Genomic DNA, 72089 nt, shown 5'->3' with positions numbered 1-72089 from the left:
AGGGTACTGTACCGTTCGTTTGAACGACTCCGACTCATCACCACTGGTGACTGTTATTTCGGAACTGTTATTTGGAACATAGTATTTTTTCGGAACCGGAACCGTCGGAACTGTTCCGGGAAAAGAACAACTTCGCCCATCACTAATATGTCGTATAGGCTAGTTTAGAAATTATAAGCGCAACAATATTGGCTTGAAAATGTGTCCGTCGACTTTCTCACATAATGGCTCACTGCCTTTCAAAGATACCCGACTCCTAGTAATCGGTTGTGAGCGATAATTGTTCGTGTAAGTGTGACTTTCTTATTTATTACTTCTATGAATAGATGGTGATTTTAAATTTTATGTTTTATTTAACGACGTCGTACTAAACCAAACTTACAGACATATTCGCGTCGAAACGTTTTCCTTTTGTCTCCATCAATCGCATTTTTTCACGTAGGACATACCATCTCAGTTTATTTACAGTAGTTACTTGAAGTGTATCTCGTTCTCTGGATGTAATACATTAGGCCTATGCCCTTCAAATATATAATACTTAGAAGTGTTTTGTTGCTCTAAATGGAGTTTTAATACACTTCCTACACTTCTGTAGAATTATTTCAGTAAATTTGGACCTTCTTTGATTCAGACAACTTATCCTCCATTTATTCCTGATTAACAAGGTTCTACTGTACCTAGCCTATATGAATATAATACCATAATAGGAACTTGCTGATATGTATTTCATTTATGGAAGAGCAAAAGGCAATGGGAGGAGAGTTGCAAGGTTTAATCAGTCAAAATATTATTTACGACGTCAACTAGCTTATACCATGTTTATGAGAAATCACCAACGTTTGCAGTAACAGGTTATCTGCAACAAAACTTCAAAAGGATGGCCTTGAGTTCGATTCTAGCTGGTGGCACTAACATATCTAGGTTTGTAACTACCAAACGGAATGTTTCCGGACATAGGTTCCTATATGAAAGTTGTTCATAATTGTCTCCTCTATCATCCCTAAGAGTTTGTAACATAGTCACTGAATCACCCTGTATATTAAAATAAATCGTACAAATGATATCATAAAAATAAATTTAAAGATCATTTATATGTATATATATATATATATATATATATATATATATATATATGTATATATATATAAATGGGGGGCACTGACCCCCAAACTTGGCCGAACTTTTTTTTCTATTAACGTTAGATAATGTTAAATTCAAAAGATTTTTCTTGCTTTTGTTTATGGTTAAGTTTCTGTGTTTAAATTGACGAATTAATGTCTTCAGACCATGTGTCTGGACTATAATATTTATTTTAAATTTCTGAATGTATAAGAATTTCTGTACCTCATCTGAGGAATGAAAGCACTATAATGTTTTTTTTGCAACAGCCTGTACTGATGTGTTAAAAGTCTGCAGGTGTTCAGGCCGCCACTTGGAGAAATATGAATGACATACTGCACAATAATGCAGAAAAAAGAAAAGTGATCCCGGTATAATGTGTAAACTTAAAGACGAGATTAAATAAAATAATTACAATTCACATTTCATATGATATCTTGCTTTTTGAAAATAAACAGATAAAATAAATGTAAAATTGGTCCACTACTGGTTAGCATGTCTGTCCATGAAACGAGCGGGTCAAGAATAAAATCTTGGTTGAGACAAGTTACTTGATTAGGGTTTTTTCTCAACCAATTGAAGCAGAATTGCTGGGTAATTTTCGGCGTTGGACCTCGGACTCATTTCGCCTTCATTAATTCACATTTCATCATCCATACAATAGCCCGGGTTAAGTTCACGGTACGGCGTGCTGTATTTGTACAAGAGCGCGGTCGTTCGGCTACCCAATCATTCAAAGAATAAGGTGGTAAGCACAATAAGCCTCAGGCTGCAGTGGAAGCCTTTGAGTCCCTCCTCCGTACTAGCAGAAATGAAAAAGTAAAATTGTGTGTATATTTTGTTCCAATTTTACTTTATTTTATAATACATTTATTAAATGATCATATTCCGATATAATGTAACAAGGTGAAGCTATAATGGGGGGAGGAGATAAATGATGTCCCCCATAATCTCATTATATCGGGATTCTATGGTTTTCCTTTGTCCGCCCAAGGAAACGGTTTTCTCTCCGCCTATGCATACATTAATAAAACTTAATACGACTTAAAGAACTCTCAGTTTCTTTTGACACATTACGTTCCGTGTAAAGAACACATTAATATTGCAATCGACGCACACAGAAACACACAAATTACTGTAACATTGTTAGCTTGGAATCTGTAATATCTTAATAATTACTTTCAGCATGCGAACTTGGAAGAGTTCCCTCTGATAAGCGAACTAGAAGCAAAAAATATACTGCAACAACTCACACGAAATATTACTTTCTTTTTCTGTATTATCTCCACGGAGGGAATATTCTTGGACCTAAACTGAAACCTAGCTCACGCAGGGGGCTACGTTGGATGAATGGTCACAGTGATCAAAATGAGACGTGAACTGTTCTTCTTCGGTGTAGACGGTAAGACATTTCTGAGCCGATTTAGTGCATGGCTCAATGAAAACAATATTTTCTTACAAGTCTGTGTAATTTGTATATTACAAATAGGACTTTTGTCTATATATTAGGGTATTCGAAAAGTAATCGAAAAATCGAAGGAGAATTGGGAGGAAAATTTAAAAGGTACGCAAAACGCGTCATTGCAATGGGTTGGGGGCTGTACAAAACTAAATATGTGAGCTCCAAGCCTGTTGGCCACTAGTCTCACTCCGGGTTACGCTGCTCCCCTGAGGGAGCTCTAGAAAATTTTGAAGGGGAAGCCGAAATTGGACGTAACCTCTTAGGTACCACATACGCGGGGGGGGGGGGGCTGACTTTGATCAATTGATCACGGAACGGGGCGAGGAGGAGTTGGCTGGTGTTTGCCGTTAGAATAGCAAGACGCCGTCATCTGTTGTTCGATGACAAAGCACGTGAAGGCCGTCGGAAGAAGCGCCGTGAAATCTAATCTGCAATTTGAGAGTTCCCTGTCCTTTCAATTTGCGACTTATTGAGTGACCTCGTATATTTAATAGACTATTTATATTATCTGAACTAGGGCATACATCGTTTATAATAAGGGTGGAATATATATGGGGAAGGGCATATAGGTCCGTGGCCCATTTCTTATAGGGCTCATCCCGACATTTGTCTCACGCCTGAGGAAAACCACGGAATACCTTAGGCGAGATGAGTTGTCTCATGTATAAGAGACTAGCCAATTTGGCTATTATGTAGGAGGTGATTGTTGTCATGAGCCTTGTTGAATCGTCTCAATTTTGAAACAAGCCATTTGGCTATATGATGGCTCAATTACGAAGAGGGGGGAGAGATGTAATTATTTAATTAATTTAAAGTAATTAGGGAGATTAATGGGGATATGAGTGCAGGTCCGTGGCCCATTTCTTTTAGGGCTCATCCCGACATTTGTCTTAGCGCCTTAGGAAAACCACGGAAAAACCTAGGCAGGATGAGTTGTCTCAATATCAGAGACTAGCCAGTTGGCTCTTAGGTTGAATGACTCTATGAATCGATGGATATATACTAGCCAATTGGCTCTATGGTAGTTCCATCGATCGACAAAAGTAGATATTGTTAGGGAAGGATTTTGGTAACCCAGTTAAGACAAGGTCATTTTACAGCGGTTGCACTATCCAAGGAGTCTCATGGAGTTGAGTCGTGGCTACCAAAACCTGGGAGTAACGCCAGCCTCCCTGTCCTCCTGTCTCAATAGTATAGCTAATGGACCTGTCTGGTGTCTACGCCGTAACCTAGGATCATACTGGCCGAGGCCAGATATGAGCGGGTTGGGGTTAGCACGAGCTTCCGCATACAGGTTCCTAGCCAGTCGAGCAATGAACTCGTCTATGGTTGGCAACTCTAGTTCATCATGGAACTTTCTTCTCGAGGCGACTCGGGGGAGATGGGTAATGAGTCGAATCACCTGGTTTTGGACAACTTGGAGTTTACGGAGAAAAGTAATGACAACGTAGTTACTATGTATGACTTGAAGCTGCGATGCTCCTGATTGGCTGACGTGTCCACCAACCAGAATGCGCCTGGCGGTCGGGACTGGGAACTAGCTCCTGATTGGCCCGCAGCGGGAAGCCCTACTTTTGCATATATACCGGCTAGACGTGGTCCCACATTTACTCATCCTGCCTAAGGTTTTTCCGTGGTTTTCCTAAGGCGCTAAGACAAATGTCGGGATGAGCCCTAAAAGAAATGGGCCACGGACCTGCACTCATATCCCCATGAATCCCCCTAATTAACAATCACATCTCTCCCCCCTCTTCGCAATTGAGCCATCATATAGCCAAATGGCTGGTCTCGAAATTGAGACAAATTAACAAGGCTCATGACCTCCAACACAATAGCCAAATTGGCTAGTCTCTTATATGAGACAACTCATCCTGCCTAAGGTATTCCGTGGTTTTCCTCAGGCGTAAGACAAATGTCGGGATGAGCCCTATAAGAAATGGGCCACGGACCTATATGCCCTTCCCCATATATATTCCACCTTTCTTATAAATTATGTATGCCCTATTTCAGATAATATTAATAGTATATTAAACATACGAGGTCACTCAATAAGTCGCAAATTGAAAGGACAGGGACCTCTCAAATTGCAGTTTAGATTTCACGGCGCTTCTTCCGACGGCCTTCACCTGCTTTGTCATCGAACAACAGATGACGGCGTCTTGCCATCCTAACGGCACACACCAGCCAACTCCTCCTCGCCCCGTTCCGTGATCAATTGATCAGTCTCAGCCCCCCTCGCGTATGTGGTACCTAAGAGGTTACGTCCAATTTCGGCTTCCCCTTCAAAATTTTCTAGAGCTCCTTCAGGGGAGCAGCGTAACCCGGAGTGAGACTAGTGGCCAACAGGCTTGGAGCTCACATATTTAGTTTTGTACAGCCCCCAACCCCTTGCAAGGACGCGTTTTGCGTACCTTTTAAATTTTCCTCCCAATTCTCCTTCGATTTTTCGATTCGCCGTCGAGATCACTTTTTCGATTCGATTCGTCCCACATCACTTCGTCCCTGAAGAAGATGGCAGAGCTAGCCGTCGAAAGCTTGGAAGCTAATCTCCAACTCACCTGGCTGAGAACCCGAGAAGAGTTATTCTCCAACGTAGTTACTGTTTCACACTACATTTATTTAGGTTATTTTTGGCATTACAGACTTCAAATACCGTATTTGCTCGCGTAATTTGCGTACTTTTTAATTAACTTTAGCGACTGAAAAATTGGGGTGCGTAAAATATGCGGATTTTTCAAATAAGAGGTCCTGTTTTGAGTTTATCTCAATTAGTATATGTATAGGTAAGTATTTACGGTAGGGCTAATTTTCTATACCGGTAACTTGTCTCTACCAAGGACAAGCATTGTTAAAGTAGCGGGACTTTGAGGTTTCTTTCTGAAGCAGGTACTTCAGTTGCTGGTGAATGACCTACGATGGACTGTAGGGAAGGAAAATCCCTACTACACTGAAAAAAAAAATGTACGTAATCCCTACTACACTGAAAAAAATATGTACGTAAAATGTGTGCGCAAAATACACGGAGCAAAAATAAAGTTCAAATTGCGGGGGCGCAAATTACGCGAGCAAATACGGTATGTTGCCAAATCCTTCGAAGACGGCGGACTCCATCTGCAGCATCATTTCTGGATTTCTATCTCACTGATCAATCTAAAGCTCTTCGGATGTCAACTCTTGATTGAAAGCGAATGCATCGCTTCCACCCAACTTGCAATAGGACTTCTCTCCCACAAGCTTTTTGTAATATTATAAAGCTCTGTATTGCATTTTTCCTCTTGCAACTTGTATTTTTATGAAGCATCTTTATTCATACCTACTGAACATTTTTAGGGCGGTATTACTTAATAAAAATCAGAAACAGTCCCTGTATTCACAAAATATGGTTACTTAAAGACTTTTAATATTTCAAATTTATGCAACAATCACTTCCGTATTATGTACCAAAAGATTCCGATGCTTACCGCTAGGAGCGCTGATTTACAGTATAGACACCGTTACTTACTGAATGTCCTAGTACGTAAACCTATATTCCTAAATTTTTAACTGCTTTACTATAGAAAATTTGAAAGCCATATTTTATTATGGTGGGTAATGTATTCATATCTACAGATTACAAATCAATAATGTGTTAAATTGGAAAAATCATATTAAAGAAATTACCCCCAAACTAAATTCAGCATGTTTTGCTATTAGATCTATGCAAGAGATAGCAAATATCACTACCTTAAAAACTATATACTTTGCATACTTCCAATAGGTAATGAGTTCTGGAATAATATTCTGGGGAAATTCCACAGTTAGTAACAGTATATTCCTATTACAAAAAAGAGTAATTAGAATAATAATAGATGCCAAATCTAGGGAATCGTGTAGGACTATTTTCAAAAAACTACAAATAATGCCCATGGCTTGTCAGTGTATCTTTTCATTAATAATCTTCCTCGTATGTAATCGTGAAAACTTTGTAACTAATTCAACAGTTCATAGCATAAATACACGTCAAAAAATGACTTTCATACTCCATCGGCAAGTCTATCGTGCTATCAGAGAGGAGTGCGTTATATGGCAGTAAAAATGTTTAATAGCCTCTCTACCGATATAAAAAATGAAACTCAAAACATAAAATTATTTAGGACCAAATTGAAGAAGTACCTAATTTCTCACGCCTTCTATTCTGTAGGTGAATTCATGACATTCAATAACGCTTCATGAAATTGATACTAAAACTTTGTGTTGTACTAGTAGACTATATTGTAAACCTTGTCTGTATATATTTCACCTAGACTGTGACTATAAATTAAGATTTTATAATAGTTTTAAGTTTTTTGACTTGTTCCATATTCTAGCTGAGAAGCAATGTATGAATACCATGGAATGTTAATAAATACAATACAATACAACACAATACAATACAATACATTATGTCCCATGGTGATGCTTGTGTCTTTTCGGGGTAGGTTTTAGTTTACAGATGACAGATGAAACAAGGGAGGAACGGAGAGTGTTTGTGGAATAAGGAAATGAAACGGGACCAGAGCGAAAAACAAATTCCTCCACAACGTCTACTTTGCACACAATAAATTCTATCGAAACGATCAGGAATCGAACCCGGACTATACTCATAGACGAAGTTAGAACAGGAGAGAGTCTGAAGCGAGTAGTGAGGATTTCGAGGTAGGATGGCTTCATTTCTTACAAGTTCATTAAAGTTGCGGTTGATGGCAGCACTGCACGGCATGATTTAAAGAACATTGTATATCTGCCACTTCCATTGTGGATAAATCATCATCATCATCATCATCATCATCATCATCATACTCATCAAAGTCTAAACCGTTCTGTTACACAATCAGAAACTTTTGTCGATCAGTTTTCTTTTTGAATTATCCTACTTCTTTATATTCCTATTGTTTCATGTTCATACAAGTAGGCCTATGCCAGGATTTGCGTCACTGGTATCCCTTAATAAAAGTTATTTTCATTTGTCCCCTATATCTCTTTTCTTCATTTAATTAAAACTATTATGCAATATTTTAATATAGCTTTCACATGATCTATCAAGACAACCAAAGCAGAAAATTCAATTTCTGATTTCATGCTCGATTCTTGTTTCGTGGAATTATAACAAGAGTAATATTTAGACCTAAAGTTTTATGATGTTCCAAAAAAATAAATTGAGATATTCGTATTATCGGAGATTTTTAGTACTTCTGATAGGCCTACCTGCAATATGGATTTGGGCAAACTATCCGTATGTCTGTCTGTTTCTTTGTCTACAGCAATTTTTATTAAACTGTTGAACGGATTTTGTTCATATTCAGTATCTACGAGTCAATTTATCAGGGAATGATATACGTGAAAAATAATAATTTTAATACTATTATGTCTGTGCACAGCGATTTCTACTAAACTACTGGACGGATTTTGTTCATATTTAGTATCTATGGGCCATATTCATAGACATTCCTAGCGCGGGCTTCCGGTGGATGATCAGCGAACTAATGTTTTTCGTATTCATAAACTAGTGTTAACGATATTATATGATATGAATCCTGTACAAGTGACCAGTCGATAGCCGGGACTAGTTTAGCACGCTCGTAGCGCGGGCTAGCGAAATGTCTATGAATAGCATCCTATAAGTCAATTTATCAGGGAATGATGTATGAGAAATATAATAATTGTAGTCTGTCTGTGTACAGCGATTTATACTAAACTATTGGAAGGATGTTGTTCACATTCAGTACCTACGACTCAATTTATCAGGGGATGATGTACATTAAATATAATAATTCCAGCACTAGTCTGTGTACAGCGATTTCTACTAAACTATTGGACGGATTTTGCTCATCTTCAGTATCTGCGAGTCAATTTGTCAGGGAATGATGTACATGAAATGTAATAATTTTAGTACTAGTCTGTCTGTGTACAGTGATTTTTATTAACCTATTGAACGGATTTTTTTCATATTCAGTATCTACGAGTGAATTTATCAGGGAATGATGTACATGAAATATAATAATTTTAGTACCAATCTGTCTGTGTACAGTGATTTTTATTAACCTATTGAACGGATTTTTTTTCATATTTAGTATTTACTAGTCAATTTATTATGTAGTGATGTACATGAAATATAATATTTTAGACTAGTTTATCTGTGTACAGCGATTTCTACTAAACTATTCAACGGATTTTGCTCATATTCAGTATCTACGAGTCAATTTATCAGGGAACGATATACTTGAAATATAATAATTTTAGTACTAGTCTGTCTGTATACAGCGATTTCTACTAAACTATACGGCGGATTTTGTCCATATTCAAAATCTACGAGTCAGTTTATCCGGAAATGATAAATTAATTCTAATATTATTGCAATTAAGCCATATAATGCAGGAACTCTGAGTGTGAAAATGTCAGTTCTGTGACGTGTCCCTGACTACATCTTCAAAAGAATTTTTATTGTCATTTAATAATTAAAAGAATGAAACACAATATTTGAAGGATTAAATGTTAGCATACCCCTGTGAATTATTGGTTTATTACAAAATATAGTCATTCAAATGTTTCTTTGATGCTCTAAATATAATTTAAATCAGTCCCTAATAGATAATGTCAGTTTTTTTGACAGACATTACAAGCGATATAAGTATCATTTGGATTACAGCAAGAGTCCAGAACAGCTCTTCAGTTGTTTGGGATGGGCCACAGTGTAGGAGTATACAGTGAAAGGATGATTTTTAATTTTTATATAGGAGAAAGAAAAAATAGGTAACTATTTTCCTGTGAGTACCTTTATTACCAGTCAGTTCTGAGATAGATAATTTGTGTAAAATATATAAAATGTGTCATGTAGATTTATGTTGACAGATATGAAGGTGTCCATATTCAATATAATCCTAAACCCAATAATTAACATGAGATTTAAGGGCTAAAAAATTGAATTGGTTTTTGTCAGTTCTGAGACGTCACAGAACTGACATTTTTAATTACATTTAAAAGCGCAAAACGTATTTTAATTTATTTTAGAAATACAAGCTGTTTCAGAATTTTCTCAATCTATTTCCTTACACACAAAATTATTATTTGGGCATACAGCAATTTTCTAGCAATTTTCTAGCTGGTGTTAAATTTTCAGTAAATTTTACATCGGTAAATTTTTATGGGAAGAAGAAGTAATTCACAAAGGTTGCTAAATCTTAGTAAATTTTAATGTTACTTTAACCAAACTTTCACAGGTGATACATTAATTATCTATGTGTATCACAATAGCCGTATAATATGGCCAGATTTATAGCATTGTATCAGAATAGCCCTCTAGGTCTTTCAGAATAGCCCACATAGAAGGTTATTATGATACAGGGTTTTGTTTTAATTTTATCCAAAACCCAAACGGATGATATGTTCCCGTAAACAGACGGATCAAAAGAGATACAATCCTCTTCGCAGACGATCAGATTCTATTGACTACTTCAGAAGATGATTTCCAAAAGTCAGTACATTCATTAAACATAGTTGCAAAAGACTATAACATGACCATTTCTGCAGAAAAGTAAAAAGTTATGGCTTTTAAAGGTAAATATTCAATAAGAAGTAAAATCTGTATTGAAAACAGAATTATAGAACAAGTGAATACATCGAACTATTTAGGGTACAATCTTACATATGAAAAAGACAAGGATATCTATTCTAAAATAACTAATTCTGTAAAAGTTATCGGCATTATCAATTCAGTTTTCAAACCTAATTTAGTATAGAAACATATAAGATTAAAGATGTACAACATTTTAGCACGACCTACTTCAGTCTATGGATCAGAAGTCTGGACTTTGACAAAAAAAAAAAAAAAGATGGTCAACGTATAACTATCAACGAAATGAAATTCATGAGGCAAACGGCGCGATACACACTTTGGGATTGAAAACGAAATACAGAAATTTTGGAAGAATTAAACGTCCAAGCTATATTAAATTTTCTTCAAATCTATAGAGTTAATTGGAAACAGCATGTTGAGAGAATGCCAACAGAAAGATGGTCAAAGGCAGTGCTACATTACCGCCCTTCTGGATAACGAACTGTTGGAAGACCATTAAAAAGATGGCATTAAACCATTGAGACCGCATCAGACCACTAGGTCTAGTGCTTGAATTGGATGATGATGATTATCCATTATTACAAATAAAAATAAATTTAATTCCAAATCATTCATGTGTGTCTGAAGTAGCACATGAATATTTTTTTTTTTTCAAATTTGTGTATGCTTTGATATAAAAATTACAGGAAAATATTGATTTTTTCGTATCCTAATAGCCCTACTTGACAGTATGTGGATAGCGTACCGCTATGTTGTATCTAATCCTTCACTCACAGTTTCCAGAGAAAAAATTTGCTATAAAATATACGGAAATATATACCGGTACTTATTATTTATGTCGAAATTAAGAAGCCTTCTCTTTTCATAAAATTATTCACCTGATGAAACGCGTAAGAAATCGGAGATTGTGTTTGAAAGTCTGACTGAGGATAGCCTTGGCATTGCTTTTGCTAATTTCTACGACAACAAGAGCAGACAGACTTAGCTTTGCGGCATCGCAGATCGGCACGCGAAAGTGTTGACATCGGATGCAATGATCCATGAGCCCTTTCCACGGACCATCCACAGGTACGGCGCGAACCGAGGCGTATCCAACACGATCTCTCAGCGGGGCAAAAACCGGACAACACACGGGACGAACATTCACCAAACAAGAAGAAAAATGCACAAAAATACGCATAGAGTTGTTGCGGTCTGCATTGACCCCCTCTACTGACCACCAAGGCTATAAAGCAATATTACAATTCCTAAACGTCTTCATAGTTGTTTGAGAATCATACGCTTGAGGATGGGTTCTGGCTGAAAGGCAGTGTGCTTACTACGATGGCGGTATTCAGACAGGCGGTAAGCGGTAAACATTCGTATTTTTCAGCAGCTATAGTATTCTGGCAGGTTCGAGTCGTCGTCGGGTACATTTAATAATAATAATAATAATAATAATAATAATAATAATAATAATAATAATAATAATAATAATAATAATAATTTATTTTAGCTGGCTGAGTTAAGGTCGTAAGGCCTTCTCTTCCACTCAACCAGCAAAAAGTATACATACATATGTATCAACTTACAAATAATTCAACAATTTGATTTAGATAAGAGCTACATGTATACAATAATTATTTACGAATTAAACAACAAAATACTATGAACTATTAATTAAACACTGAAATGCAAACTATGTAGCAGAATTAAGCTAAAATACATAGAATGTTAATATATTTCAAATAATGTTAGATAATAGAAAGAGATTATTATGAGACAATTTTGAAAATACAGCACTATCAGGATGCATGTCTAAAGGAAGGAGTAACAATGTAAACAGTGATAGTTTAAGTCATCAGTATGATTGGAGTGAAATGCTAAGAAGGTTATCTTTTAAGCTGTTTTTAAAAGTGTTTATTGTCTTGCAGCTCCTAATACTTTGTGGCAAGGAATTCCATTGTCGCGAGGTGGATACTGTAAAAGATTATTTATAACGAGATGTTCTATGAAGAGGTATACTTAACGCGCCACAGATAAGTGATCTGGTATTTACGTCGTGATTAGAGTATAGTTAAGAGAAGCGAGACGAAAGGTAATTTGGTGTTGAGGTGTGCAGAATTCGAAAGAGCTATGACATGCAGTGTAAAGTTCTATGTTCTTTAAGTCGGAGCCACGAAAGACTTGCGAAGGACGGTGATATGTGATCATATCGTCGGATGTTGCATACGTATCTGACGCACATATTCTGAACTCGCTGTAACTTAACTGACAGTTCAGAACTTAGGTCACTTAACAAAACGTCACAATAATCGAAATGCGGCATTACTAGGGTTTGTACTAGGGTAAGTTTTAGTGCTTGGGCAAGAAGATTCGTAAGCGACTCAAACAGTGAATGGAGGAACAGATTTTTTTTATAATTTCTTTAACTTGAAAATTCCAATTTGGATTATTATCGAAAAAGAAGCCAAGATTTTTTACGACAGATGAATAAGGGATTAGCGTGTTATTAAGTGTAACAACTGAAAGATTACTGTTATTAAGAGAGTTAACTAAACTCTTATGGCCAATAATTATATCTTGAGTCTTACTTGGATTAAGTGCGAGCCCGAAATTGGCCGCCCAAGTGGAGACAGTGGCTAGATCACAATTCAAGTTGTCAATTGATTCATTGATGGTATTGGGTCTGGAACGAGTTTGTTTGTTCGCTAAATAGAAATCCTAGCAAAGTTAAAGAGAATCCGAAACATTCGCAACGATTACAGTTTCTTGGTTATTTCCAATGAAGTTAATAAGTGCTACAAGATCTTCATATGTTTGTGGGTTAGGATAAAGTATAATCGTGTATAATTAAGTAAATTAGTACGAAATAGAGTATAAAAAATGTAATGTAATAAATCAGAAAAAAACACGAAGGTACAGAACAAAGTAGAACAGTAGTGACTAATAGAGAATATAATATAATAAGAATAATAGAATAGAAAAGAGTAGAACAGAAGAAAAGGGATTGAACAAAGTAAAGTAAAATAAGAGAATATAATTGAACACACGGCATTATAACAAAACAGTAGAATAGATTAGAATATAATAGAATGGAACAGCAGAGAATATGACAGAACAAGATAATCCAGATCAAAATAGATCAGGACTAAACAGAACAGATTTGAAGATAAGAGAACAGAACTGACTAAAATAGACAAAATGAAACAGGACAAACTAGAGTGGGCTAGAACGAAAATTAAAAAGGAGGTACAAGAATAAAAAAAGAACAGGCAAGGAAAGACCAAAATAAAACAAAATAGACTAGCGTAGATAGAATAAGAAGTAAGGTGTAAGTATATTCAATTTAATTCAATTTATTTGGCCATTAGAGATACAGTTTTAGGCTTCGTTAGAATACATTGAAAAAAACATATAAATACATTTTAAAAAACACTAATAACATAAACAGTAAAATTTAAGTAATACAATGAAAACATGAAATAATTTGAAACTTTTAAATTGAATAAAACTGACTAAATTGCAATTAAACTTACTTATTAAAATACAGTTTCATACAAATTTGTGTTAAAAAACTCAACAACAGAATAAAAAGTATTATTTAATAACCAATTGTAAAATCTAGTTTTGAAACTATTGATTGGTAATTTATAATATTGACTTCGGAGCTTATTATATAATTTCATCCCCATAATTAAAAAGTTTGTGTTGCTCTTGTGTAATCTACAATATGGAATATTAATTTGCTCACTATTTCTAATTTCATGATCATGTATATTGGCCACTAATGAGTAATTGTCGATATTTTGTCGAGTGTAAAGTACTAGATCATATATATATATATATATATATATATATATATATATATATATATATATATATATATACAAATTTATGATTGTTATAATCCGTGATTGTCTGAAAAGTGGCCGACAATGTTTCAGATAGTTTGATTTACATAAAATTCTAATGGCTCTCTTTTGTAAAATCAAGACGCTTCCAATTTTGGTTCCATTTCCCCAGAAAATTAGGGCATACCGAATTATCGAACTGTAAGAAAGAAAAGTAGGCACATCTTAAATAATTTTTAGAAACGCAAGTAGTTAATTTCTTTAGCAAATATAAAACTTTTGATAGCTTTGTGCATATGTATTCGATGTGCTTATCCCATGTTAAACTGGAGTCTATAAAAAGTCCCAGAAATTTTGTGTAGTTGAGTCTGTTGTCCTTATTTATTAGATAATTTAGGCTGAAAGTTATGTTGATAGTTTTTTCTTGATTAAGCAAGAAACCATTAGATTCAAACCATAAAGCTATCTGTGATAGAGTGTCGTTATTGAGAGCATGTAATTGATTTAGAGCAGAGGAAGAACATAGGAAGAGAAGAGACCAAAATAAACCACAACAGACTAGAGTAGAACAGATTAGGAACGAAGTTAACTTACAAGAATAAAACAAACTAGAATAGATCAGAATAAAACAGAAGACTCTTCAGTAGAACAATAGAAATTAAGGTACAAGAATAGAATAGACGATAATAGATCAGAACAAAATAGGGTATAACAGAATAGAGTATGCAAGAACAGACCAGAATAAAATTGAACAGAATAGAATAGAAGGTATAGGAATAGGACAATAATAAATTAGTGTAAAACAACGTAGGCCTACTAGAGTAGAACATAAAAGAATAGAAGGTACAATAATAGTACAGAAGAAAATACGCCAGAATAAAACAGAACAGATTACTAGAGTAGAATAGAATAGCATGTGCAAGGATAAGACAGACATGAATAGATCTACAATGAAACTGAACAAACTAGAATAGAACAGAACAGCTAGGCGATATGATCACTGTACCATATTTTTTTTATAGAAAAATGTGAATAAGTGGGTATATATTTTGCGAATTATTGAACAGCATTATAATGCAGTTCACCTACATGGAGTCACAGCACATTATGCTATGACAATTTGCGAGAAATTAAGTAACATGTTCGGTGTGCATTGAATCGGACGAGGTGAACTTAAGTCATGGCCTTACGTGGTCACCAGACCTCACACGACTAGATTTTTTCAACAGGGATATGTGAAAAAGTATGTTTTTCAGACACAACCTATAGATGAATTATTGAAGCAAAGGATCACCTATGTATGCTATCCACCACGTTCCACAAACAACACTTTAAGAGTGTCAGAGGAATATCAGAATTAAGTGACATGCTGTTTTCAAGTAAATGGAACACATTTTGAACATTTTGGGTATTGCACTGTGCAGTTGCATTCAGAACAATAAACTTTACATGCAAACGTACTCATGTTTATCTGAGGGGTAATGCAATGTAATAATTAGACATCGGATTTTTAGGCACTAAAAATTGCAGTTTTAGGCGCCTAAAATAAGCTCAAAATTTGTAAAATTAGGCTCTATTTTAATGAAAATAGGCATTTTAGGCACATCAAGGTATCATACTTATTTCTTTCACTGAAATTTTTAGTTATACACTAAAATACGCACAAAAAAGTATGTTTAAACATTAAAAAAGAATACTATATTATATTTATAAACAGAGCTGCACAAATTTAATATATTGAAACTAATGAAATAATGATTATTGATATCAAGATTACTCATTTTAAGTTATTGAAATTCAGTTCCAGTTCGGAATTTAAAAGGTTAAAGTGTAGTGGTCTTAAAAAGAATTATACCTCAGGATAGCTCAGTCAATGTATAAATATTATAGGCCTACTCATTAAAATTAATAGAATTTATATATTTCAACTATTGTTACATACCTGTTTGCTACAAATCTTGCAGAATATTATTTTTCCATCATAAGTGAATTCTGAATATTCTGTTAGCCATTGCCGGATCAATGTAGATTTTGCACTTATATTTTTCGGCATTATCGCGTTAAACTTCACAGGAAAACGTCCTACCGCTCAAAACTTCTCAACACAAATAAGGTGAGGGAAAGAGCAACTGTTAACGAGCATTCAAATGAACCGTTGTTATTGAGATTCAATTGGACAAAAATACAAAGTTCCACTTATTGTTGCATTTCCTTGTAGTGTTAACACTAGGAGGGCCATTCTTTTAAATATTTTGTAACGGTTTACCCTACTAATTCGCAGTTTTACGACTTTTCATAAATATTTCAAAAACACTCTTTCTCTAAAAATTGTGATTTTTTGACTCTCTGAAGGGCAGTACAGCTAATCGGTTTCGGACCGAAAACAGTCATTTTTATAGTATAGTATATCTCTGAATCGGTAGCAGCACATGTTGTGATTGTTGGCTGCTTCAAAACTAAGGTTGGTTCTTTGTCGGCACTTATGCCTCCAAACATGTTAAATTCGGTGAAATCTATTGCGAGTGTCGTGAGATTCAAAACATTTTGTTTCCTTTATCAATGGTTTCATGGCCGGTGTGAAGCAAACTTTCCATTTTTTAAATGCCTTAAATTTCGCAGTGAATGCATGTATAAATTATAAAAAGTAAGAGTAAAATGCGAAACTTTACAGTGAGTTAGGCATTTTTAGGCGAATATTAACAAATTAGGCTCTAATAACCGTTTTAGGGCATTTTAGGGCACTATAAAACTCTTTGAATACCTTTCAATTTCCATGAAACACAAATATTAATAATTATTTTTACTTTTCTCCTAAAGAAACAAAATAGGCATTTGCCCTAGAATCCGATGTCTGGTAATAATATAAGTCTAATACATAGTCACGAAGCTTGAGTTGTGAGGGTGCTAGGAAGAATAGACTTTGCCGGTACTATTTCGTATTGTATGTAATGAGGCGATATTAGCGATCCTAGTGGTTAGCAGTGGCGTAGCGTCAATGTAAGCTAAAAAGCTTAGCTTCCCCAGTTAATAATAATTTCATAATAAACCTGCAGTTTATGGAGAAAATTATTTATTAATTTTAATAGAATTTATATTTACGCGTTAAATATTGTGATGCGGCAACTCAGGATGATTTGTGATGCAGCAGTAAACAAGAAGCCTGCACACACCAGCTTCCAAGCAGACTGGTTTCTTTCACTCATTCTTCTGTGTAACCCTCCCCGCAGATTTTCCATCCCTTTCTGACTAAACAACCCTGGTCGCAAGGCTCGCAGTAAGCTAGCTTTGACATTGAAATTAAGTAGTTTCCGAGTTATCCCTTTTCGTCAGTTGTTTTCAGTTGAAGTGTTAATGTGCACTGTGGCTGATATAATAAATAATGAGCGAAATAACAGTTCCTGACACTAATTCACTTGAATATTTTTAGGACAATTGTATTATCAAGACTGACTTACGAACAAAAGTGTGATTTAAAAAACAAATGACGACTCCCTTGCTGTCAATGAAGGACACAACCAAAAGACAGACGCATACTTACGTTAATGATAGGTACTAATATTGTGATTTCTCTAAGTATGACAGGGAGTGAGCTAATGTTATACGTATACGTGTCTATTTGTTAAGAGATATGTGTAAACTGTGAAATCATATTTTACTACGTACCATTTAAGGTCATGCCTTATTGGTGTTACTTACGATGTTCCAACCAATCTTCGACTGCTGACTTGAAATTGACTACTATTTATTTTAAGACTGTATTTTTGTAATACGTTTTCTCATATTGCATGAAAGACAACTTGAGTTAGCTTCCCCTGCTCAAAATTTCATGCTACGCCACTGAGGAACTATCTATGGATGCATATTTACCAAGTATTGAGCTTCGTGACTGTAGGCCTATGTGATAATATTATGTTGTATGGTATTTTATGGTAGAAACATTTTGTTCCAAAGGAAATAATTCGTGAAGGCTAGATTTGTAATTTCCAAATAATTATAATAATAATAATAATAATAATAATAATAATAATAATAATAATAATAATAATAATAATAATAATAATAAAAAGTGATAATAATAATAATAATAATAATAGAAATAAAAAATAATAAAAAGTGATAATAATAATAATAATAATAATAATAATAATAATAGAAATAAAAAATAATAAAAAGTGATAATAATAATAATAATAATAATAATAGAAATAAAAATAATGAAAAGTGATAATAATAATAATAATAATAATAATAATAATATAAATAAAAAATAATAAAAAGTGATGATAATAATAATAATAATAATAATAATAATAGAAATAAAAAATAATAAAAAGTGATAATAATAATAATAATAATAATAATAATAATAATAATAATATTTTCTCAATTTGGGAACTGAATTTTGTGTCTCGTGGTTATAATGTGAAAGAAATATTCTGGTTTATTTCATTGTTCCAGCTGGTGTTGGTGTTGATTATTACTCTGGTGACCATGACTCAAGCAGGTGGCAAGAAAGGAGTGAAACAGTAAGTTGTGGAATAGTTACATTACTTCTTTCTAAGTTCGGTTACATATATGAATGCATACTTAATGCATACTTTCAAATCACAATACTACACCTTCAAAATATACTGTAGACTTCCATGCTTTATGTACAGGGACATCATTTTATTTTTACTTGCATTTTTATTGTACCTGCATTTCTGAATGTACTTCACTCCAACCCCTTCACTAATGTCCTTGCTCCCGTCAGACACACAAACTTACGGCCGCTGTTGCATTCGAAGTCTTCAAGCAGTGAAGTAAACACTGCAGTGTATAGTGTGTTTCATAAATATGATTGCGTTTTCTATAGAAGAAAGAACCTATATTAATAATATCGTACTAAAAAATTATATTCAAGAAACGATAAATTCAATTTCAGAGAATATGTTTCAAAATGTTTTTAATAATATGCGTAAAGAATTTAAGCCTGCATTGTAATGAACGGCAACCATTTTCAACAACTTGTTTAAAAATTCAGATTAGCTTTTTTTGAATTGAGGTGGCTAGAAGCAAAGGAATGCTAGTGACATTTGTAATAACATGAGTTAAGTGCATCCAGTGTAAGCTAAAGTATCTAAAATGTTAGTGGCAAAGGGATATTTTAATCGCATCACACATTAAAATTTAAATAAAAATTTCACCGGTTTTACGAAAGCTTAAATATTTAAACCCCATTTTCTCAAAAGTAACTTAAGAGCACTTACAGCCCTTTACTTATGACCCCCTCAATTTAAATGCACTCTCTATATTGTATATTAACATCAATAATTAATATGCTAAATAAAGTAGGTATTACATAACGAACATAGCAGCCTGAAAAGTTGAGTTTTTAGAAAAAAATGTTACTACTCTACTGTATTTTGACAAATCCCGTAAAAGTGATGATCAAACTGAAAATCGTAATATCGTATTTCCCTACAGCATAAATGGATACACTACCTTTCTCTCCTCCTATACCTAGTAAAATGATTTGTTTACATATTGCACTAGTAACACCGAACTCCTGAATGGAAGGGGGCAACAGTGTTTCCGAGTATAGCCAGGTTGATGTTAAAAATGTTGGTAAAAATAAAGTGATGTCCCTGTATTTAGCAAAAGCACACCTCGTGTGTCGTCATTCAACGGAATCAGGTCGAAACTTCACAACGGCCGCGTGTGACTCATACATTTAACCCTAGTTTTAGGGAATTTGAGTACCATCTGGGGATATAGGGATAATTATTTATCCTTGAATTCATTGTTACTAGGGATTTTTTTTTATTTTCTCTATAAGACTAAATCTTTTCTTCAATTACATCTTCTTTTTTTTTAGTTTGTATATATATTTAAAGTCTGAGTTATTTCCTTAGAATTGTATTTCTTAAGAATGAAAATGTGGCTTTCCGTTTTTATCATATTTCTCATTGCTGTAAGAGAAGAAGAAGTGTCACCAGAGATTATGTGACGGTTCTTCTACAGTTTCTTCACTCGCAGCTTTTTCACGTAGAAAAGTGATTGGATAAGTGTATGAGTGTATTATTTTGTTAAGTCGGGAATTCTCCTTTTCTCTACTGAACTACCTTGCGGAAAAACTGTTTTTGTTGATTTATCACTACTTAGATTTTCAGGTGAAGCGGATTGAGATTATGGTGAAGTGATTTCGTGACTTGTGACTTAAGCAAAGACCGTATTTAAGATTAATTAAAAGAAAAGGGTAGATTGTGTAAATGAGTAGGTCTACTGGGAATCTGCTGGCAACCTTCCCTTTAAAATTAAGCAAATAAATCTTGATATGAAAAGTTACACGAATTATAACTGCACGCATTGTATTCTTCACCTGGCATAATTAGGAACATTAAATCCAGACGTTTGAGATGGGCAGGGCATGTAGCACGTATGGGCGAATCCAGAAATGCATATAGAGTGTTAGTTGGGAGACCGGAGGGAAAAAGACCTTTGGGGAGGCCGAGACATTGATGGGAGGATAATATAAAAATAGATTTGATGGAGGTGAGATATGATGGTAGAGACTGGATTAATCTTGCTCAGGATAGGGACCGATGGCGGGCTTATGTGAGGGCGCCAATGAACCTCCGGTTTCTTTAAAAGCCATTTGTAAGTAAGTATGAAAGTTTTCTTTGTATGAGAAAATATTAATGTTTCATCGAGAGGGATATTTGGGATACTCATAAAATAAAAACTTGGAAGTGCCCCTTGTTTGATAGACTTTACGAGAGCTAATGAGTGCAAACATATTGTATTAAATACTTATATTGGCAGTTTGTGTTCTATTTGTTATTATACTTACTTACTGGCTTTTAAGGAACCCGGAGGTTCATTGCCGCCCTCACATAAGCCCGCCATTGGTCCCTATCCTGAGCAAGATTAATCCAGTCTCTATCATCATATCCCACCTCCCTCAAATCAATTTTAATATTATTTTCCCATCTATGTCTCGGCCTACCTAAAGGTCTTTTATCCTCTGGCCTCTCAACTAATACTCTATATGCATTTCTGGATTTGTCCATACGTGCTACATGTCCTGCTCATCTCAAACGTCTGGATTTAATGTTCCTAATCATGTCAGGTGAAGAATACAATGCGTGCAGTTCTGTGTTGTGTAACTTTCTCCATTCTCCTGTAACTTCATCCCTCTTAGCCCCAAATATTTTCCTAAGCATCTTATTCTCAAACACCCTTAACCTATGTTCCTCTCTCAAAGTGTGAGTCCAAGTTTCACAACCATAAAGAACAACCGGTAATATAACTGTTTCATAAATCCTAACTTTCAGATTTTTTGACAACAGACTGGATGGTAAATGCTTCTCAACCGAATAATAACAGGCATTTCCCATTATTTATTCTGTGTTTAATTTCCTCCCGAGTATCATTTATATTTGTTACTGTTGCTTCTAGGTATTTGAATGTTTCCACCTCTTCAAAGGATAAATTTCCAATCTTTAAATTTCCATTTCGTTTTTGTTATTATAAGTTACTATTTTTATTAAATCTTAAGGTGAAATTATATTTTGAAATTAGGGACTTTTTATTGAAATCTAGGGAAAAAAATCTGAGGTATTTTAGGGACTTTTAGTCTAAAGAGGTTGGCAACACTGCTCCATATAGTACCTAACTGAATCTGAGCTTCTTTAGTTAAAATTATATCTCAACAATTCCTATGGCGACAGAAAATTTATTACGTATAGGAATAGTCGTCACCACAAGATTCGATCCCTCCTAGCATCGGCCCTACTAGGAAAAAAGTACCACGTAGAGGAGGAGGTCCATGGTTTGTCCACAAATGGATCTACAAGGCGCATTGACATCATCGCTATCCCGACAAGATCAACAAGCAGATTCATAATTGATCCAACTGTAAGGATGGAAATGTACGAAAATCAACCTGCTGAGGTACATGAGGAAAAATGCGACATATACGACCCCACTATACCATATTATAAGGAAAAATATCATCTAACGTCGATCGAAGTTATTGGATTACTGATTGGGGCTAGAGGGACCATCACAAAAAGATTCGCGCATTTTTGTAAGCAGTTTGGTCTAGGACAAACTCTTGTCACTGAAGTATCTGTGTCTGCAGTGAAGGGATCTATAAAAATCCTAAGAAACCATCTCTACAGTTATATAGATTGATCTCTTTGCTATGGCAATCTGCTCACTTAAGTTGGGTCTTGCAACTAGTGCTAAATAGACGACTGTGATCACCCAATAGCTAATAGATACTAGAAAATTTTATGTTTCTTCTGGAATTAGTGATGTTTTGTTTAATCTTTTCCAATTATTTCTAATTGTACTATTTCTTATTCCTTTTCTTCTCCATTGTTTTATTTTTTTTTTCCATTATAACAACAATTTTATGGTAAGCTTTTTCTTCTAGGCAGCCTTCACTTGGAGGAAGTTGAATAAAATTTATTCTAAATAAAATACATGTTTGTTTTGTGTTATTTTACAGCGTACATCTAAAAATTCACGTGCCGAAGTTCGTGAAACATCACCACCATACAAAAACTGTTTACGTCCACGTTGGAGGTCATGGAGGAGGGCATCATGGAGGACACGGAGGTGGACATCATGGACACGGAGTAAGTCATCACGGTCACGGACATCACGGACATGGAGGACACCACGGACATGGACATCACCACGAATATCACCACCATCATCAACACGATCATAGCCCACACGAACACGAGGTACATGAAATGCACCATGAACACCATGGACATGGTGGTCATCACCAGGTTCACAAAGTACACAAGGACCACCACATGCACCACCATCATGGGAAAATAGGAGGCGTCCATAAAGAGCATGACGTAAAAGAACACCATCACAAACACGAACACATGCACCACGAACACAAGGGCGGCAAGAAACACCAGGGACACAAGCCCCATAAAGGAGAGGGACATCACAAAAAGGTTCACTACTGGAGTTACGAGGGACATGGCCACAAGATAGAGGGAGGGAAAAAGACAGGTGGTCACAAGCATATGGGTAACGGTGGACACAAACATATGGGTAATGGTGGACACAAGCATATGGGTAATGGTGGACACAAGCATATGGACCATGGTGGACACAAGCATATGGGCTATGGTGGTCATAAGCATATGGACCATGGGGGTTATGAGCATATGGGCTATGGTGGCCACAAGCATATGGACCATGGTGGACACATGCCAAGTGAAAGTCACGGCGATCACGTATTGCATGAACACATTGTTGTAAGTGACGATAAAGATGTCCCCAACTACTTCCCAAGCAGTAGCTACGGAGATTCTCTTGAAGGTGGCCACACCCACGATCACAGTGAGGGTCATGGTGGTTATGGTGGCGTAACAGGAGGTGATCACAGCTATGCTTCCAGTGGCAGGGACAGTTATAAAGTACACGAAGACGTGGCAGAAAGCCATCCTCAGGATCTGGGATATGGAAATGTTGGTTACGAGGACTATATAGTACCAGAGGGTTACCATGGTAACTCGGCCAGTATGGAGTATGGAGGGTACAGTGGGGAGATGGTGGATAACCAAGAGACAGACGGGGGAGGGAAAGGGTATTATAAGAAGACTGGAGGGGTAGTTACTGACAGCTATGGGAATGAGATAAAAGATTTCTGGTACGGAGGCCACAGGAGTAAGGACATCGACCATGGAAGTTTTGAGCACAGCTTTGGTAACAGTCATGGATATTAATGTTACGACTTATGGACTTTATTATTTAAAGTGCAACATAAGTCTCAAGTTGCAGCTTTGCACAAATTAAGTTGTATCAAAAGTGTCAGCCATTTTTGATTGATTATTTGATTATATACTTGGTATTGGATCTGAAGCTTTTGGATCCGAACCTGCCGAGAGGGATGGATTTTTAAATAACGAGAAGAACTCTTAGCATGATTTTCTTCGGAAGGGAAGTAAATCTAGAAGTTCGGTTTTGTGGATTTACGACAAGTATAAGCAACTCTGGCATAACATTATCCGCCGGCTGTTATTCACTCCACCTGGTTCCTTGTCTTGCAAACAGATATCTCTATGCACTAATGATTCCCCATTGAGACTACGTTTCTTGGAAGCAGAAACTTATGACGAGCAATGCAAGAAATGTAACGTATTTGAAGTGTGACGCAATATAATTCCAAGTAATCATTTCGTGATTCAATAAAAAATGCAAATAGTGCATTTGTCCAGTTGTACCCAATATGGAAATCTTATATTATATCTAGATCTACAAAAATTAAAATCCTTAACAGTAATGTGAAATCAGTCTTATTACATGGTTGTGAGACATGGAAAACGAGTAAAATTATACAAAATAAACTGCAAACATTTGTTAATAGATGTTTACGAAGAATTTTAAAAATTAGATGACCAGATATAATCACAAGCTCAGAACTATGGAGGATGACAAATCAGAAAGAAATCACAACAGAAATCAAAAGACGAAAGTGGAATTGGATAGGGGATACAATCAGGAAAGAAGATGGAGCAGTAGAAAGAATGGCTTTGGATTTGAACCCCCAGAGTAGTAGAACAAGAGGAAGGCCAAAAAAAATACATAGAAGAAAACAGTTTTGGAGGAAATTGCTAGGGAGGGGAAAACATGGAGCGAAGTGAAGAAGTTGGCTACAAATAGAGTCCGATGGAGGCACTTTGTGAATGCCCTATGCTCCTCATGAGGAGATACAGGAGTTTGATTCAGTGATTGATTTCGTGATTCAAGACGGCGCCTTGTTCCGTCGGACCCCGGCCACTTAGTCACTCGTAATGAGTGCACCTCTGTACATAGTGTTAGACATTGTGCCACTGTCACATATTCTGGTACATGAGGGTAGGCCACCAAAGGGGAAGAGAAAGGTAGAATTTAAACGAGAAGGATTCAATCCGGCATCATAACTAGAATTCGGTGTGGCTTAGTGGATAAACCGTCAGCACGTACACCTGAAAACCCGGGTTCGAGTCCTGGTGCCGGAGAGAATTTTTCTCCCTTCTACCCATTCTTCACCATATGGTAATGAAGAATTTCTGCACGGAAAAAAGGGTTAAAAAATTACAACTATTGTGTTACATGTCTGATGGCTTACTTTCCTTGACTTCTTACGCACAAGCTTTTACAAGGGACGTATCGACCGTGGCTTATCAATACCGTGGCCTCCCAGGTCACCCGACTTTAATCTTCTGGATTCTTTTGTTTGGGAATATTTGAAATGTTTTGTGTATTCCAAGCCTGTTGATAAAGTTAACGAACTCCGGAAATGAATATTGTCAATGGTTGTCAACGCATTAGACACACGCCAGGGATATTCAAACGTGTAAAGGCCCGCTCCCACCTAGTGGAATCGAACCGAATCGAATCGAAACGAAAAGTCTGCTGCCACTCACATCTAGTGGAATCGAGTCGAACAGTACTTTTGTGTTTTGTCATAAAAAAAAGAGGATAATTCTACATAAGATTTATTAATTTTTCTTCGTTCATATTACATTGTGATTTTTGTATACGTACTATTTCAGCAATAGCTTTCAATAGTCAACAATTAAGCCGTCAAGAATGGTTCATTTGTTTTTTCACGAAGATTTCACGAGAACTTACGGTCATACCCGAAACAAGAAATTCTATTCCGGCAGTGGAATAAATATTCCAGCTCATGAATTCTGTTCTGTTCGATTCGCTTTGATTCGATTCGACGGGCCGCTTTCTGCTATCTTCCATTTAAATACACTGTGAAGAGAAATTCTGTTCGATTCGATTCCGCTAAGTGGGAGCGGGCCTTAAAGCCTACGATTATCGATGAGAAAACGTGCTCATGCCTGCCTTACCATGGACGGTAATACTGAACAAATATTATACCGCTCTCTTTCTCCAGTGCATATCGGCTGTTATATTAAAATAGAGCACCTATACTGTCGAGATATAGGCCTAATACAACCCCATAGCTTTCGGGAACGACTTGTTTCTAGACCTATGTTGATTAGGATATTTTGTCTTGTGTCACTGTCCTCTACTCACCCGAGCATTTTCTACCTATAATTGCGAAACACACTGTATACATTTTGTCTTACAAGGAAAGAAATCAATATTTTACTTCATGCTAACATTGCATTAACAATAACTCACTTTTTCTCCTTTGAAAATACACAAAGATGAAAAACGCTGATTGTTCCTAAACGTTAAATTTATTATTCTGTATGACGAAGTAAAATTATTCAGTAGTTTTGCACGAAGCTGACAACCGTGAAAGTTAATATCTACATGTATAAGTTCAACGAATGCTATTTATTAATCTGCTTTCGCACTGTGTCTGACTTTTACTGGGTCCCAAGAAAGCTAAGGAGCTTCATGAGGTCGTCAGGGCATTCCGCAACTGACCACAAAGTGAAACCATAGCAACATGGATAAAATCAGGTGATGCTCTGCATCTGAAGTTTAGAAAGCTCTCCTCTTTGTGGCAATAAAATTATAGAGTAATTCTGATTAAAAGAGAAATAATTTGAATTTAACTTGTCAGCTGACGTAGGCCTAGCCCTACTGTCTTTCCGCTATCATGAAGTAATTCTATGTTTCTGTAATCTGTTATTTATCGGTACTTTATTAATTATGTGGTTATGTAGCATCGTTGGGATACGTAGTAGAGAAATAGTGAGATGATTCCAAAGATTCGCCATATGATTACGTCACATTCGCCGTACAATTGGAAAAGCCTGGAATAAAGACAAACCTGGTTATAGGGCAAAGCTGGATTCGAAACCGCGCCCGAGCAACCTCTGACTTAAATTTATTTTATTACGTTATTTTACGACGCTGTATCAACATCTTTAGGTTATTTAGCGTCTGAATGAAATGAAGATGATAATGCCGGTGAAATGAGTCCGGGGTCCAGCACCGAAAGTTACCCAGCATTTGCTCGTATTGGGTTCAGGGAAAACCCCGGAAAAAACCTCAACCAGGTAACTTGCCCCGACCGGGATTCGAACCCAGGCCACCTGGTTTCGCAGCCAGACGCGCTGACCGTTACTCCACAGGTGTGGACCCCTGAGTTAAAAGTCTTCCTTTCCAAAATGAACATGAAAATTCCTAATTCGTAACAGAAAATCTTATTTAGAATACAGTTCTATTCTTTTTCAACATTTGGGGCTAAGAGGGATGAAGTTATAGGAGAATGGAGAAAGTTACACAATGCAGAACTGCACGAGTTGTATTCTTCATCTGACATAATTAGGAACATTAAATCCAGACGTTTGAGATGGGCAGGGAATATAGCACGTATGGGCGAACCCAGAAATCCATATAGAGTGTTAGTTGGGAGACCGGAGGGAAAAAGACCTGGATTAATCTTGCACAGGATAGGAACCGATGGCGGGCTTATGTGAGGGGGCAATGAACCTGTGGGTTCTTTAAAAGCCATAAGTAAGTAAGTAAGTAAGTTGTAAGTTCTATTAATTTTCATCTAAGTTACAGTCTTTCAAACATAAGGTCTATAAATAATCTCCTTAAATTTCGTACAGAAGAAAAATCAGACTACATCGTGGTCCAAGAAACATAATTCAATACGAAATGATTCAATGTTCAGAAAGGTCCAGTACCATGAAAAGTCACAGAAATAATGTTCGATTCAAAGTAGTCCAAAATAAAGTGACAGAGAACTCATCGAATCTCTATAACTGCGTGAAATCCCTTCACATTTAATATATTTATCAGCCTAATGTACTTTCAAGACAACTTTTATTAATTTCACTATGCTGCCATCTAGCGGCTGCAAAAGAAGTCAATGTTATAACCAGGAAAAGGAAGTTCATGCCCTAAAAACGTGAAGAATATGTATGCAGTTATGCCGTAAAAGTAGATAAATATGCTACAAAATATGCATTATCAGTCTGAGATTATTTTAACAGAATAATAAGGCATAGGTAACTTACGTTTAGTCTATGGATTTTGAAGTGCTTGCCTCATTGCTGAATGCTCCATTTATGCTGTTACAGTTCACAACTAAGCGGTGACGTATGTTTTCTGTTGTCATTCTTCGCCTGTTGTCTCTCAGCATAGCTTTGTATCGCGAAAAACTTCGTTCTACGTCACAAGAAGTAAGAGAGGTTTGCACAAATACTGTGAGTTGTTCTATAGAAAATTTTGTTGGTTTTTGGGGTGTTTTTCCTTCGAGAATATCTTGAATTTCTTTAAGTTGATAATAGCCGGGGTTTTTGGAAAAAAATATTTGCTGTTTTCTCGTTCACTTTATCTCCTGGAACTGACGTTAAACTGGATATTGTTCTATCGAAATCTGCTAATGACTGCAGTAAAGGAATACCAATTGCTAACTTGAGAGCCTTCCTATGAGGGCGTCATCGTTACTTTCAAAATTCATAAAAATAGCTAAATTAGTCGTATTGACGAGGTTACACACTTAAAAAAAGAGAGAAAGACAAATAAACATACATAATATGCAGTTTCCCTGCAAAAATGTTAAAATATGATGTTTTTATAAATAAAGGCAAAATATGCACTTTTATGCACAATAAAAGTAATATCATTGTATTCAGAAATTTGTGATTCATGTAGATAATCTTTCAGCATATTCACACAACGATAGAGAACAAATACGCAAATGCATGAACTTCCTTTCCCTAGTTATAACTCTGATGCAATTACATAGAGTAATAGCAAATACCTTACTATAATAATACCGTACAGCTAGCAGTTCTACGTGCGAACGACGCTGGTGCTGCTACCTACCTGCCGGTGTGGAGATACTCGCGAAACAAGCTGTAATCAACTGCAATGTATATTGTTGCTGGGCTAGTTAATAGTTCTATGTTAAAATGTCAGGGTGTATGTGTGCTGTTTATAATTGTGACAATTGCAGCATTACAAATTGCTCCAAATCGTACTTTCGATTTCCGACAGTTCATAAAACATAAGTCAACAACATTCTTTAGTAGGCCTAATTCCTTCGTCTTTGTGTTGATAGAAAAATACAAATTAGCTTTTTTATTTAGACCTAATAAATGAATAGAAGTTAAAATGTATTGGATTTTAAGGTTTTATCAAATTAAGTTTTATTGTTGTCTACATTACAAGCATCAGATTACTATAAATTTTATCTTTGCTGTTGTAGCAATGCGTATATAAAACACTACTGTAAATTCATTCCTAATATCAGATTGATTTTGTCTCGGTAAACCAAAGAAAAAATATGTAAAAATTAATTACGGAAAGTAATATGAAGTATGCAATATTTCTCATAATATGCAGCTTTGATATAAGATAATAATTTTAGATTAAATATTATTCAACATTTAAGTGTTTAATATATAATTCCACATTAGTAACTCACGTTTCAAACAATAGTCCGAATCTCGCTATGTTAATATTTGTATATGTGGACGTAATTCCATCCCTTTCCGCTAGATGTCAGGTCCGCGACATTTCGCACTCACGCCAATGCTGCTAGCACAGTCTACTATATACAGTTACGAAGCTTGAGTTTTGAGGGTGCTAGAAACAATAGACTGTGACGGTACTATTTTGCATTGCCTGTAATGAGGCGATATTAGCGACCCTTGTGGTGAGCAACTATCTAATGTTTGCATATTTACTACATATTGAGCTTCGCGACTGTATATACTAGACTGTGCTGCTAGTATACAGCTATCCGGTATTATTATAGCAAGGTATTTGGTAATAGCTTACAGAATTACTTCCATCTTTCGGTCGCTACTAGAAAATTAATTTTCGACAGTGGAGATCCTAGTGGTTGTTTTCTTTTACATGTTGTCATTTCATAACATGGGAATTGCCAGTCTGATGTACAGGATGAGAGGGGTATATGTGCAAATATTTTGATATTTGTTTAAGAAAACTGCAAATGAAATAACACCCTATTTACTTTCTCCCATAGTTTTTGCACAAATGTGTCACATATTTTACGGTATGATGTTTTATGAGTGTGTATTTATGAGTGAATGTGCCATTTTACAGGGATGGTGAGGAACAGGGAGAGAGCCCCACAGCTGAGCGAATTCCGTCTTGCTTCTGAAGCGCGGCCAATTAACCCAGTTCTCGCGTTTGACCACCTTCATCTCAACATAATTATGATTTGTTTACTTAAATTCACAACTGATTGACAATAATTAATAATGTGGTATGAACGCGATTCGACCTTCTTTTGTTAAATTCTTCTGCAGATGCCATAGTTACCTTCTTGTTATTGAATAAAGATTTACCAATGTTAATGTAGTGACGTTTTAATTGGAGAGATAAATAATTCAAAAGATTTAATAGATATTATCTCAATATTTGAATAAAAGACTGAAACAAATATCCATATCTTATATAGATTTCTTCAATTCAACAAAAATCATTTTCAGAACTATAGAAAAATTATGGCTACGGGTGTTTTCTATTTCTCTAATATTTTTTCAGTACAGGAATGAGGTATTATTGTCAGTTCTTCTTCATAACTTCCACAAAATTTGGTCTGGATCCAACATTGGACCATGAAATTGTTTTCATTTTAATTTAATAAATTTTGTAATTACGAAATTATTGCATTGTGTATACCTCTCTGCACAAATAAATAGACTAAAAAATACGAAAAAATTATCAAGTGAACAAAATTACAAATGTTTACTTTCATTCACTCTGAAACTCAATTAGTATCGATAGTCAAAGAATGATTGAGCAAATTCTTAAGGCCTGATATACAGGGTGTTAAATGATATGTGGGGAAATTTTTGGGATTTGATAGAGGACATTAATACAAGCAATAAGTTCATGTAAATCAATAATAAATTTCACTTTGTGTTTTAATAAGCGGTAGGCTACTTTTTTAGTATGTAATTACAGCTTTATTTTTACATCTTTGTTTACAAAATCCATGGGTAATTCAACAGATAATGCTAAAAATGACCACCATTAATCTTTATAAGGAATTTTAAGCACATCATTATGGACTATCTTAAGGTGGTTCCAAAATAAACCGGGAACGAGAACGGGAAGTGTAGAACTTGAACGTAAAGATCTTTTATTCACAATAAACCGAGAACGGAAATGACTATGCATATCGATATGTATATCAATAACAATATGTAAAGTCGATATTACGCATTCTGATGTTATTTGTGTTTAATTGACCAATGGTGTTCTTTTATGAGTACAATCCAGCCAACATAAACACAGGTTAGCCAACTTCAAAATTCATGACACAGAATATTTAAAAATTCAAATCACATTGTAGTCTGGTCACATATACACACACGTAGAATATATTGAAAGTGATTCTGCTAAAATTCTGAGTTAGAAACGATGGGTGAAAAAGAAATTGCCACGGCCTTCTTGCTACAAAATATACGACGGCCAAATAGCTTCATGATTGTCTTCAATAACAACTCAGTTAGAACCAGATTAAGAGAAAGACCGAGAACAAGATGGTGGAATTGTGTACGAGTGGATGTGAATAGATTTGGAATAAGGAATTGGATGGAGTTGGCGATGGATAGAGAAGGATGGAAGAGAGCCATGGAGGAGGTTAAGGCCCACTTGGGCTGTAATACCCAATAAGAAGAAGAAATAGCTTCATGGTGTTAACAGAATGAATCCAGTAGGCTGTGATCGGAAACGAGAATGGGAAAGTTAAAACTTAGTCGACTTTCACGTTCCCGTTCCCGTTTCCGGGCTCCGGCAAGCTTCTAGTTAATTGTAATCGCTCATATCTAAATATATATTTATTTTAACAATTTTTTCGTTTCGTTCTCATTGTCGTTTCCGTTCACGGTTGAGTGTAGACCAGGCCTCTCTCTGGTATTTGTTGTATCTGCTGACATGCTTCAACACGCTGGCGAAGAATTTCAATGTTCTCATTGTGTTTGAATACACAGAACCCAATATATCGAAGTTACGGATATGAGCAGATTAAGGTGTTGATTCCACACGACCCATCCACTTATCAGGGAGGAGCTGAGTTAGAATCATTCTAGCAACAAGATAATAATGAACAACATATATTTCGAAGCTTACACTATTCCTTGTTTTCAGTTTCCAGAATTTTACACGGAAGGATCTGCTTTGTTAGAGGCTGAGTATTAATTACCCAGGTAATTTACTCATATTTGTTAGTGTTGTCTTAGATATATATATATATATATATATATATATATATATATACTTTTCGAACTTACCCGACATCAGTTTGGACCAAACATGATGTTTAGCTTGAATCGAAAATTCCTCCCATCTCAAAAGAAATAGCGGGGATTAGATAAAAAAAATATCCGCTATTGGTGCCAAATGAATCCGCGACGGAAAACCACAAGGCAATACAAATATTCAATTGTGGATGAAAAGTGTTCTAACATAATGAAACTAAGAGCGATATCTTTATTTATTCTTTACGATGTGTTCCCGATTTAAAAAAAAAAACATAATTGTCTTGCATTCCGTTACCAAATTTTTAACTTTCGTGTCCTATTTTTCTTTGAGACTGTAATACAGCTGCATCAACTGGGACTCTCTCTCTCTCTCCGTCCATTGATTGAGGAGTTTGTACCGTAAGGGCAATAAATCGCTTAAATTACCAGCATTAGCCGTGTAAATTGCCGACTTTACAAAAATGTTACTAACAAACTTCTCAATCATTTTCACCATCTTTTTTTATACTTGTATGCCAAGTTTGTATTAAATTGTATTTTATTGTATATTTTTATTATTTAATAAAACATTTTTTACTACATATTGATTTTATTTCATCTTCATAATCATTATCATTGTGGTCGTCGTCATCATCATCCAGATGCTAAATCATTTTACCGCTTCCACTTCATCTTCTATCTTCTTTGTGAGTGTTGAACATCGGTAAGACTGTTTCCTCGAGGCATAGGGTACAGAAAGTTTTACAACCCTATGCACCAATGTTTTTCTCCTGAGTTTTTCTTGCTATAGAGTTTTAAACTATTTGGTTTCACTTCCACTTGTAAGTCCTTCCCACCTACATATCTATTATGTTTCAAATTGGAGATACGTACATTCATTACATATGTCTGTATTCACTATACTTAAAGATTTAGTCGTTTTCTTCAATTGCATTGTTCCCTAAGCTTATTGGTTTCATGAAATGTTCACTACATAAATACGGCGCAGTTGCACTGAAAGATACATGATATGCTGCAATAAACCTCTGTTACCTTGTACATCGACGAAAATAGTACATTGTGCAACGAGCCTATAATGGTAGTAATTAAGACGCGAGTATGTTTATGAAACTCGCTTGCGCTCGTTTCATAATTTTCATACGAGCGTCTTAATTACCATTATAGGCAAGTTTCATACGACTTTTTATGCTCGACCATATTTCTAACTTGAAATTATTCACAAGTATTCATGTTATTCTTATCTGACTGGGGAGCGGAACTGACCTTGTGCAATACCTCGTAAATTGTGAGATGTGCGCAGACGGGAAAGTATTGATTTTTTCCGAGAAACCAATGTCATTGACCTTGATATAATCTAGAGCGTAAAATAAACATTAATCTTGATATAACCTTGAAATTGATTTAGACATTGAAAAACGAGATGACAAATTGAATTTATTTGAATATTATTTACAACTAACGCTAATTATTATAGTAACAGAGCATAACCTTCTGCGACAGTATTGGATTTCCAGCCTCCGTGACGTTTCACTAGTTGTCTTTCGATTGCATATCCGAGAATAATCGATACTTGCGCTTTCATATTGCTACAATGGTGTTCTCTGATTAGTGGAACACCTGAACTTTAATGAATAGGTGTAGTTTAATGAGGTCCATTAAAGGGCTGCTACAAGGTGTATAATTACTACATTTCGACATGGTCGAGCATAAAAATATATAAATTTTTATGAAGAGAAAATTATGCAACACACTACAAGGAATATGAGAGCACCAGACTAATATCTTGCCCTACATATTTTTCTGCTTACACAGTTGCCACTTTGACGCCCTTGGTTTTAGACCCTCTTCTTAGGCAAGAAAATTCGACGTTATAGCTCTCACATTTTTGACAGGATGTTGATATAAATGTGATAGAAATATAAATCAATAACTGAAGTTCTATAAGAAACACCCTGTATATACAACACGTGAGAAATTTTCTGAAACTGCAGCTTCGTTCTATTCAGTGACCATCTCCGCTTTACGACTAATGAATTCATAAACATACTGTGATATCTTACTTCAAGGTACAAAGACAATATAAGTCGTAGCATGACTGTTAGACAAGTGAATGTGTTTAGAAGGGGCTGGCGTGAGTGTGTCCATGCTTTCACCGGATTCAATTCTGTGAATGTAAACTTTTTGTTCTCTTATTACAGTGAAAACCGCAGATAATGATGTTTACTCTTGGAGTGTTCTAGTACAGGAAGATGCAACGTCTCGGTTTTTTTCCTTTGGCACGCTTAATAGACATTCCATTCAACATTCTATGGAAGCGTACAAACAGAATTTTCCTATAAAAATAAACTAGGAAGACAAGATTTGCTCAAAGTGAAACTTAGGTCTTCATATACGAGTATGTAGAAATTCTTTCTCCTTTTCCAGTCGAGATTCTGACAAATGGAGTGGCAAACGGTAAACGAGATATTCCAATGAATACTATAGGCCTACTACATTTGGGGTCTTGACGTGATATACCCAAGATTTAGGTATAGAAGTCAGTCTAAAGACCTTCTTTCTTAAATTGTACCGGCCTCCAGTTTCGTAATTCGCCATCAGTTGTTGCTTGTAGCCTACCCCACAGTTGGGCTAGATGAGAAGTTTACGTCATATACTATGCTTGAGGTCCTAGAATCGAATCCCAACTTCTCCTCATTTTTTTTTCTAATTTTCTTCATTAATAAAACGTTATTTCATACGAATGAAGCCATTTCCTACGAAATTATTGTCTGTCGGATGGCATTTTTATCTATTTTGAGTATTTTTCGATTAAAAATAGATAGTAATAAGTGTAACTCCCATAATATTGTGTTAGAATTATGCCGGGTCTCCACCTGAGACAACAAAGGTCAATACATTGGCAATAGACAAAAATATCTACATATCGTAGTTTGGATTTGAAGCCAAGACTATCGCTTCTGCACTTCACTAAAGCTGCGCGCCGCAGCCATCTTATAGGCCTATACCGCACTGAACTCAACAAAACACACTAAAATTGAAGGCTTAGAAAGAAAGAATTTAGAGTAATAATAACGTAGATAAGAGAGCAAATAGGAAAAAGGCGACAAAAAATAGTATGAGAGAAAAAAACTGGAAGAGGAGCAAGAATAAGGGGGAAGAGCAGGAGATAAGGTTGAGAAGGTAATTAAGGAAGAGAGTTATAAAATGGACGATAAGTAGAAAAAGCAAATGGCGGAGAAGGAAGGGACAAAATGCAGAATAGGAAAAAGAAAGTTGATGGAAGAGAAGTAGGTTATGGAGGAAATAAAATAAAGAAGATGGCACAAAAAGAAAAAAATGAAGACGAGAAGAAGGAAGTATTGAAGAAAAAGAAAAAATAAGTTCGAGATGAAGGAGAAAGAGGTAGCGATGAAAATATGTAAGAATGAAATTGAGGAAAAGAGGTAATGAATAAATGGAAAAAAAGGAAGTTGGGAGAAAGATGTAGTGAAGAAAGAGAAACATGAACTGGAGATGAAGGAGAAGGAGGTAGCAGAAAAATGTAAGAATGAAACTCAAGAAAAGAGGTAATGAATAAGTATGAAAATGAAGGAAGAAGGATGTAGTGAAGAGAAAATTAAAGTGGATAAGTGTAATGAGGTAGTGACGAAGTATAAAAACGAAATGGAGATGAAGGAGGTAGTAGAGAAAGAGTAAAATGAAGTGAAAACCTAGAAGGATGTGGTGAAGAGAGGGGAATATAAAAGGGTAGGAGATTGTGAAGGAACTGAAAAATTACTTGAGGATAAGTAAAAGGAGGTGGTGAAGAAGGACAAGGAGGTAGTATAGAATTAGAAAAATGAAGTGGGGAAGAAAAATGAAGGGGTCAAGAGAAGAAGGTAATGAAGATAGAAAAGAAGAGGAATACGAAGGAAAGTAATTAAATGGGAGAGAAGGTGGATGACGTGAAGAATTAGAAGAAGATGTTGGAAGAAGAGAAAGAAAGAGATAGAGGAGAAGCAAGAAGTGATGAAAGATTTAAGAAGAAGAAAAAGACGACAAAGAGGTATATGGTGGATTTGAAGTTGAGGAGGTATAGAAGAATACAAAGTTGGAGGTGGTTGAAAAGAAGTAGATGTAGATTAATTTGAGAGGAAGGGTAGATAAACAAAAGGAAGAGGAAGAAGGAAGAGAGGCCTGTATACGAAGCATTTTACAGGGGTTTATAAAAATATTATCAACATTTATTACAATTCTTGGCTCAATATTTGAAATGCTAAGCTCACTTTTACAGTTTTGTTCTGGGTATGCAAGTTTTAAACGTTAATATACTACATTCCTCGTCACTTCTTTTAAACTCTCCACTGAATTCTCTCCAACTTAAAAATAATATTTGGTCTTAAAGTTATAACTGAGCTGTATTTCCAATACAATTTTACGAATTCAACCACTTAATTTCATACTCCTTCAAGGTGGATTTTCAATAATACTGCTTCGTAGTGATATTCTCTATGTAACAGTAACTCGTCAAAGAATGAAGATAAGTGGTCCAATCTGCAATATTGAAACGACGAAGCGATTATGAAGTAGTTACCAAGAAGGTTCTGCCTTGTCAAATAGAGATGCAGGGTGTATGAAAGCTTACTTTTCACAATAGTTTTGTAAGACGTCGTTTAAAATTAATTGTTCCTGCAGTCTATAAAGTTAATGAGAGAAACACTGTGTGGAGAGTGTCACAATTTGATCATTTTCTCTATGGGCCATAATTATTCCGACTTGAATGGTTTACCACATGAAATATATTCCAACACTGTTCTGCTAGTGTATCTAGTAGGCAGGTTGAAACTCAATCCTTTTGCAAGACTTACACAGACTTTCATAATTTTCATAGTAATCAGAAAAAAAGAGATCTCGAATAGTTAGAGATTTATACAAAACTTAAAATAGGTCATAATTTAAAAATTATACCTCTCAGCTGTTATTGCTTATTAAGGAATTAAAACTTAATTCTAGTAGAAGAAGTCAGCATTTCTGGATCATAACTTCGGTAAGAGAGTATTATTTTTATGAATATGCATTTAAAAGACAACAAATCTCATTATAGTAACATTCTGTATCATCCGTCTTCGAAAAAAAGATCGTGTTAGTAGGGAAAATAGCTGCTTTCGTTCGTAATGGCAAATAACATAATTCTTATAAGAGATTTTAAAAGCTGGAATATGTATTAATGTATAGAGAATTCGAAAGATGCAAAAATTATGAAAGTTAGAGCTGAGACTGCAATTTAAAAACAACAGAGCTGTAACTGATTATTAGAATGTAGTAAACAAAACATTAAAATCTCTGTTGAATAATGATTTCGTGAGTAATGAAACCGACTTGAAATGAATTCTGGAAAGTTACAGCTTTCCTTTATGAAAGTCTGGAAGTTCTTGTTAAGCTTAGCATAGCTGGAGCCAAGTCCGAGGCTAGGAAAGGCCCCGATTCTCAATCACCTGTTGAAGGCCTCCGTTTCTGAAATGAGTTAGAAAACTTTGGAGTGTTGAGCAATTGGTAAGGTTCTTTGGGCTTGAGAATCGTTGCCTTTAAGAACTCAGCATTAAAAAAACAAAAATATCATTTATTCGTGTATAAATGTACAAAAACAGTTAAAAAAATTAAACATAACAACAATAAAACGACGTATGAGATGAGACTAGTAAAAAATGAGAAGAGAGTCTCCCATATCCTCTCCCTCGGGGTCGAGGGTGGATGGGGACAACCCGTATGATGTGCGGTACAGAGCTAAAGAAACTACATATGTACAACCTGTGCAATGTGCCACCGCTACTGAAAAGTCACTTTGATTCTGTTTCATTGGTTTACACTTCACTCAGTCTTCATTTATCCCAGCCATGGCCGCCGCCGCCACCGCCTCCATAACCGCCACCTCCGTGGTCACCGCCTCCGAATCCACCTCCGTGTCCACCGCCTCCGTATCCGCCGCCTCCGTGACCGCCTCCGAAACCACCTCCGTGTCCACCGCCGCCTCCGTGACCGCCTCCGAAACCACCTCCGTGGCCGCCTCCGAATCCTCCTCCGTGACCACCGCCTCCATAGCCGCCGCCTCCGTGACCGCCGTCATAGCCGCCTCCGTGTTCATCTCCTCCGAATCCGCCCCCATGGCCTGCGTCCTCGTATTTGACAGCGACAACCTCGTATCCTCCGTGACCACCGCCGCCGCCGCCCCCATGGCCGCCGCCGCCCCCATGGCCGCCGCCGCCTCCGTGGCCTCCAGAGGGCACTTTGATGATCTTGTAGATGGTATGCGTGTGGTGGATGTGTTTCACTTTAAGGGGAACGTGGATGATTATCTTCTTCCTGCAAAGTATCGAATGACGTGACGTAGGGTGAGGATACAGTAACCTCTGCAATATAAATTCTTGTAACAAAGACAGCAGAGCAGGTTTAGCGTGGCTAAGATTGGGGGCATGGAAGGGTAATGAAATTGTCAACGAAGAAGGGGAGCGTCTTTGTCCGCTTTGCAAAGAAAAGGATTCCTATAAGCATATTTTATTAATGTGTGTCGAATTAGAACATGTACGGAGAAAATATTTACCACCCTCGATGCTAAGTCGGAGTAGGAGTTCGCTTGCATGTCTTGACCTCATGGGGAATAGAGAATGGGAACAAAAGACTGGATTGTTCCTCTTGAAGGCGAGAAAGATTAGAGCTGCAGCTGTCGAAGTTTGTGACGCGAACTGAGGAAGGGATAATAGTATCCACCCAACTGTACACTTTTAGGTCTTTTAGGTTAGGATATATTATATAATGTGTTTTATTGTGCCATTTCCATTTTTAATATGTGTGTTCTTTTAGAGAGTAGTTGGATGTAATCATAGGTGGGGGGAACCTACAAAGGAGGACTTGTTTATGGTACAAAGCACGTACGGTCAGAAGACCCGTGCATTGGATTTTAGACAAAATTATGATAATATAAAATTTGTATGTATAATATTACTCAATAAATCCATCTATCTAACTTCGTATTCTCTCTGGTATGGCAGGAAGAATGATTTTTTTTCCAAAGGAAAAGTGACCGGATGTTTATCCAATGCATATAACTACTTGAAACTTTTACACCAATTCTAATTATTATTGTGGGCATTGTTCGGATTATAAGGATCTTTGGGATTTTAAATAAAATCTTTATATTTCTTTCCATTTTTGTCTTTGTAGTACTCCTTGCATTTAAATATAACAAGGCGGAGCCTTCTCGTTAACTACTTCATAATCGCTTCCTGATTCCATGAGGCCTAGTCTCCAGACAACAATGCGATTGACAGTCGAAACGATTTACATATCAATATGACATCAGTATCCGCGGTTATATAATGAATATAAGTGCATATTTAAGGTTATAATAGTTACGAATTTTATTTTGAAGTTACTGGTTCATTTTTAGGTAATTTCTTTAAATTTTTATTAAAACTTTATTTGGTCTGAAGCTAGGAAATCTTTAATTTTAAACTAGGATCAGATACTCGCATCTGTAATGAATAATAATGTGCCATTACAGAGAACGGGAATCATTTGAAAATTAATAACACAGTTACTTTAGAATCAGACTATGTTAAATTAACTACTTCTGTCTTCATATTCCCAGCATTTAATTTAACAAGGCGGAGCCTTCACGTTAACTACTTCATAATCGCTTCCTCACTCCATGAGGCCTGGTCTCTAGACAACAATGCAATTAATAATCGAAACGATTCACACATCAATATGACGCCAATGAGTTGTTTGAAAATGTAACGAATAGGCCTATTATGTAATTACAGAGAATTGGGTTCATTTGGAAATTGATACCACATTTGGCACTATGTTAAATAAACTGTTTCTTCTTTATATCCTCGTATTTATTAAACGTCCTAATTTGTGTACAAATAATTTTTGCTGAAGTTAAAATTAAGTTTAATATTTCGTTATGCTTTTATATTAACTATATACGTATATTCCCAGCCTGAGCAGAACAGAGAGGCTCTTACCCTTTGCGTGACGTAGTGCACTTGGATGACTTCACCTTATTAACAGACCGTCAGTGTATTGTTATTAGTATCTCTTTAATGTGTAATTTGAGTCAAATTTTCTACTATTCCTTTACTGTTTACATTTGTTTTTAAATCTTTTGTATTGCCCCTACTATTATACATTGTCCTTCAAGAATTTCGTTAGTTATAAGTCATTACTTGTCTTATTATTTTAATTATTGTACTTGTTCCTGAATCACGTATGTAACTTGTAATCCGTAAATCATTGCTTGTAATATCCTTTTATTACTCTTAACTGTTCCATTGTTCATGGATTAAGTATTAATTTGAAAGTGAAAGTCAAACTTTGTTATATTAACGTATTATTGATTATCTTTTTAGATCGTGTATTTACTCTGAAACGGTTAGACATTCTTGTATATCTTTGAATTGATTATTCCTCAAACATCTCATTAATATTTAATAGGATCCATTCTTTCATTAAGGTGCATTCTTCTACACAATTCATGTGAATTGTAACCTTGACCACAATTTTGTTTATTGGTTATAAAATATGTATTTTGATGTCAACTATAACCCTAATATACCTCAGGGTGAAATAGGGTTTATTAAATTGGATAATAAAAAAAACTACTAGGATCGCTTCTATCGCCTCATCACAGACAATGCGAAATAGTACCGGCACAGTCTATTGTTCCTAGCACCCTCAACAACACAAGCTTCGTGACTGTATATACTAGACTGTGGTAATAGTCCAAATTCTAACCAATAATTAGATAGAGAACGGAGTGAGACGAACCGTGTGGAAAACCATGAGACACATTTGGATGACGACTCCATATTAATAAAAAATTTGAGCAGATTTCTCAAATGTTAAGCGTATAGACATTTCACGTTAGAAGCAGTGTTGACGTGAATGTGCTCATTAATACATTTTATATTCCTTAATCATTCTTCGTATTTGGAAAACTTCGAGTTGTTGGGGCCTACGCAAGATAAATTCATGAACAATATGTTCATATTATTGTACTATTGTCTCCTTTCTTGAAGTAATTTTCAGCTTCTGTAGAGAGTCTAATATTGCGTTCTATTCTTAAAGTTATTTTTAAGCATTTCTCTTCAATCCACTTTAACAAATCATTAAATGATGTCATGACGAATCCATTAAGGTCTTACACATATGACAAAATAGAGAAATAAATTAATCGCTCCAAAAGGCTTGAATTCATAAAAATGCAAAAATATATTACCGGAAAAATGATCATTCTTGATAGACATAGCTTCCTCATTGAAAGGACCTATATCCTAAAAACATTTAGCAGAGGTGTGAGCCTGCCTATATCCTTATTCCAGAGAGATAGATTTCATAGGTTGGTAACTATTATTACGTAGAAGGCAGTGATGTAAACTGTCATGTGGCTATATCTATATATTTTTTCAGATATTTATTGCTCAGTTTCATGCCTTTTGACTGGTTAATGTTCAGTAAAAATTCCTTTTGCTGAAAACAGAGAAAAATAGGCCTATCTCAAGACTTTATTTAAACTTTCTCAAGAAGTACAAACGAATTTAAAAAGTAACTTAGCCATGAGAAAGCATACCACTATTGCTAGCCGTAATAATGTTTTCAGATTATTTCAGAAATTTAGTAATCAGCAAATGATTTTTTTGCAATTTCTTAAATTTTTTTCTGAAAAATAGATCCTTTCCCTTTAGGACAATTAAATATTTTTGACAAAATTACTAATGCGATTTTTAAGAAACTCCTTCATGTGTTATTAACATTTGTCCCGCGTCGTAGCTGCGTAGTCTAAGGCGTCATGCTTTAGATTAGCGTTATGGAATGAGAGCTGGTTCAGATCTTCACGGGAAAGAAATTTTCTCGTGAAATTTCGGCTAGTTTATGGGACCGGTGCCCTTTCAGCGAGGAGGTACAATGAGCAACAAAATTCGGTTACGAAAGCCTTACATTATCCACGTATTGTTTAGATGATCCTTCACCTCTACTGAGGTATACGGACAGTAGTCAACTGGTAAGCCTTAGCCCACTATGGGTGTCGCATCAAGGGTTATTATTGGTATATAAATGAAAAATGAACTGGTGTATTCATTATTTTCTTCAATTAATTAATAGTTATTCGCATTCAAACTCTAATGGAATTAAAAGTAACAGCAATTAAAACAAAATATAGGTACTCAAGTCACATGACTTTACTAGGATGATTTGTTAAATATTAATGTCTTAACTCAAGAAAAAATGTATTACCAAACAAATTCTTGTAAAATTCTAGTAATCTGGAGCAATTTAGTCATTCGTACATAATTCGAACTACAGCAATAAATGAGAATACAATTTTTATGGTAATTTAAAAATCATGAAAATTCGTTTCCCTTTTAAAATAATAAATAGTTCACTTACCCGCCGCCATGGCCGCCTCCGCCGCCACCCCCCGCATGACTGAGTCCGAAGAGGACCAAGAAGACGAAAGAAACCAACTGAAAATAAATAAACACACAGTCAACGCCAAGAAATCAAGCTACTCACACAGAGCATAGAAATCGTGATTCATCGATTTAGAGAAAGCCGAAAAATCGATAAGTGCGATTTCATGTCTAGAATAAGCTGCACTTATTCGATTAAGCTTGAGAGATTAGATTTTTCAAAATGATCCACCTCATTTTCCTCTTCTCATTTCCTGCAACCGATAATACTTTCAAAAACACATTTACACTCTCACTTTGAAATCAAGCATGTCGTTTTCATACACTACGACACACAATTCCGCTTAAAGAACTTCATTGACTATTATACATTTCTTGAAACTACCGATGCCAACATAAATTTATTTTTTGTCTGCCGGAGTTCTAGTGATAGTGTTTCTGGTTACCAATAGGGCTGATCTGGATTCGATTCTTGTTTGGGAAGTACAAGATCACGTAACAACTCTACAGCCAATTTTTTTCCACAATATCTCAACAAGTTATTTTTTACTATGTTTACCGACCGTGTTGTCAAAAGGCTCGCTATTTGTGAATGCGAATCCCAAAAAGACAAAATATATTATGATTATGTCTCGTGACTAGAATATTGTATGAAATGAAAATACTATAAAAATTGGAGATTTATTCTTCGAAGAGGTGGAAAAATTCAAGTATTTTGGAGCTACAGTAACAAATATAAATGGCACTAGGGAGAAAATTAAACTCCGAATAAATATGGGAAATGCCTGTTATTATTCGGCTGAGAAGCTTTTATCATCTAGTCTGCTGTCAAAAAATCTTAAAGTTAGAATTTATAAAACAGTTATATTATCGGTTCTTCTATATGGTTGTGAAACTTGGACTCTCACTTTGAAAGAGGAACAGAGATTAGGATGTTTGAGAATAAGGTGCTTAGGAAAATATTTGGGGCTAAGAGGAATGAAGTTACAGGAGAATGGAGAAAGTTACACAACACAGAACTGCACGCATTGTATTCTTCACTTGACATAATTAGGAACATTAAATCCAGACGTTTGAGATGGGCAGGGCATGCATATAAAGTGTTAGTTGGAAGACCGGAGGGAAAAAGACCTTTAGGGAGGCCGAGACGTAGATGGGAAGATAATATTAAAATGGATTTGAGGGAGGTGGGATATGATGATAGAGAATGGATTAATCTTGCTCAGGATAGGGACCGATGGTGGGTTTATGTAAGGGCGGCAATGAACTTCCGGGTTCCTTAAAAGCCAGTAAGTAACACTTTTTTCTATATCTAAAATGTGTTTACAATATACTTGGAAAATTTCTCTATATATCTAAAATTGCTATCAATGTCTAAAATGTTTTGGAGTGGGCTATCTATGATTCTTCTCAATGTCTTTAAGTCGTATCATTACTTCATAAATTAAAAAAAGTAAAATGATAATAATAATAATAATAATAATAATAATAATATATTTCTTACAAGAGAAAAATTGCAATATATTTCTAGAGTTGACTTATAATCGATATTTCATGGCCTATAATCCTGAAAATGTGTGTAGAAGGAAAAATGCAACATAGTCTTATTAGGAACTAGATAGAAGTGAATTAACGTGACATAGTCTTATTAGGAACTAGATAGAAGTGAATTAACGTGGCCGTGTTTTGAAGGACAAACTTACTCACTTGAATATCTATAAAAAAAAAAATTAAGAGAGATCGAACAGACAAACAATAAAACATCAAGAAGCTTTGAGATTGGGAAAGTGGAGGACCGGAATTACGTAAATGGGAGACAATGGACCCTGTTACAGCTGGACAGGCGAACGTGATCAAAGGGGACACAATGGATGTTCTGAAGATCAGAATCGAAAGCGTCGCGAATTGGCGAAAGGGAGGCCACAAAACATCAACAAATGGCAGGGCGACAAATTCTTTCACTGAAGAAACAAACAAAAACATATTACTTCAGAAGAGTTTTTCGTATTTTTACGGGTGTTAGCGATTCCTATACTGTTAAACCATTCAACCACTTAAATACACCCTAATTAAAAGTTAACAGCAAAAATTGCTGCGAACTAGTGACGGAGGAAATGAATTAAATACCGATATATTAATATTACAATATATTGCAAACCTAATTTCGATAAACGATATATATCGCAGAAAATGTATCGATATATCGAACGATTATCGATATATCGCTATTCCGTAAGCAAATTGCATTTTCAGGCGTACATTTACTGTATTACAATAACATTACTTAACTTTTAATATTCCTTTTTACCATTGAAATTAACATCATAACAGCCAAAAGCATAAATGTAAAATTGTAACAATAAACAATACATTTTCAATACCATAATGATGTAGGTCCTAACCTAAATCAAAATTATGGTGGAGGCAAGGGAGCTTAAATGATATAGTGGGAAAGAGTTAAGTGAACTCTACATGGTTGAGTATTGATATTTGAACACGATTCAATTATTCTAAAGTTATAAAGGATTCAATCCAGGATAGAGATATAATTATACCTAACGACATAATCATTTTTAAATGTAAGTAAACAGAACTTGTAATTGTTTTTAAATGTAAATAAACCGTACTTAGAATATTACAAGTTTTAACAAACTTCACAGTTGATATGATACAATCCTTCTATAGTAAGTTCCCACTGCAAGTTATTGTTACACTCCACCATTCCAAACAACAATGGTGATGATGATAGGGTTAGAATTTTTATGCACTAAAAGATATAAGAAAACAGAATGCCAGCACTAGGTTGTGCATAGAAATCATAGACGTAAACAAACGTCACATCAGTATTAAATTCTTGTTTCTCTTTCAATTTCAGAATATAGAAATAAAAGTTTTGATACCCGTTTTGAGGTCAGACGGTTCCCTTTCAGGGTGGGAGTTGCTCTCCTGCCTTGGAGAACATTAATAACAATATTAAAACAGTAGTAGATAAATCGCCCGTCTGTCTCACGTTCGCACACCCTGCATTTTGAATTTGGTGCTACATATTAAACAGTTTGAATTCTAATTCCAATCCAGCCAATTAGAACAAGGTATTGAGTGAGGTTGCACAATTATGTAACTGTCCACCTTCAGTAGCGCCATCTCTCGGGAATTATCAGAGTTGTCTAGTGTGGATTTTGTTGTTGTTGATAATGATAAAAATTCCACAAAAAATATCAATAAATTTATGAGGAAACCGATATGTTATACGATATATTGAATCAAAATTTCGATATCGATATATCGCTATATCGAAACGAAAATATCGGTATTTCGTAAAAACCGATACATCGTTCCCATCTCTACTGCGAACTCTTGGAAGTTCGTGCTGTGTAATATGATAAGTTAACATCGTGACGTCAGTAGGTGATTGACTTGGAGTGTAGATAAGCTGTAGAAACAGAGAGCAGTTATTTGTATAGTTACATCTCCGTGCAATTTTGTTCCACGCGTGAGTCTTTGCTTCAGGACGTGCAACCTAAGTGCAGCACATTACGTGGGCGGGAAGAAAGCGGGTATAATTGATGGGATCCGGCATCCTAGCGGAGGCTCCATCACAGGAACTGGCATTAAGGTGGGGTAATCGTGACCGCTATAAGATTATGTAAATACTAATAACACTCCTACAAGCGCTGAAAATTGTGCACTGAAGGGAGCTTGTGAGTTGGGCATAAAGGAATGGACAGCTGCAATGAAACAAGTCTCATTGAAGAATGACAGTTAAGGATTTTCATACGTTACGAAGAATTATTTTTAAAATTGCAATGTGTTGTAAAGGTTCATCATATCTTCTGTTTCCAGCAGAAGAGTGGAGATTTCTTCTCGTTTCTATGGCAACGGGTTGTGTGTCCCTTCTCTTCCATGTGGAATTTCAAGAAGTGGCCTTCAGTCAAGCTTTAATCTTTGTTTAATCGGTTATTAAACGACGCTATATAAATTTCGAAGTTTTTTATTTGTGGAATTGGTGATAGCATAGAATCCGAATATTTGCCGTTCTACAGAGCGTTCGCCTACGGGTGGGGCCAGGAAAGTGGCCTGCCTGCGGTGTCGATTGCGGGAATCGTCTATCCGTAAGCTTCCGCTTTCTATACTATACTGTGTAGGGGTTTAATTTTAAAAGTTTAGCAGCAGTAAAGACTGATGTTTTTGAAACACTAACTTCCTGTGAAACACATCATAGAGATTTATTAGGAGAGCGTGTAAATGATGCACTGATTTCATCAATTTTTTCTCCCATGAATACTCTTCGTTTTGCTTAGGAATTGTAGCATTTATCGACCCTGTTGTCCTTAATTTGTTAACAGGACGTCTAACAGTTTCTCTACCCTGAACTGGAGCACCCGGATATTTCACTTCAAATTGCCTACGCACCTCTCTACATGACTCTGTTTTCACATATGCATCATACATAAAAACTCTTTGTTCAAGCGTGAATTTTGCGTTTTGCATTGTTAACAAATTTTACAAATACGCTGAATATTTAAGCAACTGTGTTAAGAAACTGCACTGTACGTGTTAAATACTGCAACATCTGGCTCACAACTGATAACTTGTCGGCCTTGATGTCCTTGATTGTCGAGCATGTCTCAACAACTGCGCGCACAAAGCGGCGTATCAGTACATGCCGCTTTCCTGGCCTCACCCGTAGGCGAACGCTCTGTACTTACTTATTTATATTACAGTCTTTGGACACAATTAGTGTTACAGATCTTGTCAAGTTTTTACATCAATAAAAGTCAGAGTTAAAAATAAAATCTTGTATGTCATAAAAGGACTCACTAACGAGTCAAGTAGGGACAACGTCTTTAAATTCACCACTGCTTAGAGTAAATCAATTATTGGGTGTTTTATTAGATGCTTCAATTGCCAGTTTTCAAAATTTTCACCGCTTTTTGTTAGTCGACATCTTGGTTGATAAAGCATAGGTCTAATTAATTGTCTAGTATAATGATTATGGCAATCTTTCCTAAAAGTATAGTTAATACAATTTTGTTTAACATGCATTAATGATTTAAGAAAATATAAAAAAAAGTACCAGGGTCTTCTCATTAAGAGGACATTAATGTTCAGTTTGAGAATTAGTCATAATCAGTGGTGTATTTCTAAGCAAAAAAGTATCCTAGCTCTGGGATTTCGGTAGTACCGGTAGCAGTCATAATTGTCATCGTCGTCATCATCATCATCATCATCGTCATCATTTCTATTACGGAATATCTGACGAAAATACACAGATTCGAAAAAGTTGTTAGGTCTGCGGAGTAGATCACTACGAAATAGTTTAAATATAAATAAAAAATGTGATGTTTATAAATACAAAATTTCACCATAGTAATGCAATTTGATTACCGATTAATAATTTGAATGGTGTAAGATTTAAAGATGGTCATGTAGTACCCAATATTGTTAATAATAAATGTACAGCAATTACATTGGCTGTATATGAAAATCATAAAAGTGCCTTGTCGCCAACCGCCTGGAAAGATAGGCCTAGTACCCTGGCGCCGCCATGCTCCGTCAGGCCTGAAATACACCCCTGGTCAAAATCCTACGGACCATATTTGCAATTTTAAAATATTAATAATACGAATGCTACTGTCGTATAATAAGAACACCATATTTTGAAATACTACTAAAATAGGCGCAATAAGCAGTCTTGCCATCCTACCCCATTATCTCCTGGCCTAGTAGCCTCATAAGTTGGTATCACCTGTGAGGTTCAGACCTGTCTTCGGACAGTTGACTAAACAAGAAACAACAATACATTTTATGGTAAAATTACACTCAGATTTCTCAAAAGAAGTAAAATTCTCGATAATTTAACAATGTCTTGTTCTCAAGTGAGCTTAGCATCAACCACAATTTGAAGCATGTTTTTTTTATTGGTTATTTTACGACGCTTTATCAACTAGCGTCTGAATGAGATGAAGGTGATAATGCCAGCGAAATGATACTTTGTCGCAGCCAGGATTTGAACCCAAGCCCGCTCGTTTCACGGTCAGGGATGCTAACCGTTACTCAACAGCGGTGTACCTACAAGCATATTATATGAACGACTGGTAGACATTTGCTTTACAGTCGGGGAAAACCTCGGAAAAATCTCAGCAATGCAGTGTATGCTAAAATCAAACGCTTCAGGGAAGTAGAGATTTGCTCTTTTTTTCATAGGAACTGAATGTGTGTTACTGGTTTTCCTTGTGTTATGACGTAAGCAGACAGTATTGAAAAAAAAATTTCATGAAAGCAGCAAGATTAGAATTACCTATCCTCTCTGACCTGAATCGAGATGTGCTAGGTTTGTTTCGCGCAGATGTGCGAAGAAGATTGATTTGTATTGTGTTTTTATATAAAAAAAAAAAACTTGAATTCGTATGTAGTAACAAACAACAATATATCACTGTCACGTCATATGTTAAGCGTGTATAACACCTGACTATATGGAAACAAAACTGTGTTACGCTATTCTAAATGTATGCCAAATCTGTAGGTGAGAAATAAAATGATATTCAGAATGAACGTGTTCTCGTTGTATTGTTAACGAATAACTATGAAAGATTAAAATGGATCTTTGCGTCTTACTATTTATGGAAGTTTCTGTATAGAATCTTGCTTAATTTTTTGTAGCCATTACAAGAGTACAAAATTCAACGTAATTATTGTACTATTTGCAAATTGCTGATGCATTTTACGGAAAGAGTTATATGTACGAGACTAGATGGAATTTAGAATAAATACACTAGGAATAAGTACAAAATATATAATTCCTGCACAGCAAAACATAAGATTTCAGACAAGAATGGAGCCATCATAATACTATATACAGAAAGGATGACCTTAGACTTCTAAAAAATGTAATGGACTACTAACCGAAGAACGAAAAAGCTAGGGACGACCGATAAAGAAATGAAGTGAAGATGCCTTAAATTTAGCTATTAACAAAAAACGAAAAATTAATCTTTATTTACAAACTTAAAAAGCTTATCAACGAATTCATAAATAGAAGCACACTGTAGCGGCAAGCGCAAAGCATTGTGCTACAAGCAGGTCACGCGTTCGACTTCCAATGGGTCATGTACTTTTTCTATCCATCTAATCATTCCGGCCGCATTATGACTTTAGAGATCATAGAACTTTTAAGAGAAATGAGTATGAGAAGTATTTCCGCTTAAGACTGACATCACTATTGCTATTATCGATAGTCTCTTGTGGTAGGAGCCTTAACATATCGCTCCTCCGAAAGCCTTTAGGAGCCTGTAATGGGAAGTTTTAAGGTGATATACTGACAGAATAGAAGCAAATTAAAATTAATATTATCATTACTAATAGTTCCACATGTAGGCCTATTTAAAGAATTAAAAATCAAGGAAAAACAATAATTTTCTGCAATTTTAATTTTTAAAGTATGAGTGAATGGTTAACAGAATTGTTTTCAGATGTTTTAGGATATGTTGTAACAGACAAATGACGATTTAAGAATTAAACATATTTTATATTTTGCATACAATTTCAAGCTGGCAAAAAACTGTACAATATAAGCCATTCTAAATATAATTTCCAGTCGTGATCAGGACTCGTAAGTTGGCACACATATGTATATCTAGTTACCTGGTTATGAACAGTCGTAGTTTCAGATAACTTGCTTATTCACTGTCAACTGCATATACAAAAAGCGTTAGCATGTCACGTCATACACGATGTGAACTACATAAGCGAAATAGTTTCTTGTAATATAAACAGAGACATCTGGGAACACGATAGAAGAAAAGGGGCTACAAGAGATTTAGAAGCCTGAACTTTGAAGTGAAATGAATGAATGAATGAATGAATGAATGAATGAATGAATGAATGAATGAACACATGAGCGAACGAACGAATGAGAAAATGGGTGAAAGCAAACTGAATGAATATATGATTTAATGTGGTCAATTATTATCGAATGCGTGGGTGAATTTATAATGAAACAAGCGACCGAAATGAAACGATGGAAAAACGAATGAAAGAATTAAATAATCGACCAACCTATAAATGAATTGGTAAGCAAATGTTGAAATAACGAACAAATGATTTGATGAATGAAAAAGTGAATTAATGAGGAAATGAAAGTTGGTGAACGGATGAACGACTTCATTTTTAAACTCAGGAATGAGTGAATTCATCAATAATATGTAGTGTAGTTGAATTGAAAAACTAATCAAATAGTTGGTGAAGAAACGAATTTTTGGGACAAATGAGCGAGTGACTTTATGAAGAGAAGAATATGTGAATTTATGTGTAAATGCGCGAGGAAATTTATCAAGGAATTAAATGTAATAAAATTATGAAATAATTGACGAATGAATTTATCGAATAATTAGTGAATTTATGAAAGAATTAACGAGAGAAATTATGACAGAATTAATGAAAGGATTGAAAAATGAATTTATGAAAGAATAAAAAGTTTAGCCTACGAGTGAATTGATGAACGAATGCCTAAATTCATTAATTAAGGAATGTAAGATCGAGATAATGAACGCCTTGTTCAAAAGAAGAGTAACTGGGTTAATTTTTCACAAATAAATTGAAGTGTGAAAATTATTTTTAATTACGCTGAATATTAAATCACATACAAATTCAGACTTTTTATGAAATGAAGGTTGTTCGAAAATCAGTTTGTTAATATTATTTGGCAGTGGCGATGAAAGAGTGATGATTTTGGAGTGTGATGATTTGGTAATGACAATAATATAGCGATGATTTGGTAGTGTGATAACATGGCGATTATTATATAGTTATTATATAGTTACGATCATGATATATTGATGGTTTGGCAGTGACTGTGGCATGGTGATTATTTTACTGTGTTGATATGATTTTTTGGCATTGACGATGATATAGTGACCATTTGGTGGTCTGATGATATGGTAATTATTTGGAAATGATGATGAATCAATTATTCCATAGTAATTATTTGGTAGTGCGATATTATAACGATAATTTGGCAGTGACGATGATATGATGATTATTAGGTAGCGACAATGATATGTAGTGGTGATTTAGTAGTGCCATTATTTCGTAGTGCCGATGGTATGGTGGGTGGTAATTTTGTAGTGACGATGATATGGCGATAATTTCGCCATAACAATCATTATACGGTGATTTAGCATTGATGATAACATGATATGGTGATTATATAGCAGTAAATATTAAGATAAATGGATAACAGGTGGGTGATATGGTGGCAAAGGCTATGATAATATGATGATACAATGAATATTGATGATGATATTATGTTGGTGATGATACATTGAGAATGAAGTTGTGGTAACAATTTTGATGATCATAAAGTGACGATATGATTGTGATAACGTTGATTATTAACAAGTAATAATTATTGTCTAAATGGGTAGTATAATAGTAAAATGTCCTTAGCCATTAGTTCTGTGGCAAGATTATAACTAAGAATAAATTCAGTTACTTAGACGCACTCAAAAGAAATTATAATTGATGCAATTAAATAAGTTAAATAAGGAATATTATAAATACATGCAGGAGTGATATGAATATATTATCGGTGGATTCTACTATGCTAATAATCTTAACAAAAGTGCATGGCGAAGACTAGTATGTGGGACGCCCCGTACTTACAGAGACGCTAGATGCCATTGTGTGTGGTATCCAGGCAATCCGCTGCTGACAGTAGCTGCGAGTGATGTGCCCATTGCCTGCCGTCAGACGCTTTTATATCCCTCCGGAATGAAAGGGAAGACGTTCAGCAAACATAATCCAAATAAAAACGTCAAAATCATCCGAGTGTTTTCTCTTTTGCATCTCCCACAATGAAAGGCATTGCTATTCCTTGCTTTTGTTGAACCCTCTCATAACACACGAGAGAAGGGATCGCCTGCCCCCCACTCCACCCCTCGATGCGGCCGGCGTTAAGGTCATAATTGAAGGGGGTGGGGCGCAAGTGACGGTGGGCTCCACTTTCTTCAGCTCTGGATGGCTGAGTGCTAGAGTAGCACATCTTCGCACTTCATCGTAATTAGTGTTGTATGCAGTCTATTGCCGGCCTTCGTCTAAGATGCACGAGGCCAGTCTGCGACGCGATATCTTTAAATTTCAAGTGTACAATGTGGTACATTGGGCTGCAAAAGAATTCCGATAAGAAATTATATCGTTTTCCGAGGATTTTAGCAAACATGGTGAGGTGGAAAGCTATTTTCCTGATACTAGTTTTAAAAACATGTAAACACGAATTTCATAACATGTTCACGTTATTATTTAATATGAATTCATTTTAAATTATTCATATACTTTCATTTTACAACATTACACGAAAATAGTGAAACTGCAGTTTATATAGTATTCCACAGCCTTTCTTATTAATCGATATATACGGCCAGTTACGTTTCATATTGTATTAACAAAGTCTTCTGTGTATCTCTATTTATATTGTTTCTAAGCGAAATCCTCGTAACACGATAATATTTCAAATCGATAAAGACTTCGATTCGGCATTTCTTTTGCAGCCCAGTGTACATGTTATACGATTTTTTTTCTTAAAATAAATAGAAATTTATTGTGATTTTCTGTAATCACAATGAATATAATATTTCGGAATAAGTATGATAAGAACTTTCTTGTGTTAAATTTTAACGTACTTTGTTAAAATGTTTCGACCTATTTTTGGTCATCTTCGGAAATGGTCGTTGTTGGTCTTGGCGCCTCTTGTTTCCTGTGTGGGTGCGTTCGTAGTGTAGAGTCAAAGAGTGTATGTGTTTTGAAATTGAGTTGTGTTTTGAGATTATCGTTGGGGTGTGTTTTCGTGTATCTGTATATTTCATATTGTTCTACTGTGTTGAGTTTCTGGCTTTTTGATTGGATGTGCAGTATTTCCATGTCTGTGTTGATGTCTCTGTAGATGTGGTTGGCATTTGTGATGTGTTCTGCATATGTGGAGGCGTTTTGTAATTTTGTTATGGCTGTGTTATGCATATGATAGATATGATAGATATGAAAAGACACTCACACTCGTGCCATCTGTTGCATTAGTCGAGAACACGCTGAAAATACACGCATGCTCACCATTTCATTATCAGTACCGTCAAGTAAGATATTTGTAAAAATTCAAAACTTAGACATTTAATTATGGTTGAAAAAAAAACAGTCGTATGCATATTGCCTATAACGATAATTAAGACGCTCGTATGAAAATTATGAAACTCGTGTCTTAATTACTGCCATTATAGGCTCGTTGCATAATGTACTATTATGCCTGTAAATTGAATTCCGGTAATCGTTTTATAGTTGTACTGTATATTTTTGTATAGCTTATGACTTGCTCCATATACGGTATACTGAAATAAGATCTATGGAATATTATAATAAATGAAATGGAACAGCAATGACTGGATAAATGCGTTCTTTGCAGGTAGTCCTATTACTAATACAATAAACTTATGACACCTTGCTGACACCAATAATTCCTCCGATGACGTTTAATAACAGCAGCCCTTCTCACTATATTGCTGTCATAACTCATGTTGCTAATGACTATGTTGATTTAATGTCCGGAACAACTTCATCTCTTTCCAAGCACTTTTTGACTATAATTTTAATGAGTTTACAGAACTCATTACAATCACAAGCAGTGTCTACATTTAGAACCCTATTTGAAACATTCTATCACCCATCATATCCCAGTGCTCTAATGTAAAATTTGTACTAATTTGTTGATGAGCATCAGGAACATTATTTGGAAGGCTGTGTGACGTAGAAAGTGAAAGTACTGAAGAGTTTACCAGTTTGAACTCAATTATTTAGTACGGGATTTAGAATGACCTAAGGAAAAATTAAGCTCTTACGCTGCAGATGAAAAGAAATTAATTTTCTGACGTCAGGAACATTTTCTTCATTGGTACACGAATAGAGAAGAGGAATTTACTCCATATTTTTGATAAGAAGGTACCTTAGTATACTGCAGTGATATTCCTGGTCTGATATAGAAGTGGGTGAATGGAGACTTTTGTCGATTCCTCCAAAAGAAGTCTGAAGACAGTGCTCAGTGATTTTGCACAATGACAAATAGACTATGCTTATTTACCTGCTGGTCATTCGGTACATCTTAAAGAAACTCTGAGAATTTTGAACTGGTTCTTGCAAAGATAAAATATAAAGATGATAACTGGATGATCTTTGAAGATCTGAGGGAGTTGTGCATGCTTCTTGGTCAGCAGGCTGGGTATAGGGGAGAGTTGGGTTTCATTTTCATTTCTTTTATTTTATTCCATAGATCTTACATGAGCAATGAAGCTTTAAGATGTGGAACATGTCAACATTTTACAATATTACAATTACAATTTTTACAAATTTTTATAGTTTTACAATTTAGTAATTTTCTACAATTTTTACAATTTTGTACAATTTTTTTACATTTTTTTACATTTTTTTACATTTTGGCGAGATGTAGTGAGATGAGATGAGGTCCGAGGATTCGCCAAAATATTACCCGGCATTTGCCTTTTCGGTGGGGGAAACCTCGGAAAAACCCAACCAGGTAATCAAATCAAAGGGGGTATATCCACGTGTTTTTACTTTTACATTTTTTCACCACCTTGACTGGAAAACATTCATTGAAATAATTCGTAAATGTAGTGAAAAATGCATTAAATTTAGTATTAATATCAATGGTATCGGTACTATATACATTTTCCCAAGATTCATTTTGTAGACATGTATTTAAATGATGAAGAGATTCAGCATTTATAATCCTTTTTTTTATTTTTAGATTAACACTTTGGAATTTTTCACTCATATTGAAAACACTTAGAATTTGTGCATCGTGATCAGACAGGCCATTGACTAATGGTACTGTTGAATAGGAATTCAATCTACTTTTATCTATAAATATATTATCAATGGCAGTACTACTTCCAGCTTGTGTTCTGGTTGGAAAACTTACTGTGTGACTAAGATTATAAGTTTCAAGAAGTGAGTTTAATTTTCTTTTACGTGAGCTTTCTGATAGATAATCTATGTTTATGTCACCACAGATTACAAATTCGGTATGTGGTTTATAAAGTCTTTTCAATAATGAATCTAAGTTAGTTGTAAATTTCTTATAATCTCCCATTGGCGCCCTATAAACACATAAGATAATTAAATTTGATATCTCATAACCAATTTGTATTCCACAGATTTCAATATCTTGTTCAAGGCAAAAATCAGATATATCAATTTTACTAAATAATAGATCCTCTCTGATAAAAATACAGGCACCCCCTTTTTGGAAGACATGTCTACAGAAATGGGAACCTAATACATATCCATGTAAAGACAGTTGTAGTATTTCCTGTTGCTTCATGTGATGTTCAGTTATACATAATATCTGAGGTTTATGCTTTTGAGTTGCTAAAGAAGTGATCAATTCATCAGTTTTTTGTAGTATCGAACATCGGGTAATATCGGACAGTGCGTTTCTTTCATCTACCACCAGATGATAGTACCTGAATGACATGGTTACGTTTCTGTATGCGACATCACAGAAACATAACCATGTCATTCAGGTAGTATTATCTGGTGGTAGATGAAAAAAGCTCACTTCCGATATTACTCGATGTCCGATACTACCCAACTCTCCCCTACTAAGATTCCATATTTTCTCACGGGGGGGGGGGGGAAACACTGGTCATAAGGAACAGCTCTTGAATCTCACACGAGAGAAAAAGCAACAAACGCAACTTCATCATGAAGACAAAAAGGTGGTATAAAATGACTAAATGTGACTGTTAATTACAACAATCTAATAGTTTTTGTAAAATATGTCTTTAATTTTTGCCACAGGACACGTTTCATATCATCATATTAAATTGAAGAGTGTATTTGAGTACTTGTTCGCCCAATTATGGAATATGGAGCAGTACGTTGGGATCCGTACAGACAAAACCAAATCGATTCAATAGAAAAGGTCCAACGCAAGGCAGCAAAATATGTCAAAATGGGGAAGGGACATGGTGAGGAGATAGTGAAAGATTTAGGGTGGGAAGTTCTCAAATCAAGACGACGAAAAACCAGATTCACCGCATTGTTTAAGGCACAAATGGGACACAAAGCATGGACCGATATCAATGCTAGATTAGCAACATCATCATACTTAGGAAGGACTGATCATATTAGGAAGTTTAAATGTAGAAAATAAAGAACGGACGTGGCAAAATTTTCCTTTGTTAACCGCACAATAGTAGACTGGAACAGCTTACCTGCGGCAATCTTTCAGGGTGGTCCTCTTAAAATCAATACATTTAAGGAAAGGTTGAGAAGATTAGACTGAAAATGTAATTGGAGATGTAGTGTAATTATTTAAGTTGTCATGTAACTAATTGAGTTGATATATAATTAATTAAGTTGATATGTAATTAATTAAGATGATATGTAATTTAGTTGATATTTAAATAAATTAAGGTGATATGTAATTAATTAAGATGATATATAATTAAGTTGGTATGTAATTAATTAAGGTGATATGTAATTATTTAAATTGGTAATAGTTGGGTGAAATAGAAGTACTTATAAGTTAGATTTACTTTTACTTATCGTAGGCGTTATTATAGAATAGTTTTTATTTATAGTCCTAGGTTTATTGCATTTACTATTTAAAGATTTACGTTTATTTTATTTTATTTCATTTACGTTTATTTATTTTATTTCATGTAATTGTAATTATTGTATATTATATATCACTGCCACCGGGTGTATACCCAATTGTAGTGTTAATACATACATACATACATACATTACATACATACATACATACATACATACATACATACATACATACATACATACATACATACATACATACATACATACATACATACATTTCCAAAGTAATATAAATCCACTTTTTAAAAAATTCGAGCTAACATATTTCTTGCATTCTCATAAGTCCCCTTTATCATACTACTGACAACATTGTGTTTTCAAAACGGTGTAAATCTGGTCTACAAATGACTTTGAAAATTGTGTTTATTCCCAAAGTGTTGTTATTGCTCCGCTCTTTTATTTCTAATACATCTTATTCCCACTTGGCCAATAGGAGCGCTGCTTCCTGTCACGTGAACCGCGTCACAGTAATGGCTGCTTCTGTTAGTTGAGTGCATACTATATGTGGAATCCAGTGTTCATATCGCTAGATATTGAGAATTATGGCAATTTTTGATGAAGCTATAACGCAACACCTAGGTTGTTATGCGAGGAAAAGATTACGAGAACCATCAGAATGGCATAAAAGCAAGGAGACGTCCCGGAGATGTGGAAGAGATGGTAGCGAACCTAAAGTATCTTGTAAACAAAGATTGACGCTGTCAAGCGAAACGATTATTACAGAATGGCATAGTGAGATTTTACAGTTTATTTTATAGTGATGGCACTGCTGAAGTGGAACAAGATAACTTCATAACTTATAATATTTTAGTAAACAACAAAGTTGTACGTAGTAGCGGTGCTTCGTATGCGTTCAGTGGTTCAGAGAACGTCCAAGAAAAGCAAAGAAATCATTTGATTGTTTAAATAAATTTATAATTTACACTATCATTCTTTGTTTCTTGCTCATCTTTAATAAGTTTACTTGCGGGTCTGATGTATTTTGTCGTATGAAAACCTATGAATCGCAGAGATCGAATACCTACTTGCTTACGAGTGCTTCCGAGATTCAATATTTCTCCTCTGAACCTCGCCGAGCCAGCTTCTGGACTTGTGTATACATTCCAAATCTTTATGAGAAGTTAGCATCCATTGCCCTTTGTTGCTAGCTGTCACTTCGGTCGCTAGTTGTTACGAATCCTCTACCAAACAACCGAGGACAACATGTACTCAGTAAACCATGAGTTGCCTATAAGTTCCGTCACATGAAAATACTGTGCATCCAACTAGACTGAACCTGCCTTTCGAGATATCCAATTCCATTTCCTGATGCCGGTCACAGAGAGGCTCTTTGAGCCTGGGCTACTACTAAGGTTATAAGCAGGGAACGGATTTATATGGACTAAAAATATATGAAATATGTAAATATATATGTAGTTATTTTTACCAAAATATGGAATTAAATATGGATTTTTACCAAAATATGGAATTAAATATGGACTTAAAATTATAAAAAAATGACTATGTACGTTAAATATTGGTACATTTTAATCAAACTAAACAAAAAATATAATGGACGTACCTTATCTTCCAATGTAGTTTCAACAAAACACAATTTTTATTGTCTGTTACCATAACAATAGGTTACAAACATTTCTTTCAAGTGCTGAAAAGTGAATCTTCTTCTATTGTCTCTGAGGATAGATTTATACTGACTAAAAGAGCGTTCGACGTCACAAGAAGTAACTGGTACATAATTCAATTTCACAATGTCTGCTGGGGATAAGTCCAAGTTAATCTTCACTGTTGATTCACCACTCATCACAGCAACAACCTTTTGTAGTTCTTCATATCCAGGGTTTTTTGAAAGTACAGTGTCCACCTTAGCTCTTACTGCATCTGCAACTTTACCTCTACCACGATTCAGTTGTTCCACAGTACTATTTATAATTTCAAAACTTTCAGATAGTGAAAGGTGCCTATTTTGGAGACTTTTGAGCGTTTTTATGATGCATGAAAATGTATGCTGAATGTGAGCTAAGTCATTCTTCACACTTATGTCACAGGTAACTGTTTTCGCAGTATCAATTGAGACTGCATCTTCAGAGTCCAATGCAAGGAGAACATTGTTAATAGAGTCTATATGTTCGGCATAATATTCAACTGCTTCTAGCCATGTACCCCATCTAGTTAAAATTGGCTTTGGTGGCAATGGAATTTCAGGGTACATTTCTTTCAACACGTTAACTCTACTGGGAGCTTTGAGAAATACTTTTTTCACTGATGAAATCAACAAATCTACTTTAGGGAAATTGTCTCTGACCACTTCTGCCACACGATGAAATGCATGCGCCACACAAGTAAAATGAGTCAATTTAGGATATACAACAGATAATGCTTGTCCAGCTTTGACCATATAAGGGGCAGCATCGCTAATAAAGAATAACACATTATCGTACATAATACCCTTTGGCCACAGGATACCCATAGCTTCGTTGAACAGTTTAACTATAGTTTTGTTATTGCACTTTTCTAGAACATCACAATGTAAAAGAATTCGTTCAGAATATTGTTCACTTAACAAACCGATAACTACATTACCAACAAGTCTACCTTCTTTGTCGGGAGTCTCATCAATGGAAACCCAAATTGAACTATCTTTAATTTCATCTCTTATCTTCTGTATTGTCTCATCGTAGATGGATGGAGCATACGTCTTCCTAAGTGTTGACTCATCTGGGATTGTATGTTGAGTATATTTTTCAAGGAATTCCCTGAAGACCTTATTCTTTAGTTTGTAGAGAGGAATATCAGCAGAGATGAGAGAACGGCACAGGTCGATGTTAAACTCAGATCTTACATTCGATGTTGTTGGTTGTGTTAAAAACAATTGTCTCTGCTTGGAATTTAGTTGTTTGTTGGCCTGATGTTTACTAGTTGTAATGTGTTGTTGCACCAGGAACTTTTGTGTAGATGATACTGCACACTGACACAAATTACAAAATAATATTTTATTGTCAGTTGATAAACCATCTTCTTTAAATTCTGAAATGTAACTTGTTAGTTTTGATTTTAAATTGACTGAATGACGTACTTTTGGCATATTTACCGTCTTTATAGTATGATTTACAAAACTGAACCTATGTGTACTCTGACTGGCATTTAACTGTTGAGCTGCACAACTGAAGTCTGTTAAAAATTTTAAATTAAATTAATACAGTTTTGTAACTTACTTTCCCATTGTTGATAGGACTGCTAATTTTCAAATAACTCTGATGTTAAAGGGATTACTGAACATGTGTTTAAATCTCTATTGTTGAAATGTATTTTTAAAAGTTAATGGAATTTTGTTTTGTTTTATTGTTAAACCTAATATAATATGGACTGTTTTATATGAAATATGGAAAATATATGGAAATTAACGAAAATATGTACTAAACTCTAAAATATGGAAAAATATGGAAAATAAAAGTAGGATTTTTCAACCCTACACATTGTGAAACATAAAGATAATGCAAAATATAAATTATATTAGCTTTATAAGTAAATATGTATTTACATATAAATCCTTTCCCTGGTTATAAGTGTGATGTTTTGTGTATTTGAATAACCTCATAACAATTTAAATATTAATGAACGCCGCTTTCGTTTTAGCGTCATCAAATTCGTCATCATCTTCATCGTTGTCATCCATCACATTCTACTTGTACATCAATATCTTCAAAGTTACCACCAAATTCTACACACTTCATTACCTTCGTCATTCTAATATCATTCGTCATCGCCTTCATTGTCATCACTTTCTACATCATCTTCATCGATGACATCTCATTCTTCATTATCATCTTCATTGTTACCATCGCATTCATCCGTCATATTCTTCCTCTTCATAGTTGTCATCGCATTCTTGCCATTAAATTCACTATCTTCATCGTTAACACAATGTTCATTATCTTCATCAGTGTCATCACAATTTAGACCATACTCACTGTTTTCTTAACATCCTCCGTCATCTCAACTGCTCTCGTCACATTTTTGTCATATCCACCGTTATCAAAATCTTCCTTACAATCATTGTTGTCACATTTCTGTCATCTTCATTGTTGCCATCACAGTCTTTATTATTTTGATCGGTCTTATCATATTCTTTGCCATCTTCATCGTTGTAATCACAGTCTCCACCTTTATTGTTTTCATCACATTATTCATCATCTTCATCGTTGTCATCAAATTCTACGTCAATATTTTCATTGTTATCACATTCTTCTTCACCTTCATCGTTGTCATAAAATTCTACGTAAAAATTTACATTGTTAGCACATTCTCCTTCATCTTCATCGTTGTCATCAAATTCTACGTCAAGATTTTCACTGTTATCACATTCTTCTTCACCTTCATCGTTGTCATAAAATTCTACGTAAAAATTTTCATTGTTAGCACATTCTCCTTCATCTTCATCGTTGTCATCAAATTCTACGTCAATATTTTCACTGTTATCACATTCTTCTTCACCTTCATCGTTGTCATAAAATTCTACGTAAAAATTTTCATTGTTAGCACATTCTCCTTGACCTTCATCGTTGTCATCAAATTCTACGTCAATATTTTCTTTGTTATCACATTTTTCTTCACCTTCATCGTTGTCATATTCTACGTCAAGATTTTATTGTTGCCATCACGTTCTTCGTCATCCTCATCGTTGTAATCACAGTCTCCATCTTTATCGTTTTTATCACTTTATGCATCACCTTCATCCTTGTCATCCATTCTATATCAAGATTTTGACTGTTATCACATTACTATACTAACTTCCATTATTCTATAAGATATAGGAATGGAGGGAAAAAATGTTGAATATTTCCAAAATTTTACTGCTGTAAGCTGTACCTAACCCCTTAAACAGTTTTTTGTATTTCCCCAAAACTTGTAAGGGCTTTCTTAAAAAACCGATTCAAATATGTGGATAGATAGATGGATTTATTCAATATTATACATACAGATGTACTTACACTATCAGAATTTTCTCTTAAATCCAATGCACGGGTCTTTTGACCGTACGTGTTTTACAAACCAAGTCCTACTTTGTAGATTTCACCCCTTCACCTATGATTAGATCCAACCACTCTCCAAAAGAACACACAGATTAAAATAAAAATGGCACAAACAAAACACATTATATAATATATCCTAACCTAACATACAAACAGGCATAAAAGTGTATTATACAATAGTTACCATTATCCCTTCGTCAAATATAAACAAAGCTGTGAGACAGTTTAGGATAGCTGTACGTATACACTTTTTTCTTTATTTCAGTAGGTTATTTTACGACGCTTTATCAACATCTTAGGTTATTTAGCGAGAGTATGAGATGAAGGTGATAATGCCGGTGAAATGAGTCAGGAGTCCAGCACCGAAAGTTACACAGCATTTACTCATATTGGGTTGAGGAAAAACCCCGGAAAAAACCTGAACCAGTAACTTGCCCCGACCGGGAATCGAACCCGGGCCACCTGGTTTCGCGGCCAGACGCGCTAACCGTTACTCCAAAGGTGTGCACACGTATATACAAACAGATGAAATTACGAAAACCACTTTTCGAATGATGATGGTTACGATCTCGTAAGTTGTTCTGTTACAAATTACGTGGAGGAATTTCGAAACGGGATCAGTATGACACAACCAGCGCTTGAGTGTCGTTATGCCGTTGTTGCGCTGAACGATAGCTGCACGTTCGTTTCTCCAGAAAGCTATTTACGCTACGATGAGATGCACATTTTATTTCCTTTCTAAATCTAATCTGAGCGTTGTTTTCTGAATGACAATGTATTGAGGAGATCTCGATCCCGTCGAACGGAAAGTGAAAACATAGCAAAGTTCACGGGCAACCAGCAAGTCAGTGGAGTCGTGCCTCGGACTGCATCTGGATGCGCGGGTGAGTACTGCATTCGTGCCGGCGATGCAGCGAGCGCTGCTGCAAACAATAGGCTGCCTGCAATCAAATCGCTGTTCACACAATGCGACATGCTAGCGTTCATCACGCAACCTTCATCATATCGCGCGCCAAGTCACTGAGCTTCGTTTCCAGTAAATAAATCGCATGGGTGCGAATTAAGATTTCTGATGAGGGGGGGGGGTAGAATCATAGACAGACAAACAGACAGACAGTTAGATGGATGGATGTATGGATAGATAGGATAGATAGGAAAGATGGATTAGATGGATAGAATAGATAGATAGATAGATAGATGGATAGATGGATAGATGGATAGATGGATAGATAGATAGATAGATAGATAGATAGATAGATAGATAGATAGATAGATAGATAGATAGATAGATAGATAGATAGATAGATAGATAGATAGATAGATAGATAGATAGATAGATAGATAGATAGATAGATAGATAGTTAGATAGATAGATAGATAGATAGATAGATAGATAGATAGATAGATAGATAGATAGATAGATAGATAGATAGATAGATAGATAGATAGATAGATAGATAGATAGATAGATAGATAGATAGATAGATAGATAGATAGATAGACAGACAGACAGATAGGTATATAGGTAGATAGATAGATAGGTACCGTAAAGTGGGGATATTTCGGACGCAGGGGTAACATCAGACGGTAATTCAATTTATCATATTTTATGTTGGTAACACCAGTTCTTAGCATCTTTTCCGCGCTTTTTACTATGTTCGTATGTTTCTGCACATTTTTAAAGACCCATTGGTGAACTGGTGTTACCAACATAAAATATGATAAATTGAATTACTGTCTGATGTTATCCCTGCGTCCGAAATATCCCCACTTTACGGTAGATAGATAGATAGATAGATAGATAGATAGATAGATAGATAGATAGATAGATAGATAGATAGATAGATAGATAGATAGATAGATAGATAGATAGATAGATAGATAGATAGATAGATAGATAGATAGATAGATAGATAGATAGATAGGCAGGCAGGCAGGCAGGCAGGCAGGCAGGCAGGCAGGCAGGCAGATTTATTCGTTCCATAATATTCTTACATTTGCTTTATAGCATAGAATAAAGAACATGTCCAATTCTTACATTTAACATATAAATGCAATACATATACCTTTCAGGAGGCCGAGACGAAGATGGGAAGATATTAAAATGGATTTGAGGGAGGTGGGATATAATGGTAGAGACTGGATTAATCTTGCTCAGGATAGGGACCAATGGCGGGCTTATATGAGGGCGGCAATGAACGTCCGGGTTCTTTAAAACCAGTAGGCCTAAGTAAGTATAAAATGAAAATATGAAATATGTACAGAATTAATAGTTTAATACCAATAATATTTTATGCAATGTAATGTATTCACCATTTAATAGTATTAAAATATTTACACCGTACTGTGAAATGTCAAGAATTCATCTACAGAACAGAAAGTGTGAGATATTAAGTAATTTTTTAGTTTTACCTCAAATAATGCAGGGTTTTGGCTATGATTCTTAATGTCTTCGGGAAGACTATTGAACATTTTTATCGCCATGTAACGTACTCCCCTTTGATAGCAAGATAAATTTGATGATGGCGTATGAAAATCCATACATAAAATTATTATTATCCTCATTCGATACGGCTCAACGCTTGGTCGCACTGAGTTGCTTGTCTTGCATCTTGATCATAATAATAATTATATCCGTGAGCAGCCTTATGATAAGATGTGTAATTCCTAAGTTATTGACTGTTGTCAGCTTGCCGGTGATGCTTACTTTATACTTTATAAAGTATATTCGTATTAAAGGAATTATATTTTGTGAGGGGAGATAGAAGTTATCCCTGGCAGGGATGTTAATATGAATTTATGAGAGGGAGATAACTTTGCAACAGGGGGAAAATCCCTCCACTCCCCCGTTAGTTTGCACCCTCTGTATGTACAACAATGGCTTAATTAAAGACGTGGGGATCTGTAGGCAGAGAAATTTGTGGTAGGCCGTTGAAGAATTCAATCTATTAATGTAGCTATATTTACTTGTTACTTCCTCGTTAGAAATAGTATTTTTATACTGCAAAAATCATAGGGAGTTTCGTAATACAGGTTTTTTTTACCTCCGACGACGAAAATACGGTTTTTTGACATGCCGTTTCTCTGTTTGTGTAAAGCTAATTCGATTTCTTCCAAACTACTGGACTTATTTTGCTAATAGCCTGTGCATTCCTGCCAATTTATCTGAAAATGATGCACACGAAACATAACAATTTTAGTAAAAATTTATACAGTGTATTTCAAATGATAATGAGCAAAATGGCGATGAATTCGAAATTTAACCCAAATAGTAGAGCTTTATGTAGAATTATCACACGATTTATTGGGAATTTTGTCGGAATCCGCTATCAGCGCCTTTCTACTACTACTACTACTACTACTACTACTACTACTACTACTACTACTACTACTACTACTACTACTACTACGATACTACTGCTGCTACTACTACTGCTACAAGCTACCGGCATAGCTCATGCGGTAGCTGATCCGGAGTTTCGCTCGGGTGTGGGTTCGATTCCCGCTTGGGCTGATTACCTGGTTGGAATTCTTCGAGGTTTCTCCAAATCGTAAGGCGAACGTCAGGTAACGTATGGCGTATCCTCGGCAACATCTCGCTACGAACAATTCCATCGACGCTAAATAATCCAGTAGTTGATACAACGTCGTTAAATAACCAAAAAAATTCTACCACAAGCACTGATACTACTGCTGTCGCTAATAAAACTACTAATACTACCGGTACTACTGTTGTTAGAGCAACTAATAATATTATTGCTACTTAATGCTAATATTTCTGTACATATTCAATTATAAATACTACTGCTGCCCATACTACTCACACTACTACTGCTGCTTATGCTACTAGTAACTACTACTGCTGTTCATAATACTATACTTCTACTGCTGCTGCTCGCTCATACTACTAGTACTACTATTCCTCATACTGGTGCTGATCATACTACTAATAACCACAACTGATGTTCATAATACTATACTACTACTACTGCTTTTCACTCATACTACTAGTATTTGTGCTGCTCATACTACTAGTGCTGTTGTTGCTCATGCTACTAGTACTGTTGTTGCCCATACTACTAGTACTGTTGTTGCTCATACTACTAGTACTGTTGTTGCTCATACTACTAGTACTGTTGTTGCTCATACTACTAGTACTGTTGTTGCTCATACTACTAGTACTGTTGTTGCTCATACTACTAGTACTGTTGTTGCTCATGCTACTAGTGCTGTTGTTGCTCATGCTACTAGTACTGTTGTTGCCCATACTACTAGTACTGTTGTTGCTCATACTACTAGTACTGTTGTTGCTCATACTACTAGTACTGTTGTTGCTCATACTACTAGTACTGTTGTTGCTCATACTACTAGTACTGTTGTTGCTCATACTACTAGTAGTGTTGTTTCTCATACTACTAGTACTGTTGTTGCTCGTACTACTAGTACTGTTGTTGCTCATACTACTAGTACTGTTGTTGCTCATACTACTAGTACTGTTGTTGCTCATACTACTAGTACTGTTGTTGCTCATACTACTAGTACTGTTGTTGCTCATACTACTAGTAGTGTTGTTTCTCATACTACTAGTACTGTTGTTGCTCGTACTACTAGTACTGTTGTTGCTCATACTACTAGTACTGCCGTTGTTCATACTACTAGTACTGTTGTTGCCCATACTACTAGTACTGTTGTTGCCCATACTACTAGTACTGTTGTTGCTCATACTACTAGTACTGTTGTTGCTCATACTACTAGTACTGTTGTTGCTCATACTACTAGTACTGTTGTTGCTCATACTACTAGTACTGTTGTTGCTCATACTACTAGTACTGTTGTTGCTCATACTACTAGTACTGTTGTTGCTCATACTACTAGTACTGTTGTTGCTCATACTACTAGTACTGTTGTTGCTCATACTACTAGTACTGTTGTTGCTCATACTACTAGTACTGTCGTTGCCCATACTACTAGTACTGTTGTTGCTCATACTACTAGTACTGTTGTTGCTCGTACTACTAGTACTGTTGTTGCTCGTACTACTAGTACTGTTGTTGCTCATACTACTAGTACTGTTGTTGCTCATACTACTAGTACTGTTGTTGCTCATACTACTAGTACTGTTGTTGCTCATACTACTAGTACTGTTGTTGCTCATACTACTAGTACTGTTGTTGCTCATACTACTAGTACTGTCGTTGCCCATACTACTAGTACTGTCGTTGCTCATACTACTAGTACTGTTGTTGCTCGTACTACTAGTACTGTTGTTGCTCGTACTACTAGTACTGTTGTTGCTCTTACTACTACTAGTACTGTTGTTGCTCATACTACTAGTACTGTTGTTGCTCATACTACTAGTACTGTTGTTGCTCATACTACTAGTACTATTGTTGCTCGTACTACTAGTACTGTTGTTTCTCATACTACTAGTACTGTTGTTGCTCGTACTACTAGTACTGTTGTTGCTCATACTACTAGTACTGTTGTTGCTCATACTACTAGTACTGTTGTTGCTCTTACTACTACTAGTACTGTTGTTGCTCATACTACTAGTACTATTGTTGCTCGTACTACTAGTACTGTTGTTTCTCATACTACTAGTACTGTTGTTGCTCGTACTACTAGTACTGTTGTTGCTCATACTACTAGTACTGTTGTTGCTCATACTACTAGTACTGTTGTTGCTCGTACTACTAGTACTGTTGTTCCTCATACTACTAGTACTGTTGTTGCTCATACTACTAGTACTGTTGTTGCTCATACTACTAGTACTGTTGTTGCTCATACTACTAGTACTGTTGTTGCTCGTACTACTAGTACTGTTGTTGCTCATACTACTAGTACTGTTGTTGCTCATACTACTAGTACTGTTGTTGCTCATATTACTAGTAGTGTTGTTGCTCATACTACTAGTACTGTCGTTGCTCATACTACTAGTACTGTTGTTGCTCATACTACTAGTAGTGTTGTTGCTCATACTACTAGTACTGTCGTTGCTCATACTACTAGTACTGTTGTTGCTCATACTACTAGTACTGTTGTTGCTCATACTACTAGTAGTGTTGTTGCTCATACTACTAATACTAGTTGCTACAAAACGGGAGAAGTGGTCAGTGAAATTGGTAGACATCAGTGCTGATAACGACCTGTATTACTAAGGTAAAAAAAAATTACTGGTGATTAATATTTTTCGAGTTTTAATGAGTGATCAATATTAGTGAACTAGTAAAAGATCAAGAAAAGAGCAAGAGGATCTGTGTAGTAGTACCAATTAAATTAATATCAAGGCACCAGAGTAATGAAGGTGTGAATAGTACGAATTATTTGATGGTGAAAATAAGTTTTTATAACAAATAGTGAACTGAATAACGAAGCGGCTGTAGAAGTGAACTGGTGTAAACAGTAAGGTATACGTCAACTAGTGAATAAATAATAAATAGCAATAATAAGGTAGGATGAGTATTAAATAGACGATGGACTGAGCAGCAAGAGGGGAGATAGCTACTGGGATTAGGGTAGTTTTAATAAAGTATACTGCAAAGAAGTGTAACTTGTAATGATTGTTAATGGTGGCACCGTATTCGTGAAAATATGAGATTCACCATTACATGTAAGAAATGCTGTGACGAAATATATACCATATTTGTGATATGCAGTAAAACTAGGAGAACCATAAATTGAATTTATAAAATAAAGAGTGAGTTCCTTGACTTTAGAGCGGACGAGGAAAGTTGCAGTTTTCCCTGCGTCAAATATTTTGTAATTTAACTTTTTAAATCTCATCGCAATGAAGAGAAATCACGTCACCCGCCTGTTAGCTTTATTACACGACAGAACACAGCCGCCAGTGTTTACTGGAAAGGGCAAGACAACACATTCGCTTGGACCATACAGAATGCAGTGTGTAATCAAGTGCCTCTTAAAACATTTATTGCATCTTCGTTCGCTTTAAATCACTACAGAGTCCAGTGATGACTTGACGTTCCGTTCTCCAGTTCCGGTTTTTTCTTCCTCCTCAAAGACGCTAGTCATCCGTTCTCACAGTTTCGCAAATGTCAAGTTTATGTTTCTCTTTGAAGACGATTCATTACCGGCTGATAACCTTCCCATGTGAAAAGATTTGAAAGCTCTCTGTTGTCATGAAAGTCGTATAGCTTTCAGGTGATATTCACACATCATCAACAATCACCAATCTCTCACAGATCATTTTTCATGGTATTCAAACAGTGCAAGATGCTCGGACGTTACGAAACATAATAAATCTTAAGGTCCATGACAATAAGAATTTAATATGTTAGCAAGCATATTTTCCGTTAATTAAATTACTTAATAATAATAATAATAATAATAATAATAATAATAATAATAATAATAATAATAATAATAATAATAACTAGCGAAATTTAATTAAGTCTTACAATTTTATTTTTTGTAAAATACCTGTTGGGAAAGGTTACCTGATTGAGGTTTTTTCTAAGATTTTCCATCAACTCATTAAGAGAAAAATTATATAGGCGGTATATCGGCCTTAACAGCTATTATGATCTTCTAAGTAACTTAAAGAAAATGTGATAAATTGATCTTTTGGTTACCGAAATAAAATAGTGCAAACGTCCTTTGACCTATTATATTGTTTCTTGTTACACTCACATTTCCCTATCAACCATTAAAATAACAAGATTCAATATACAATCTTTCTATCCTCTACAACACGCCTGCACAAGGTTTGCGCTCTCTGAGCCGGCTCACAGCTCATGAGCGGAATGCAATATTAGCTGCGCTCTTTATAAGGGTGGACTGCAAGAAGGGGTGATCTCGTACAAAATGTACACAAAAGGAAGTACTATTACGAGTGTTTATGAAATGAATTCCCGTTCAGTGTTTGCAAAACTATCATGGATTATTATTAATTAATAAAGAAATATTTATTTTACAGAAATAATAGAAATTCTATAGCTACTTAAATGTACAATATCATTTTGTTATATTTTTATTTATCAGTACATCAAAACGAGGTTTTATGCCGTTGGCAGCTGAAGGAACAGTAGCCTACTGATCGTAATGAAACATCAGTTACAGATGTTCGATGTCTGTCTTTTTAAAGTTGATTGTAGAAAACAGTTGCTCACAAATATAAATGTTGAGTCAAACATAGCAATCATTTTCACAGCCAGCCTGTGTAGTCGTGGATATTATTGCTAATGTTTAGTCTTGTAAAACTCAACCAGGCTAGTAGTATTATTCAAACGATCTTTAGCCCTTAGGTCACATTGAAGATCAATAAGTTCGAGCTGTAAATCGTTAAATGTTAAATGTTATGTTCCGTCTTTTAGATTCGTCCATACTGTACTGTAGCAGTAGGTAAGCAACGTGAAACAGTTACTGAGAATAGGCCTACACACTGCACTCCACTAGATAACTGAGTGGTCGTTTCCCTCTCATCTAACTATAGCAAGTCTATGTCATTCTGACGTATCTTCCTCTCCGTTTCGGCGAGCGGTAAACACGGCTCTCCCGCTCCGAAGAAGCGCTGTTTGTGCAGGTATGCTCTACAATCTTGGAGCTTCTACAGACGACTTAACTACACCCTGTCATTTCAATTTCATTGTGATAGATACTTCTCAAACAACTTAGTCCTTTGATAGTAAACAACCCGACTGCACTCACTAAACTCTTGCTCCACGAATGTTCTACGTACTATTTTTCTCTAACAGACTCGAAATCAAGGAACTGTATTTTTAACTTTTTTTCACGTCAACACGCTGCAAATTAAACAATGACAGACACTGTCACGCTGCAAGTCAGGAATAAGGAAATTCCAAGCTGATAATTGCATCTCAGTCAGAGCATTTCTTGAGATGCTGCCGATAGCGCAACTTTCTGTTGTTTGAAGGGAGCTCCACGTTCCAGTCTTATATTGTTCACAGCCGGAACACGACGAGGTGAAATTATGACACCACGACTTCTAATTATTGTTACGTGTGGGACATCCAATTTTAGTAGGAGCAAAGAACGGGAACAAATATCAATCCATTCATTTATTTACTCTCTCACATACTGTCACTCTTTCAACCTCTCTATCATTCAGACTCAATGTCTCTAACTTACTCATTCTTTACCACACTCCATTACACCTACAAGTTCCCTCACTTATAATCATATTCTCATACGCTCAATTTCTCATATACTTACAACTCACACATTTATAAGCTTATTGCCTCATACTGAAGCACTCTTTTATTCATTCCCTTATAATCACCCTCATATATCCACTCTTTCACAATCTCTATCAAATTCTCCAACTCATATATCACTCTCACTATCCATATCTCTTTTTTTATTCTCACAAGCAAACATTCTGATGAAGGGGCTGATAGAAAAGTTACATTTTTTCCTTCCACCATTTTAATAATGTCAAAAGACGTGCTTATACAAATTTTGGCCACTCGACCGCAATTACGAGGCCGTCCAGAAAGTGATTTTCCCTGGGATCGTTTACAGAAAAAAGCATAATTGCATAGAAATATGTACTGAAACAGATGCAGCAATTATTGCGCTATTTGTCAACATATCCCCCACTGGAACTGAGACATTTTTCATACCATGGGATCAATTTTTGTATCCTTGTGTCGTAGAAATCAACCGTCTAGGATCGGAACCAGCGTTTGACAGCCGTCTGCACCTCTCTGTCGGTCCCATAATATGGCAAATGTCTCAATTGAGTAGAGAATATGTTGGA

General features: G+C 35.5%; 3 protein-coding genes across 3 annotated transcripts; 1 reads left to right on the top strand and 2 right to left on the bottom strand.

Annotated features, from left to right (window-relative positions):
* The first annotated feature begins 18468 nt into the window (after positions 1-18468).
* Positions 18469-30242, top strand: LOC138708954 (zinc transporter 7-B-like). The gene is made up of 3 exons (XM_069839348.1): positions 18469-18531; positions 22503-22743; positions 30023-30242. The coding sequence occupies exons 1-3, from the start codon at positions 18497-18499 to the stop codon at positions 30029-30031; spliced, it is 285 nt and encodes a 94-aa protein (XP_069695449.1). The 5' UTR covers positions 18469-18496; the 3' UTR covers positions 30032-30242.
* A 7526-nt stretch (positions 30243-37768) lies between these two features.
* Positions 37769-52389, bottom strand: LOC138714814 (uncharacterized). Its single transcript, XM_069847015.1, has 3 exons — positions 52305-52389; positions 42619-42695; positions 37769-38529 (listed from the first exon to the last, which is right to left on the bottom strand). The coding sequence occupies exons 1-3, from the start codon at positions 52320-52322 to the stop codon at positions 38049-38051; spliced, it is 576 nt and encodes a 191-aa protein (XP_069703116.1). The 5' UTR covers positions 52323-52389; the 3' UTR covers positions 37769-38048.
* A 9111-nt stretch (positions 52390-61500) lies between these two features.
* LOC138709435 (uncharacterized protein DDB_G0283357-like) lies at positions 61501-68015 on the bottom strand. Its single transcript, XM_069840199.1, has 3 exons — positions 67164-68015; positions 66941-67049; positions 61501-61949 (listed from the first exon to the last, which is right to left on the bottom strand). The coding sequence occupies exons 1-3, from the start codon at positions 68013-68015 to the stop codon at positions 61501-61503; spliced, it is 1410 nt and encodes a 469-aa protein (XP_069696300.1).
* Between the last annotated feature and the right edge of the window lie 4074 nt (positions 68016-72089).

Source organism: Periplaneta americana, chromosome 1 (assembly GCF_040183065.1).
Source record: "Periplaneta americana isolate PAMFEO1 chromosome 1, P.americana_PAMFEO1_priV1, whole genome shotgun sequence".
In the NCBI taxonomy this organism is placed as follows: domain Eukaryota; kingdom Metazoa; phylum Arthropoda; class Insecta; order Blattodea; family Blattidae; genus Periplaneta; species Periplaneta americana.
This window is presented reverse-complemented; position numbering and strand designations above follow the sequence as displayed.

What these genes read in the sequence shown, in the direction of transcription:
- LOC138708954 (XM_069839348.1), top strand. Translation starts at nt 18,497, where the DNA reads ATGACTCAAGCAGGTGGCAAGAAAGGAGTGAAACA. An exon ending in GGCAAGAAAGGAGTGAAACA is followed by an intron (nt 18,532 to 22,502) that starts GTAAGTTGTGGA and finishes GTTATTTTACAG; the next exon opens with CGTACATCTAAAAATTCACG.
- LOC138714814 (XM_069847015.1), bottom strand. An exon ending in GGAGGCGGCCATGGCGGCGG is followed by an intron (nt 38,530 to 42,618) that starts GTAAGTGAACTA and finishes GATACTTTGCAG; the next exon opens with GAAGAAGATAATCATCCACG.
- LOC138709435 (XM_069840199.1), bottom strand. Translation starts at nt 68,015, where the DNA reads ATGAGCAACAACAGTACTAGTAGTATGAGCAACAACAGTACTAGTAGT. An exon ending in ACAGTACTAGTAGTATGAGC is followed by an intron (nt 67,050 to 67,163) that starts AACAACAGTACT and finishes AGTACTAGTAGT; the next exon opens with ATGGGCAACAACAGTACTAG. An exon ending in TAGTAGTACGAGCAACAACA is followed by an intron (nt 61,950 to 66,940) that starts GTACTAGTAGTA and finishes ATCTTGACGTAG; the next exon opens with AATATGACAACGATGAAGGT.